The sequence below is a fragment of the Syngnathus acus genome, chromosome 9 (assembly GCF_901709675.1).
Source record: "Syngnathus acus chromosome 9, fSynAcu1.2, whole genome shotgun sequence".
NCBI lineage: Eukaryota > Metazoa > Chordata > Actinopteri > Syngnathiformes > Syngnathidae > Syngnathus > Syngnathus acus.
In genome coordinates, this window is record NC_051094.1 from 6,192,562 (window position 1) to 6,253,181 (window position 60,620).

At 42.3% G+C, this 60,620-nt stretch overlaps 5 protein-coding genes across 10 annotated transcripts; 4 read left to right on the plus strand and 1 right to left on the minus strand.

Annotated features, from left to right (window-relative positions):
* The first annotated feature begins 8,100 nt into the window (after nt 1-8,100).
* gpat2 (glycerol-3-phosphate acyltransferase 2, mitochondrial) lies at nt 8,101-25,317 on the plus strand. Of its 2 annotated transcripts, none has more exons than XM_037258861.1 (22): nt 8,101-8,230; nt 9,285-9,380; nt 9,484-9,563; nt 9,695-9,805; nt 10,140-10,262; nt 10,876-10,975; nt 12,066-12,199; nt 12,505-12,604; nt 13,828-14,007; nt 14,468-14,560; nt 15,172-15,254; nt 16,235-16,362; nt 16,480-16,550; nt 16,988-17,148; nt 17,222-17,325; nt 20,055-20,239; nt 20,679-20,756; nt 20,957-21,079; nt 22,413-22,533; nt 22,925-22,993; nt 23,204-23,259; nt 24,811-25,317. In XM_037258861.1, the coding sequence occupies exons 1-22, from the start codon at nt 8,168-8,170 to the stop codon at nt 24,925-24,927; spliced, it is 2,376 nt and encodes a 791-aa protein (XP_037114756.1). In that variant the 5' UTR covers nt 8,101-8,167; the 3' UTR covers nt 24,928-25,317. The 2 variants fall into 2 exon arrangements, with proteins under 2 accessions (XP_037114756.1, XP_037114758.1); XM_037258863.1 differs by having other exon boundaries at nt 8,103-8,206.
* Nucleotides 25,318-25,788: 471 nt separating this feature from the next.
* fahd2a (fumarylacetoacetate hydrolase domain containing 2A) lies at nt 25,789-28,551 on the minus strand. Of its 2 annotated transcripts, none has more exons than XM_037258866.1 (8): nt 28,377-28,551; nt 27,690-27,952; nt 27,397-27,613; nt 27,063-27,122; nt 26,838-27,000; nt 26,608-26,716; nt 26,143-26,230; nt 25,789-26,017 (listed from the first exon to the last, which is right to left on the minus strand). In XM_037258866.1, exons 2-8 carry the CDS (start codon nt 27,950-27,952, stop codon nt 25,955-25,957), a joined length of 963 nt encoding a protein of 320 aa, XP_037114761.1. In that variant the 5' UTR covers nt 28,377-28,551; the 3' UTR covers nt 25,789-25,954. The 2 variants fall into 2 exon arrangements, with proteins under 2 accessions (XP_037114761.1, XP_037114760.1); XM_037258865.1 differs by having other exon boundaries at nt 28,266-28,551.
* A 257-nt stretch (nt 28,552-28,808) lies between these two features.
* On the plus strand, nt 28,809-33,015 carry zgc:152830 (uncharacterized protein LOC767682 homolog). The gene is made up of 16 exons (XM_037258864.1): nt 28,809-28,960; nt 29,494-29,535; nt 29,641-29,731; nt 30,024-30,172; nt 30,243-30,351; nt 30,523-30,650; nt 30,723-30,822; nt 31,026-31,101; nt 31,175-31,260; nt 31,356-31,460; nt 31,735-31,810; nt 31,906-32,024; nt 32,126-32,209; nt 32,294-32,351; nt 32,472-32,653; nt 32,728-33,015. Exons 1-16 carry the CDS (start codon nt 28,950-28,952, stop codon nt 32,860-32,862), a joined length of 1,551 nt encoding a protein of 516 aa, XP_037114759.1. The 5' UTR covers nt 28,809-28,949; the 3' UTR covers nt 32,863-33,015.
* Nucleotides 33,016-33,384: 369 nt separating this feature from the next.
* pcna (proliferating cell nuclear antigen) lies at nt 33,385-35,960 on the plus strand. Its single transcript, XM_037259592.1, has 6 exons — nt 33,385-33,836; nt 34,791-34,888; nt 34,965-35,032; nt 35,108-35,302; nt 35,402-35,525; nt 35,631-35,960. The coding sequence occupies exons 1-6, from the start codon at nt 33,616-33,618 to the stop codon at nt 35,705-35,707; spliced, it is 783 nt and encodes a 260-aa protein (XP_037115487.1). The 5' UTR covers nt 33,385-33,615; the 3' UTR covers nt 35,708-35,960.
* Nucleotides 35,961-42,408: 6,448 nt separating this feature from the next.
* kcnip3a (Kv channel interacting protein 3a, calsenilin) lies at nt 42,409-60,171 on the plus strand. Of its 4 annotated transcripts, XM_037259595.1 has the most exons (9): nt 42,409-42,520; nt 47,405-47,579; nt 52,727-52,729; nt 58,294-58,418; nt 58,566-58,635; nt 58,704-58,882; nt 58,954-59,058; nt 59,153-59,215; nt 59,311-60,171. In XM_037259595.1, exons 1-9 carry the CDS (start codon nt 42,515-42,517, stop codon nt 59,356-59,358), a joined length of 774 nt encoding a protein of 257 aa, XP_037115490.1. In that variant the 5' UTR covers nt 42,409-42,514; the 3' UTR covers nt 59,359-60,171. The 4 variants fall into 4 exon arrangements, with proteins under 4 accessions (XP_037115490.1, XP_037115491.1, XP_037115492.1 ...); XM_037259596.1 differs by lacking the exon at nt 52,727-52,729 and having other exon boundaries at nt 42,410-42,520; XM_037259597.1 differs by lacking the exons at nt 42,409-42,520; nt 47,405-47,579; nt 52,727-52,729 and adding an exon at nt 52,861-53,951.
* Nucleotides 60,172-60,620: the final 449 nt, after the last annotated feature.

The following is a 60,620-nucleotide window of genomic DNA, read 5'->3' on the forward strand; positions in this document are numbered from 1 at the left end:
TAGGCAGCTGTTTGATGCTACTGTATATACCTCGCTATACTCTGCTCCCCTGGCTCCTGTGCAGGAAGCCAACACGTGTCCAAACTCGTAATACATGATTACTATAGAAACTGCAGTTGTGGTCACAATAGAAGACAGGGATTTATGACTGATCACTTGGTGTTATAGACAAATCTCGGATTCACCGTGGTGTTTACAAATCGGTTCCGTCCAGCGGCTGAATAGATCCTACCTTTGATTTTAGAATAGAGGAAAAGGAATTTTTAATATTTGGGAGCCAATCTGGATTTTTTTTTTTTTTTTTTTTTTTTTTTTACTGTATGCAGGCTTTCTTTTTAAGTCAAGTGTATTTATAAAATAAAATGAATATAAATAAATAAACTGGTTTTGACACTGGTGACGAATATTTTCAAGAATACCACCGCGGTCCAGTCGGTATTTTACTTATATTATTTTCTTGATCTGGTAGTGAATAGAGATACTCGTTATAAACGTTGCATTATTAAATATGTTGTGCTGAGACGTGCCTTGCATGATATTTAGTAAGTCCCTGCACATTTGGAGACAGGTTATTTCAGCCTTGTCAAGTCCACTTAGAACTTGTTCCCATTTTGCAAATTGTCAAGCACCTCTATTGTCTTTTGCGTTATGAAAAAAGGCAAACTCGACCATAGGTGTCAAATGACATGTTACATGTTCCCGTTCAAACTATTTTTTGATGAGTATTTCATTAGACAGTCTCAGTGGGGTAGTATAATGAATTAAAAGTCCAATCAAAAGACCAAGTCAGCCATCCGATCAACCTACAAAACACATTTGCATTCAATGTGGTGAAGGCAACTCATACTGCCCACGTGAAGTGCTTTTAATAGGACGCGTCAACTATAGGAGATGCTTTGCATTACAATTAACTTATCACTGCTGGTTTTTTTTTCCCAGCGTCCTTGTCAAGTACAAATACAGCGCATATTGTAAAATGCAGACTACGTGCAGACCGAACGCGTTCTCAGTGTTCCCAGTTGGCGCGGTTGAAGTGTTGGAAGTGGAGATTTTGCTCCTTCGTCCATCGTGTAGGTTGAAGTGAACTTTTGGCTGTGGTGTTTCGGTGACTGAAGGTTGATGTTGAGAATCCGCATATATAAAATACTACTACGACTACTCGGTGAACCATCACAGAAGAATAGAGTGTGCATTTATTTTTCGTAAAGCCTTGGGTGTTAATGTCAGTAGTTGTTCATCAATAAAGTTCAGGGCCTGATCGGGGTAATCCTCAGCAATCCATTTCCCTGATGAGGAAAATGTGCTGAGATCAAAAGATTGGAGTACATTTCTCCAACATGCTTTTCTTATTTGTCAGCTTTTTCATGAAGATCCTGGAAATCCTGCTGATGCCGGTGAGCCGCTCTTATTCGGCCTAATTTGATTTGGAGTCTATTGCGGCGGGCAACTTTGGGGATATTGCCAAAAGGCTTGCGTATTTGTGTGAGGGAGGAAGTGAGATGAGATTCATCTAAGATAAGTGTCTTCCTTTATTTATACCAATAGCACTGATAAGGCAGGCAGTGCCGTTCTTTATTGCTATCATTAGTTTTATTGGTGTTGTTAATGCTATGGTGTGTTCTTTTGGCACTTTGAAAGCAGAGGAGATTAGTGGATCAATCACAGTCAGATTTAACTTGTGGAGGGTAACCATTGAGTGAAATGAGGAAATGCAGGCGCAGGAAGCAGAAAAGGAAGCTAAACGAGGGGGAAAAATGATATGAACGGATTAAAAAAATAGATATATCACAAGTAGGCACGGAGGAGTTTGAAGTCAAGGGACAGAAGGCAATTGCGGAGAGGATGGATCGTCTCGGATAGTGTGATGCGATTATAAAAGTGATTTAAATGCAGGGCAAAACAAATGTGCACAATAAGGAGGAAATCCGTTTTTGTTTTGTTCTCAAAATGGAACGATAAGATGCTGGCAAAGAATAAGTGCGAGCGCGTAGCAAAAATATAGTCACCAGTTCCCCCGCAATAAGGAACTGTATTTAACGATGGGTTAACTTCTCCATTGAATGAATGTGGAAAAACCCAACTCACTGAATAAATTGTAACAAACATAACTTGTATAAGCTCCGTGAAATGAAGACAAGCAAAGTGAAGTTGGAAACAAGGACGGAAAAACACGGGCAGAAGAAATATGGCGAGATTGGCAAGAGACAGACGGCAAACATTTTTAAAGAGTGATCTAAGGGGAAGATGGCCTGTCACTGGGGGAACAATGACAGAGGATTAACCAAAGGCGATCAAAGATGACTAAAGACGAAATGTTGGACATTGTGTTGACATTGTAAAATTAAACAGAAGGGATTTCAGCTGTCATGGAAGAGTGTGTTGATGGTTATTACCGCCCATATATGGTCAGAGTCGAGACATGATTGTAAATTTACGGTGTTTAAGATATTTCTCTCTCTCTCTCTGGGTATGTCGCCCTGGGTGAGTGAGTGAGTGAGTTGACACAACACGATCACATGTGGAGACTTGTGTTGTCGTCGTGCTGCAGCGATTAGGGCTCAATATTGGCAGGATTTCTGACTTTCCCCAGCGGACGAAACTAAAGCTGTGTTTTGTTGTGTTGTATTAGAGGAGCTCTTACTTGCTGCCATGGGGATGTGTCTATTCGCTACTTGGCCTATTTGTGTTTCTTCCTGGCTACTTGAGAAGAACAAGGTTGTCGGAAGAAAATGAGAAGCAAATAAGTTTTGTCAATGTATTAGCCCACCATCTGAGATTGCTTGTTTCTTGGCATTGTGCTGTCTCAGCTCCATTTTGAAATGCTCAGACGACTCGGATGTTTACTTATTTGGGGTTTATTTGCAACACTTTTTTTTTTATGCATTAAATATATCATTTTCTATGACAGTATAATCAAAAGTCAGCAAGGTTTATCTTAAACGTAAAAGGTTGCACAGCAATTTATTGACAGTTTTCGGTTTATTTACTTGATGAGGTTATTCAAAGAATGTAGACCTTTCTGTTGAAGAGGTACACAATGACTTGATTTGAAATTCATGACATTTTATTGAACTTCTTCACAGCTACGGTAATCGCCGTTTACAATCACCCAGAAGAACGGGGGTGAATTAGTTTGTCCGCGACCAAGGTGGTTTTGGTTTTTAAACAAGTTTAACTAGTTTTTATTTGTGCACACATTCATTTTTTTTCCCGATTGCAGATCTCTCACTAGTGCATTTCTGAATGAATGACATATCATAATCATTATAAAGGAGGAAAATTGCAATAATGTAACTAAGCCAGTGATCGCAATCAATCCTCTTTGGTTTGCACATCAGGAATTCTAGCCATGCATCTGTTGTTGCTCCTTCCATTGTGTGTGCACTGCCTAGTCTGTCTGATTATTCCATCCAACTATTTTTTTTTTCCTAGACTGGGGTTTATTGTTGTGAAAAAGACCAAGGTAGCGTGGTGCTTCTCCCTTTTTGAGAGAACAAATCCAGCTTATAAAACATTCACACTCTTTGTTTCTCGTCCTTTCGGAGAGAGCAGATGGGTACGTGTTGTGTGGGTCTTCGTAGACCCGTCACCCTTGTCAAGCCACTGGTGCTTTAATGAGCTCACCTAATGACCCTCACTCAGTCTGCCTCTCTCAAACACAAAACCACCGGATCCCAGACTTCCTCTGTTTGGTCACGTGACCGCAATGTCGTACTTATTACGTACGTATATTTGTTGACGTTTCTTTGATGCAATTGAGAATGCATCAACAGCGCCTCTGCTGGTTACAGCCATGTAGCGCACTTTGACTCAATTGCTTTACGACGGGATGAATCCAAATTCCAAATTCGATATGAACTCCTGCAAGGCAAACTAATGATAAATAACGCAGCAGACGTGCATTTGCTCCCACAAATGACCATGCGACTCCATCATCTAGCATGCGGTGAGCAGTATTTACGACCTATCCCGCAAAGCAGCCATCAGGGCGACAGAGAGCTTTCGGTTTTTCTCTTGGGGACGTCTCCCGGCGCCGGCCGTTTTATTCATGTTACCGTACGAGATTAGGTTGTGCCCATGAAGACTAATACATTTAAGGAGGTCCCGTGTTTCTCCCCATTAGTCATCTGTAGGTCGGACACCAGCAAAGCACACTTTTAACGCAACTCTGCTCTCCATGTAACCAACAACTGTCTAATGTCCTTTGGGTTTTTTCATTATGGAGTGTAATCACTCCACCTTACATCACCCCAAGACTGTCACCTCTGTACTAAATGTGTGTGTGCACATTGTAGATTCCTTGGAGAGAGTACAGAGACCCACAAGGTTGTAAAGACTTGCAGACTTTTGATTCGACTTTTATCACCGCAGCGAAGCATTTTATTACCTGTTAAGTGTCTTTTCTTTAGTCATTTTACTGTAAACAATCGGAATGGAAATTCACTTGCCGTCCACTCGGCAAAGTGACTCCTGTGCGGCAGACCCGGGGGCCATCGTCGAGAGGACCTTCAACTGGTTTGTGGGTCAGGAAAGCTCTTGTTCTTTGCTTGAATGATTTTTATCTTCCACTCCTCCCCTTATTTTAGTCGCACTCATCCACTTATGTTTACGAGAGAGCCTACTAGAATACAAATGAGTCAAACCCTCCAGTGACTAATGCTTGATGTATTCTTTGTGTTATGCCCTGTCCAGGGCATGGAAAGGGGTCCTTATTTCCGGAGATGTAATAACAAAATGATTTCTCCTCAAGAAGTCGTTTGACCATCAATCAATAATCTGAACCCAAAAAAACCCACAAACTTGAGAGTGAATCAAGGCATGAATCAATTGAGTGATGACTGCTGACTTTTTTCCCCACTTATCAAATTTGTTGTGTTGCTCTTTAAAGCAAAGATATCAAACGGAAAGCCTCGGAGCTAACTAGCTTCGTTGCCCATGAAAGCAAATTAAATGTAACTACTGACTTCTAAATTCACTTATAACAGCATTCATCAAAGGCTTAAAGCATTGGATGCCAGAATTTTTCATTATTTCTGATTTTAAATGCAATACGTATAACTTTGATAACTGAAGTTACTTCAAATTTAGTATGGACTCAATTTGAGTGGCTTGATTTTGTTTTCGCAGTAATTTGCTTGAAACTTGAAGGTTACGGCTTGAGACCTACTTATGACTTGCACCTATGAGGCACCTCCGGGATGAACGATCGTCTTAATTAAACAACATTTCCAGGCAGGGTGTGTGTACGTCTGTTCTGGCATGAGAACGTCCTCTACAGGCATCGATCTCACCGACCCCCCCCCCCCCCCCCCCCCGTGGAGAGCCAGGTGCACCGATTTGGCTACCCCCTCTTCTGACATTAACAATATGTTCATTATGCAAATTTATGTTTGTGACCGGCTGGTGGCAAACTTGGGGGAGGCACAGTAGCCTTTTAGATTTCATTGTCCCTGTTGACGACCAGTAAGCGGTGACAGCTCTGACGGTGGCTGAAATGAAAACTATCAGCAAGATGAGAATTTTTTTCTCTCTTTACCGGGGAGGGGAGGAGAATCTCTTGAATGACCAAAAGAAATCCAAAACATTTCCTTTCAATCCTTTCAATTGGCCTCCATTTCATTCACACACTTGTACTCCGTCTACACTCACAAATTCCACATTTCTACATCCTTCAATGAGGAATAAAATACAACTTATTTTGCCTTTTTATTAACATGGAGCACCTGATTATTCGGTGTAATTAACCAGTGATAGGATGTTAACATTATGAGCGTTTTTTTATCCCATTGATTTTCTTAAGTAGGTCACGTTTCCAAACTATTTAGAATTTGTCCTAAGTGAGATGACAGCTCGTGCTGTGACGCTGGCTGCCGTTAAAAGGGACAACGAATAAAGGCCGCACTCAGCCGCAGAGGTGTTAGCAGTTAATCTGGGTAATTAGAACTGACGTTGATGTTTGGCAGAGCGATGATGGCTTTGGAGTCACAATGTAAAATTTGATATAGATTTTTTTTTTTTTTTTAAATGTGTGATGCTTTCACCCATTTCAAGCTCACGGTGTTCCTCTTCACCGAGTTGGCGATGAATATAAAATATGCTAATCAGGGAAAGCCATAATAATTAATTGATCATAGAAAATTGTGTTGATTGCGTGGGCGATTGAACCAAAATTTCAGCTCATTGGAAATCTCGCTTCCATATGAATAATGCATTGCCTTTACGTAAGACCTACAATGAACCATGGCCATTGAAGTGGAAAGTAAGCGGAAGGAAAAGAAGAAAGAATTCCTTTAGTGTGAAGAAATCGATGCAGCCGTGCTTCGGAACTTGCAGCTACTGATTCACTGATTGATTTCCTATATGGGATTGTAGCAGTGAGACTGACCGTTGACGTATGTACTGCGTAGTTGTGTGCGTAAACAGTATTAAGATTCCAGGTTTACTTGCAGAACGCCGATAAAAGCCCATCGCATTGACGTCCCAGTGGCGTTATCTCCATAGTCGGCACAATCCTCCGTCTCTGGTGGATTGAAGAAGCCCCTGGGTTGCTTTTAGGTATGCAGCGTATCACCTGATTGTTTTGTATTGCTAGAACAGTAAGATCATTACATGGCTTGTATTCTTAACTCATAGTTTATGGTAAAGTAGAGGCTACTTTTTCTTTTTTTCTTTAGTCTGATAGTATAGGCTGCATATCGGAGAGTCTGTTGTTTGTTGGCAATTTCACTCAGGCCTGGCGTCGGAATAGTACAGTCGATTGCCTCGGCTCCAGGTGGAAGTGGATTATGTAACCCCATTAGAGCCTTTGCTTATTCTGTGGCTGCGTAATTTGCAGTTTAACTCCCTTTCCTTGCTGTTTTGCTACCATCAACCCCTGCACCTGCAAAGCATCACCGATTCCTGCAAACCTCTTATCAGTGTCTTTGCTCCCAGTGGAGTTGATAATGAATGTGGGAACTTGAGCCAGGAGAAATGGAGCATCTCCCCACGGGGACGGGGAAAAGCTTAGACTTCAATTAGCCAAGTAATGGGACAGAGTGGGATCAGTCGAGTAAGCTACAAAGACATAAAGTCTTCCTTTGAATCTAATAAGTCTTCCAACTGATGGCTGATTACCAGCAAGAGCTTTGTGATGATGATCATAATTATCAGGATGACACTTTAAATTACACCGGATAATATCATCCATTGGATTGAAAAAAAAATATGTCCATGATCCGAGTGATCCAGATCTGTAAAATTTCAGAGGTAACTTGGTCCTTATATGATTGCATTAGCATTTCTTACTTTCAATTTTCAATATCATAAACCATTATGAATCCATTTAAAATATGTTAATTTAGAGAATAATTTTGATATTTAAATATAAATAAATATTAAATATATTTTTATATGAATAATATTTACTGTATATTTTGATTTATATTATTATTATATAATATATACAAAGTTTTTTTTTTTAGGTCTCAGTTTGGCTATGCAAAATTTCAATGACAAGTTAAATAAGCAATTATTCCAGTTGGTGGAATGTCTTTATTTCGAACTCGCGTTTCCTTGCCAGTGACAAATTGAACATCATAACGTAACCCAGAGAAGTCAACGGTCTGTATCTGTCACCTCTATGTTGCTTTAAATCCCAAACTAGTTGAGACCAAATCGATATTGCAGCCAAGTAGTGACCTCCCTTTTGCATCGGTGCACACTAAATCAACAATCGTTTCCTCCAAAGCAACAGTGTGCTTAACACAATGAATACTAAAGACAACTGAGCCACCAGTTCATTGACTTCTTTTATTGGAAGCACACAAATAAAAAAAATTGCCCTGAATCAATGCTTGATTGGAAATTGAACCAATGTCAAAGTAGCCACAGGGAAAGCGCAAATCTAGCCTCTCTTCGCCCGCGAGGATGAAAAGAAGACAATTTGAGATTGTGGAGGCGGAGAAGTGCTGCTTTAGTTGGTTGAAATTGCATCTATGAGCAAAGAATGATAGATAGGCCAGTACTCATATGAAATTCTTACCTCGAGAGAGAGAGCCAGAGGATAAGGTTGTTTTCTTACACAGACTTGTTTGTTGTGTGTTCATAAAATGTTTTCAAACACCCAACTCCACCTCCTATCTTTGCCTTGGCAGATAACCGTATTGAAGGCTGGATTGGACTCATCATGGTGCAGCAGTTGAATGGCGGGATAGCTCGAGACATGGTGATGCCACACAAAAGACATGCTGTAAGACCGCCGCATGCATGCGTGACCCTTTCCCATTGTTATTTGAACCCTGTGCATTCATTCCTTAATCTTTGTTCTTGCCAATCTCAAGGAAACAGCCCTGGCCCCATGTGCTTGGTATTTGATTTGTCTTGTAATTTCTGTCAAATAAAATGTATTCATCTAAGTAGAAAAGAGCTGCGAAGTTTTTGGCTAGCAATGGAAAATAATTCAGGGCAGCACGGTTACAGTAGTGTGTCAGTTTTGTGGTTTGAATTTGGGTTCTGGTCGTCCCGATTGTAGTTTGCAAATTGAAATTAATATCCAATAATCAGATGCAAGCATGCCACTACAGTTTTGTCACTGTAGTAATTTAGTCTGTATCATAAAACACGCAGGGAGTCCCACAAGATCATTTTCCATTCATTCTAAAAACAAATGTGACCCCAGAATGGCTCTTATCAAAGACCCAACAATATTTAACCTACAAATGTGCAAAATACGTAGTAATAAACAATTGTTTGATCATTGCACTATAAATTTACTATGGTCCTCCTCGCAGGATTTGGGGGGAGGGAACCTTTGCAGTTCCCCATTTTTGTATTATAGTGTCTTGGCAAGACACTTACTCAGTGCACTGTTCCGTTTTCTCAGATCATTATCATTGATCAAAGTCATTGATTTCACGGGATTCATTAGCTTGTTATATCTAAACTGGATCAGTGTGAATTCGAAGCAATGCATCTTGTCATTGCCTCAACTCCTTGTTTTAAAGCGGTATTAGTATTCATAGTCATTCTTCCATTTTTTTTCCTTGCCTCTTTGTATTTTATTGCGCCACAAGCTGCACTCAAATAAAAAAGAGCTTAGAAGTACAGTTAATAATTTAGGTAATAAGTAAATCTTACTACTGTTTTTCTCCATTATCACTTTTTCATGTTACTGTTACTGATAGCGCATTTATTTTACAGCAAAGTTTAAAGAGAATTTCGGAAGTTGTTTTCTGGGTGCTACTCACGTCCATGACTTATAACAGTGTTGTGTTTTGTATCATTCTTTTTTTCTTGTGCTTTAGGTGTCATGGTCATTTAAGATGACTTCCGTACCTGTGCTGGGCAAGTTCCGACCAATTGTGGGTCAGTGCTGCCAACAGTGCACTCCAGACAGTCTGGTAAGAATCAAAGCAGAAAAAGAGAAAATCTTAAATGCACTTGAAATATACTTTGTGTTGGTATTCCGGTACCGTGGGCAAATATCTCCTTTGTCCTTTTCAGTCACGCTATCGTAAGACGTTTGGACAAAGCCCCCGCCTTGACTTCCACAATATTCTCTGTGTCGATGAAACTCACACCAGGTAACGTAAGATACAAAAGATAGGGCTGCACTGAGGTAAAAAGTATCGCCTAAATAATGTCAAAACGATAAAGGGGAAGAATACAAGTAGCAGTTTTTTTTAATTGATCTTTGATTTCCATTTCGTTGTAGGTACAGAGGCTGGCTAGTGCGGAGGATATGCTGCGTGCTGTTTGTGAGTGGGCGCAAGGTTTATCCCAGTCCTGTTAACAGCCGGCAGGAGAGCATCTATGAGAGTAGCAGGTACCAGAGATGACAGAGCTTCTGGAGGAGGGCAGTAAATAAATGATAAGGGAAGATACAGAAAAGGTAATGGGATCCTCCCGTTCTGGGAAGAGAAAAGACCAAAGGAAAGCAGATAAAACACGCAAACAATGACCGAGAAGGAAGCGTATCACCTGGGGAGTGAAAGTGCGTAACAAGGGACAGCCATCATACTTTTCTGTCTTTTATTGTCTTTTTGTCAATATAATTGTGTTGCGAACCCCCTTCACTCAAGGTTGTTGTAGTCCTACTGGGAGGGTTTTAGGATGGAAGAACTCTATTTAGCACTTGTTTAACTGTGCTTATCTTTCAGTGTGAGGGAGGCTCTCGCAGCAAACCCAAAAGCGCCTGAGGGTGGTGAAAGCCAAGGGCAGCCTCGTCACATCTCAACATTCCGCCCCCTAATTAATACCTGCATCTCCCCAGGAGTTCTACGGTGCGTTTTTCATCGTGTCAATACTTTGAAGTTTTATGTTTGAAGCCGGTAGAACGCAAGTCGTTTTGCTTGTTCATCCTTTCCGGAACGTCCGACTAAAATTGAAAAAAATCCAAAGGAAGATTTTCCATAGACAACAATGTCATTTATTTGTTCCAGAATGCCCAAAATATTAACAAAAACGTTTCATGGAGAATAATTGAAGCTTAACATATATTAAAAAAAAAAAACTTTAATAATCAAGTGAATTAATGAATATTTTTCCCGTATTGAAGACATTTAATGTATGCAGTTAGAATAGGAGACATTTTCTTCTTGATCTCCAGCTTGTTTCTCACCTTCATAATCAAATAGCTCACATTATATCATAAAATGATATTAAGTATAACAAAAAAGCCTCAAAATGAAACGTTATCAAGATCTGCCTGATAGATAGCAACTGCGGTATGTGAGTGACTACTTTGAGGACTTCACTGCCTTCCTTGTTTGTCCATTATTGCTTTTCATGCGTCATTCTACTCTCGTCATCCTCAGCCATTAATTTTCATTTTTATCTCCTTTTTTTTTCCCTTTTTCTGTCCGACTACATTGCTGCCACTCTGCTCGTGACTAGATGCGTGGGCTGGGTGATGACGAAGATGTTTGCCGCTGTTTTTGCCAGTATTCAAGTGAACCTCAACCATTTTGAGGCTTTGCACAGAGTCTCAGAAGAGGTACACACTTCATCATCATACACACGTGCGCGCGCACACGCATATTCTTTCTGAAGCTGCTACCGTGCTCAAGCCATGAGTGTTTAGACTGACCGCCTTACTCTTGTGATTGAAATCAGGCTGTGGTATGTGTTTTCAAATTCTCTGATTTGTTCAGCACTTTGAGATTCTTTGCAATGTAAAGTGCAATATAAATATAATTGATTATTATTCAGTGACTTTTTTTTGTCATGGAATACTACATAGTTGTCGTTATTAGCTAAATCAGACTAGTTAATTAACTATTTTGCATGTCCCTGGTTTCAATTGTATAATCGAATTATCTTTAGAATATTTTGACTCAATCCCTTGTGGAAATGTCATGTCATCCCTCATCTCTGTTATTAACTTTTGACAATAGAACACAAATCAATAGAGGTCAGTGTCATACATTTTATTCTTTTCTCCCTGGGTGAAGTCAATGATTTTGTGTCCACAGACAAAGAAAAGAGACGTTCTGAACCAAGTTTGGTCACCACGTCAATAAGAGGAAAATTACAAATGAAGTGAAGAATCCAAATGAAATGAAATAATGAATCATTTGTAAAGACTTAGGAAGAACAACAGAGGAGCTGTCAGCCAGAAGTACGAGCGGCAAATTAATTGAACTGAGATTTGACTCGATGCTAATGTGCGCGCTGCGTAATCTGTAGTCGCTCCAGTTAGCGCTACCCCTTCACTCATAAAACATAGGTATAAAAGTGTGAGATACTTAAAAAGCAGAACAATAAGCAAAGTAATAAGTCATTATAAAACAAGGTGACTCTAAAGAGTCGAAAAAGACTTTGGAGTTCTCTGCCTGATAGTTTTCACAGCTTATACTTCACTTTTCATTCGTCTTTTATTTCTCTGTGGATATCAAATGGAGATTGCTTTAATTAAATCTTCATTTCCTCGATACTAGTCATAATAATAAAGTTTTTAAAGGAGAGACGCCAATCTCCTCCCCTAATCCCTGCACACCCGCAAGAGCCAGCATCGTTACAAGTACAATGGAACGGCAACGTGATGTATGTTGCTAATGCAAAGCCGCTTCCATGACACCATTCAGGGCTCGCTGCTGGTCTACGTGTATGTGCGTCAAAGCATGCTGGACAGCCTTCTCATTTCTCTGGTGCTCTTCTGTAACAACCTGAGAGTCCCGTATACAATCTGTCCGATCCGAATCAACAACTCCTTCCTCAGGTACAAAACAAGACCACACTTTGATACACATTTCGTTCAGCGGTGTAAAAACAGCACTGTGATGACAAATATATGAACAAAATGATTTTAAGGTTAGTTTGAGATGAAACTAGTTGCGGCAAGAAATAACTTGAAACTTCTTTTGCCAATTCTTCCCTCTTATGCTAACATGCTGCAACACACTTCTCAGTTAGTCAGCTATCAATTAAGAACAATTTATCAGTTAATCAAGAAGTTAGTTATGATGCTTGCTCTTGAGATGTCTCAGATTGGTGTGGAATGATGCGTGGCAAATTCCCCTTTAGGGCGATCCTTCGCAAAATCGGCATCATCTTCTTGCCGCCGTTTGCATCAACTGAGCAGGATGCGGAAGCGGACAATCTCTACGCGCCTGTCATGACCTCTGTAAGTTTGACGTGTTGTCTCATGGCTGAGTGTGACCGTTTTCCTTTCTCTCCTATCCAATTTAAATGTCATTGAATGGCAGTCATCCGCTTGAGTTTCATATGCAAATCCATCAGAGGTTAAATTAGGTTCCACGCTCCCTTTTCTCTGAGTCACCACTTTAATGGAATCAAATAAATAATCCGTCCTCGCCGTACAATCTATTCGAGCCCGACAATTGCGGCAGTTCCTCATTAGCCGCATGTCTTGAAACATACAAACGGCCTGTTCCCAAGTGAATGGAAATGAAGGCCTGGGTCATGAATCAGAAAAACATGATGCTAATGCATTTTGCTGGTGGATGGAAAAAAAACATCTTCAGGCTGGTGATGATATAAAATTGCTGGGTAAGCACAAGATAGCTACCTGGCCTTGTGATTTGTCTTTCAGTGTGCTGTTGTTCTTTTCATCCCTACCCAGTCAGCTCCTCAATCAAAATAAAAGCCGTGGTTTAAACTCTTCTTTCAACTCAGCACCATTCCTCCTTTTGCAAAGAATTGTCTTCCTTCGCTTTTACTCCTCAATTAATGCCACACCTTCATTTTTTTTTTTTTTCCTCTTCTCACATTTCTCAGTGCTCATCACCTTATTACCAGCTTCCTTTTTGTGTGCAGCAAGGGAGCCCTTAGTGCATTGCATCATTTTATCCGAAGATGTGTTTCATTTGGAGGCGTAACAGGTTTTTATTAAGATCAATATTTTGTGATACGTCTTAATAAAAGCGCTTGGCCGGTCATCAATTCGCAAAACTACAATCTTGGTTCTTTATAAGAGACTCGTGTGTGTCCCCCCCCCCCCTTTGATTGTTAATGTGAGAAAGCATATTGCCTGCGTGTTTGAAAGCTATTTTGTTTATTGCTTCTACTGTGTCAACGTTAATAGACCGCTCTTGTTTATTGAGCGTACGCTCTTGTTTGTTTTTCTGTATCGTAACTTCATTTCCTGAATGTCGTAAAGTTTCCCCCAAAGTCTGTTACGTCTGCTCCTCATCCAGTTTGCATTTTGACTGCCCCACACACATTCTTACACGTTTTCTTCCTTCTCTGAAGGCCTTGACCTGTCATTTGGCTAATGTGTAATTTAAAATGCATGGCAGACATTTTATGCTAATTACTCCAGACTGTCACGACCTCCCGGACCTTCCTCGATACCATCGCTTATCTCTCTCTTTCTCTCCTCCTCAGCTCGTACGTGAGCTGCTACATGAGGGCCAATCGTTAAGCCTCGGTGTGTCAGCGGAGTCTGGTCAAGGGGGGCAGTGGCTAGCTCGCATCAGGCAGCTCATCAAAGACGGCTCTGTCCCTGATATCTGTCTGGTTCCTGTGGGCATCTCCTATGATTGTGTGCCAGAGACACACATGCAGGTAAATGGCTGTAAACACACGAAGCAGCCTCGAGAGTTTTACGAGCGCTCTCTGCGTACGTAATGTCCTCCGGAGCAAGCGCAACAGCCTTTATTTTGGAGGATAACTGAAAAAAAACTAAATTAGGATGGAAGTGTTCGAGTGCCAGCTCATATTTGCATTCCTGCTGGCAATTGTTTGTTGTTTAGATGAGCTTTGCATGTCGTTGATGGTTGTTTGCCGTCTTTCATCTGCGCGCTGGAGAGTGGGTGTAACTTCCGGCTAATTGCCATAAAAAGCTTCTCTTTGGCGCACACTCGGCGTCACTGATCATCTGTTTATTTGTCGTCATCATACACACTGCTCATCTGCGGTACCGCTTAATGTGACTTCTAATGGCGAAGCCTAACTATGACATTATCTCCAAGTCACTGTGTGCCGCAGTTGTATTGAATGTTGTTTCCCCTCCATCGTCTTACAGGTTAGCGATCTATTTGGCTGGCTGTCGTCTCTTCTTTGGAGGAAACCAGAAGGAATTGTTAGGATTCATCTTGCTCAGCCCTTTACTCTTAAGGTGAACACCATTTAAGGAGACAATGAATCCTCACATCTCTAAAATCACTCCCATACTTTTCAGGAATTTGAGGGGGAAAAAAAGACATCTCGTTATCAAACACTCCTGTTATTCTAATGTGTTTAATGTTTCTACAAGAGCCACAATGATCCATTAACCCTGGAAAACAAATAGTCAGACTAAAGTGGTGAGGCTCCAGCAGTCCTCATTAGTTTGTTCACCCTAAGCCCTGAACCAGACAAAGACGCAAACGCTGTGCTTAAATCAGCTTCCCCAAACTTTTTTTTCTTTTTGAAGTTCTTAGAGGCATAGGAGATACAATAAACAAAAGGCGGAACGGATTTGCTTGCATGTACCATTGTGGCTGCCCAGTTCTTTCTGCACTGAAAAAAAGCCTTCCACCTCCATCCATTTATGAAACGGAGGCTTAAAATATGGCTTACTGTCATATAGAGTTAGTTGTAAATGTGCAACAAATCAATGCCGTTGGATGACTCACTGGGAATATAGACCCCCAAATACTATTGGACAACGAGTGCAATCGTGCAATGATAATTGATCATCTGTTCTTCAATCGTCACTGATTCAGATTTGTGTGTGCGTGTGCGCAGGAGATGTACGCATCAGGCAGGTGCAGAGTAGTTGAATGGCGCCCTCTACAGGACCTGTTGCTGCCTGTCATTATCAACGATAGGTAATCTAACTACACAACCCCAAACACACGCTGACAGTTTGTCTTGGAAAAATCGCCGCAAGATTTGACTTTTGCCCAGGATTTGACAAATGATAAGAAATTTTCAAATCAGGCACTGACACGAAAAGTTGGTTGAACATCCTCGGTGAGCAAATAAGCTTCACGTCTTACAATCTTTGGAGAGCGAATGCCCGAAACAACAACAACAGAATGATTAAATGAGATGAGAAATGATGGATAGTAGCGAGGGAATAGTTCAAATGGATTTTTATCAGCGTGTAGTCATTTCATAAACTTTTGCTCCATGGCATTAACAAGCTTTGGTGCTAGCCATCTCGCTAGGAAATAATGAGGTGATTACCAAACACGCTGTCAATATTTGTATCATATCGCGATACTCTCGAGAGCTTTATGGAGTACGCCGAGGTCCAGCGGTGTAATTTTACACGTGATGAGCTTCTCTCCTTCACACGCTAATTCCTCGTCAATCAGTTGACTTGAAACGACTAAAAATGCCTTTAATATGTTGTTCTTAAATGAGACCGTGTTACTTTCCATTTCTTGTTGCTCATTGCCCGACTGTACTCCATGGCCATCAGTTTCCTTCAGCCACCCACATCTTCTCCCCATGGTTCTCTCAAAGCCAATCCTCGTTTGTGTACTCATGACGCCATTCAATAGCAGCAGGGCCACTCAATCAAAGGGGGCCACCTGGTCCAGTACTCACTTGTTTAGCTCAGTGTTCCGGAGGGAAATATGGGATACGGCTTAATACTCCACTGTGCGCACTGGCGAGTCACCGTGTCCTCTTAATGTTTCGCTGTTGAGCAAGGAGTGTACACCGACGATGTATAAGCCACGAGTGGAGCATTAACACAAACAAACAAAAATATCCACCTACACATTGGGTTGTATGCATCCTAGCAAAGGATTGACACTTGATCCAAAATTGATACCGGCCGTTTGCTTTTCCTATCAAGCACTGTGAGTGAGTTTGGTGAAAGGAAGATGTGGTGGTTCCCGCCTTGTCGTTCTGTGTCAGAAAGCACAGAGCTAGCTCATCAGGAGAGTGAGCTCAACACTGCCATCGCTGTCCACCTCGTCTTCTGTAAGTCGGAGATAATGTTCCCCTGCTGGTCTGTAACGGAATCCCCGCGAGATGTTTTAATCCTGTTAGCATTGTGTCATGGTATTTAGGATTTGTGAGTTGTGTTTTCATTCCCAGCTGTAATCTCCTGCATGGCAGTGATGTCCACCAGTCTGCTGTCCAGTCTTTTGCTCTACAGACACCGCAAGGTGAATGCTGTCAAACTTGCACGACCGTATCAACGGTATCTATTGATAGCCCTTGTGAAAAACAAATTTGAACGTTAACCGTCCTACGTGTGCAGATACATTTAAAACAAACTATTGTAAACTATTACGTCTATAGCCGTCAATGGTAGTGAATGAGTTAATCGTGGAAATATTCGGCAAAGACTCCATGACTATAGTTAGCTCATCACCAACACACAAGCTTGTCCGCGTCGAGGTGTATCACTTCAACTAAGTTCCTGACCACCAAGTACTGTACGACATCTGAGAAAACGAAGAAATTCCGAGACTTTTGAGTCATAACGTTCCAAAACTTGGGTGCAATTGTTCCGCAACTTCATGGCATTGGTGAGAAGTTCAACTGTATTTCATGGAAAAATTCACGGCATGAATTTCAATTCCTGGTTTGTTTGGGGCAGGGTGTGAGCACGTCCATCTTGTGTCGTGATGTCAGCTGGCTCACGGAGGAGCTCTTGTTTAGGAACAAAGATGTCGGATTTGGAGGAAGTCTAACAGAAGTGGTCCACTACGCCGTCACGCTGCTCGCCCCTCACCTCATCATAGCTGCAGTACCTTCAAGGTCCGTTCTTCTGAAATCAAATCCAGATGAATCTGACTCAAGCCACTTTCCATGCCTTTCTTTTGACCTCTAGGCAAGACCCTTTGATTGTACCTCGTCCTACTCTTGCTAGCACACAGCACCTGGACCTTCAGGCGCAGATTGTAACCCATGCTTTTATTTTGGAAGCGGTTGGTGGTGAGTGATTTTGCATGCATGTATTTTGGTACCATGGCTGTACTTTTCACTTGAACACTTAAAGCCCAAAAGCCATTTGGAGACCTTATGTTCTCTTTGCATGCTGGCGTTGGTGGGAAGCTTTGGCTGCGACTTGTGTCAGTTGCCATGGCAGAACGGAAAATCCATTTGATATTTTAAAAGTTGCACCGCTTAAATACTCGAAAGCGCCAAGCGATGTAACAAGCAAAAGATTGCCAGTTAGCTTTTTTTTGTCGAAAGCCACAAACGAAGTCTTTAGCGGCCGTACATTTTTGCCCCCCGGCTTGAATTGCTGAGATTTATGCTGTCATTGCAAAGTCAGTCATGCATGAAAAATTGACTCGGAAGCAACCAGATCTGCTTATCTTTGAGAGCAATAAAATAATAATAAAAAAATAAAAAAACAGCAAGCGGTCAGCATTCTAAATTTCTCCCTTCTCAGCAGGAATATGGCATTGTTAGGAAGCTGTGCTGCCTTTGCTAAAGTTTACATTCCAATTACGCTGTTTAGGTGTCCTCGTGCTTGTGCTTCATTGGAAGTGCCACAAAGGCCACGCTTGTCCTGGATTTTAAATCATGCTTCTTTATGCAACGCACAACAATTTAATTACATTATGTTTATGGTTCACAGTTTGAGAATTGCATATAAGTTATTGTCAGATGGAAAAGAACCAAATTGTTAAATTTAACAAGGCATTTGCGCTTCATAAAATTAGTTAACATCACATGCATCAATAAAATCATGTCAGATACACGAGTTTATTGATATTGACGAGTGCTCATTTTCTCCCTAATAAACCCAACTCGCCAGGGGAGACAAATCCTTGATAAGCGCTTGTTTTGTGAGGAAATGGTCGTGACTGTGAAAAGAAAAAAAATTCGGGATGAGTGGTTGCAGAAGTGTTCCTGGCTGAGGTATTTCAGGGTGGCAAATACAGTGTCTGAGTTGCATTCATTTCAAAAAAACAAAACTGGCCTGTGTATTGTTTTGCCAGAGGACATTATCAATGTTGCAAGAGCTCCAAATTTCCTCCTTGTAACCTGATAAAAAAAAAAAAAAATAAAAAAAAAGTCTCTATTTCATTTAACCACCGTGGGACATGTCATTATGTACTTTTATAAATGTGTTTTCCTTTAATCGCGCAACCGCTCTTTCACTATCTTCTGCTAAGCCAACTAGTTTTCGGCTTCTATCAAAACATGATTCTACTTTCTCTCAATCTCAGTCCCCACACTCACGCTTGATCCACTGACTCTCCCCTCCCACATTTGTTCTGTAGATTGCTCTTATGTTTTCCTAATCTTTCCTTTTTCAATGTAGTGGTCAAAGCTGTACTTGAGAGTCTGGTTTCTATCTTCGCTCCAACCTCAGTGGGCCCTCGAAAGCTAATATGTTTCACGTCCTTTTCTCTCACTCACACATTGTGTCTCCAGAGCCTCCTTTTCAACAACACAGTAGATATTCTTCTGGTCCTACTCCTACGTCTCAAAAGTCGTGAAAACACACGATATCGCTTGTCTGGAGCGGCGCACTCAGCCGTTTCTCACTTGCTGAAAAGTCTAGTTTGAAAAATGTGTTAACAACTACGGTACTTCTAAAGCTCAGAAGATAAAGGAACAAATGTGTCGTGTCATAGAACGAGGAGGAAAGAAATTCGCTCGAAATTCCAAACTCAGTGCTGCTGCTTTACCGTCTTTGCTGCGCTAGCAACTATTAACTTGCGCTAGGTTGATGACACAGATTTGTAGCTATTTACAAAACGCTTCACTGAATGTTGACTCTGTCAATATCATTTGCATTTTGAAGCACATAGTGTTTGTTTTGTTTGTTTTGTTTTTTAAACCAGCATGTTCGGTAAGTACCTTTTGAGAATGGCTCTCTGTGCGTGATTCATTATGTAAGCACGGTTTATTTTGGTTGCGGAAGTGCAGGTTGTAGGCAGTGGGCGTTATGAGACATTTGGCTTTGCCCTCAACTACTTGAAATAATCCCTAACTATACTCAGTGAATACTTTAATAGATACCCCTGCGCATTTTCTATCCAATAAATTCAAATGAATCTACCTTCTCACATCAAATTGATTCACCGAGGTATTCGTTTAACAAAGTTTGGATTGCATGAATAGTTTACAGCGGTTTTGATTTGCGCAAAATTGTGTGACAGAGGTGATTGGAATATTTGATAGTAATTCAGCAGTGTGAAGCCCCTCCTGGAATCACACTTTATTTTCTCCTTCCAATAACTAAATTGTGTTTATGGAGTGATTCAAACTCACCTCTTTTTTTGGGTCAATATTTTCATGAATATGTCAATTGTAATTTAGAGGTGGCAACAAGATATCTGCCTCTGGCTCACCTGCAACCGTAGTGAGAATAAGTGGTACGAAAACTGGATTTTGAGAGACCCCTCTCAAATCAATTTCACTATCCTAAAGCAGATTGAGGATACAGAATTACAAGTTGTTGTTTTTCCCACGCTATCTAATGTGATGGCGATTTCAAGGATCATTTTGATTGTCCCTTCGAGGCACAATATTAGCAACACCCCTCCATTGGTTCCTCTGTTTCATTCCATTATGTTAACTTATACACCAGATTGCCACACTGCGTGAGGTGACCTCACCCTCTTTCAGGCTGTCCATTATGGCTACCATATTTATGTCTATATTTTCACTTGTTGGTGGAGTAATGCATATTTTTACCCCAGCATGTGCCGTGTCAGCTATGCTATCCGAGATTGCCAGCAGTGGCATCAGCAGCAAGGTGAGGGCTGACAGCGCAGATGGAGACCAGGTCAAAGGTGACTTGGAGTTTGATGTGGTCCTCTGCCAGTTGGAGCTGACTGAAAGGGCCCTGCAGCTCTGCCATCTCCTGCCTCCGGGCTTTAGACCAGTGAGTTCCCATTTGCATCACACACACATCCGGCGTGTCTCGTTCAAGGCGTGTTTAATGGGGCCGAACGGTGACTCACCCCGCGCCGCGCAAACGTGCGCTGGTGCTGAGTGTTTGTGCACACGTCCATGTGCACACAATCCATCACGTTGACTTCAAGGGCTCCGAATCGGAGGCAGATATACTGCGCCCTTCTCTGTTAGCCCACCTTTCATTTGAGCAGTCGCTATTTCTTTTCTACTCTGCTCCACGGGAAAAATAGCGCTCCCACTCCATGGCCGACGCCGCTTCTCCTCCTCTGATCTCATCTTCGTCTCCACCTCGACGTCTATGCTCTTTGTCACCTGTCTTCCTCCGATCGTCTTCCACGTGTGATGAGACTGAAGCTACTTGCGCCTCTCCTCTCACCTTCTCTCTCATTTATTCCCAATTTCTCCAGCCCTGCCAGTCTTCTCAAAACTTCGCACTGGATGCGATTGACAGTTTGGTGCGATGCGGCATCCTGATCATGGAAGAAGTAAGATGTATTTTTCATACTGAGACATAACGCAATTCCTTCCAGGGCACCAATCACCCACTGTTTTGTTTGAATGTAGAATATTCTTTTCGCATTGAAATCATTTATAGCAAATCGTTGCTATCTGCAAATCTGCTTTGGGTCTTATAAGAAAATATATTTGTTTGCCTACAGACATTGTAGATGTTCTTTATCTGCAGGTTCAGAAGAACGTTCCAATCTGTGATTTCTGGAAGAGAGAGGGCGCCCTGACCTGGACCACCACAGATGGGTCGTATCAAAGCGATTCTGATTGTGAGGAGCAGGACTTGTTGTCCTACAAGGTAGCCAAACTGTACTATAGTTTTTGTTTTGGCTCCATCACTGAGAAGCACCAGAGGTTCCACTGCATCGAGGGGGAAACCAGTGGGATATTGACCCAGTTAGCAGTGGATGGCAGCTCGCGGGGGTGAAAGCAGGCCACGAGAAAACTGGCAAAGTGGCAGCACGAAAGAGCCATTTGATGCGAGTACATCTGCATAACAAAAGCAGCCACGCAGGCGAGAAGCATCGCTTGAATACCAATTAGCAATATGTGTGTCAGCTTTAATAGAAAACGGTCCTGAATGTTCGGTGTGACTTTTCAAAGCATCACGGGGCAACTAATCAACTCGCAAAAAAAGAGCGCAAAGTGATTTGGCGGCGGACCGACGTCCACAAAGCACTCCATTACGTTTGCCTCTTTTCTTTGGACTTTTTACAACAGAACAATAGTCCATTATTCAAATCTTCTCTGGCGAGTTCTTTTTTAGCGATATATTTTTCATTCAAATATTGTTCTGACCTTAAGCTTGGAGAGGGATTGTGAGTGCAGCTCTTTCCTCAGAAAACATTTTCAAAACCACGATTGCATTGCGAGCGGCCCTCTTCGTAAGAGGTCTTTCCTCAGTGCTCGGTCTTGATTTAGAAAGACAAAAAGGAGCCTGTTGCATTCGGGTGATAGATATTTAATGTTTTACTGCTGTGTTCTCCAGCTCTGCTTTACTTGAAAGCCTACTTTTGTTAAATAAGACTAAATCTTCACTGGAAATATAATTCAGTGCGTGTAATGCACACGTCTAGTTAAAAAACAAAAAAGAATTAGCTTAGAATACGACTTTGGTTAGTTGAAATGGCCTTTTCCACCATTTTGTGCAGGAAAATATTACGATTCCCATAAAAGGGAAAAATATGTCAAGATATATGACAGCTTCCTTTGAATCTCTGACCTTTACACTGGAAAAGTCACTGTATCACTCAAGGCAATATCTGATGTAAATGTCACGGTACCCTGCTTCCACATTGTTGTTCGCTCGGACGTGAACCTCCGTATGAAAGTAACGGAGACGTCGTCTGGGGGCCATGAATGTTTTTAGGAACTTTCGTAATAACAACCCATAGCACAGTCGCTGAGCTATTTCAGTCTGAGGCCAAAAAAAGAAATGAGCCGACAGGCTGGCGGACAAAATGACAGAAACCAAAATTAAAAGACCTCATCTGCTGTATTTCTGCGTGGCTTGACATGCTAGCTGACAGTGACTTCTCACAAGGTTTTAAGCCTGGTGGAAAATGTTCTTTCATCCAGTCATCCTCCCATTGACATTCCCATCATGCACTTTCTTGCCTGGCCATTTGTAGATAAGCCAACCAAATCAGTGTCCCGAAATGCTGTTCTTCCTCTGCAACATGCTAGCCGGACGTCTGAGGGCTCTCTCCTGGACCACCACTTTCTTGGACCACCTAAAAACTCCTCTGCCAGGTTTAGTTTTTTTTAACTTTACCTTTCCTTGAGCAATGAAAGCTAAGCACAGTGGTTGCCTGAGACACAAGTTATCCATCTTATGAGTTTTTTTAAGATAAAAGCTTTTTTAACTTCATGCTAACAAACGATTCAAAATAACTTCGATGGATAGCCTTGGTGTTGCATTGGTATAACCCTTTAAGTTGCAGATATTTGAACTTAAAGGGTGAAGCAACACATGTAGACAAACAATATACCAAATGAGGACAAAATAGGTGCTCTTAGTATAATTCATTTTTGATAACGTAGCATTGTTTTCTATTGCTTGTATAATACAGAACAATAAATGACTTTCCAGACTGTTTTGAACATTCATGTGGAATAACCCCCCCCGCTTTCTTTCCGGTAGAAGGTGATTTTGTGACTCAGCTGTGCTCACATCTGTGTGATACAGCAAATAAGAAGAAACAGCACTACGGTGAGCACATCCCCCTCAAAAAAACAAAACACCTCCGCACATAGAAAGACAAAATCCTAATTGAAACCACTCAGAGTTACGCAATGTAAAAAAAATATTCAACCAATCCCGCTGGTAATGGCTTTGTTCCATTATTCCGACCTGTTATTTTCTTTATCGGCTATACGTCTGTTCTTTGAGTGATGCGTGCCTTTGTGCGCTATCTTGCAGAGAGCTGCTCACAGGAGGCTGCTCAAGCTGCAGTTGGAACACTAATAGACTTGGGGGTGAGTGACAGGCTTGATATATTCTATGCTGTGTGTGTTCAGAGAAAGTACTTTGTCATAAAATATATATTATACATATACTTAAACGGCGTTGCGTCAAGTAACTAAAATCAACTTTTTCTTGCCCTTCTGGACTTATTATTGCCCCAAAGTATCTCATTCAACTTTTGAGCATGTGTCAGGGTTGTGATGGTGACCCTCATCTGAATGAATAAAACAGAAACGTTGTCAGGGCCAGATAAATGCTTGATGATGGCAGTTTGAGATTCAGTGCGAGAAAAAGGGCCACGAGAGGTCATCTTTCACATAGTAATAGATACCTGTGATGTTCCAAGACAAAAGAGAAGGGGTTTCTATTGAACATCTCCACAATCTACAAAGAACTGGAGTGAAATGGATTCTCCTGATGCGAGGCTCGGCGAGGCCACTCGTAGCACCCCATGTAGTGCGCATCAAAGTCTCGGAACACTCTCCAATCTCCCGCTCTTACAATTGACGAGTCAGCCCTTGAGCCTATGCAGCCATCAGTCCGCTCCGTCTTTGCGAGATGGGAATCGCTGCCTTTAAAAATAGAGCTTCATTGACCTATATATCTGAAATGACTTCAAAAGGCACTTTTTTATTTGCTTCTCAGGGTCATCATCATCTGTCAAACAATTGCCGTCTTGGTATTTTTAAAAGTGGATTCGACTGAAAAGTGGGCATGTTAAGGAAAAATAACTTTTTTTAAGTGTAATTCAAGTTGATAAAAAAATACAACGCTCTCTTTTATGGGGGACGGTATATCTGGGCCATTCCAAAGAATCTGTGCCGATGGCATCCCCAGGAAATAAGAGGTACCGTTAGCTGTTAAATAACTTCATAAATACAACTTCAAAGATGAGTTTAAACTACTTCAAACACCAGAAAGTAGCATTTGTTACCTGCCCCCACTTCCTTAAATTAGGCTTTGCCCTAAAATGTGAAAATATAAATTCTTAAGAATTTTGTACGTGTGTGTTACTTCTCCTCCCAACTTTTATTTTTTTAATTAAATAATTCATTTAAAAAGATTCGTTTTTATTTCCTTTGTTTTTTACTGTTGCATTCCGAGAACTAGGGGATATGGATGTGCGACCCTGTGAGTGGCACAAGGCTTCTTCCTTGTCAGAGAGATCACAGTCTCAAGATTGAAAATGATCTTTTAATAAAATATTAGATATTAAAAATGAATTAGAGGCATCAGAAGAAGGGCTTCGGGGCATAGTATCGATTCAGCTCTGGTATTGGATCGAAATGGATTATGCCACTGTACCTAATGAAGCGGCCAGTCAACAGAGCTGTAAGGAAGCAAATCAATAAATAATATACGAGTGGAAACGGTTGCAGATTTTTGTGATTCAAATGTGATTGTTTTTTTTGTTTTTTTGGTTGAACAAATTAGACCAGACTAAATTTGAATGCAGAATTTAGGCAAACATGTTAGTCAATTTAGATCCTGCTGTGTGAAGAGCATGCATGTAAACAGTGTTACCTTTACAAGCGTGCTCACCATGTTTGCACTCCCATCAGGTCCTCATGGAGGAGCGGCGGGAGGGAGGAATCTTCCTTGGGGTCACACCTTTGTTCCAGTCGACACAAAACCGGCAGAAACTGCAGCGCTTCATCTCTCAGTACCTCTGCGATTAATATGTCAAACTGCCGCGTTCGGTGCTTAACTGTGTTTTCAGAGTCAAAAGTTTGGTTTTAGAGTCCATGTTGAGGTGCCAAGGCCTTTGGGGTTAATCGCATTGAGAGATTTTTAGTTATGAGACAGTGATTTCAAGTTTTGCTTCGGTAATAGCATTAGCATAAAGCTGCAGGAGATGAGGATTGCGGTTGCTGTAATCAGCAACGTAGTATGATGATGCAGCGTGCTCTCCCCTGTGTTCATACTGTAACCAGGGTGCTTTTATTTGTAAGCTGATCACATTTCAGCTGTTTTTTTTTTTCTACTCTTACCAAGTACATTATTTCACATCCCATGCTAATGAGACCCAATTCTCTTCATCTCATCGTTATTAAACTGCTCTAACTTGAGAGGGTTTTTTTTGTTATTTTGTTTATGAAGTCTTCTGGTATTTCATTAGTGTAATTATTTTCCGAGGCCATTATTAATTCAAAGTGGTGTCCTTGTCACGAATTATACCTCATGAGTGAGCAACAAAAAAACAACAACAATGGAATCTGCCTCTGGCAGCATCATCTCTAATTTGCAAAGATACGATTCAAAAGTTACAAATCCAATATGAAACTCTACTGCCCTCCAGTGTTGAGCTGCATGTACTGTTCAGTCTAGATATACAATATAGCTGTGACCCGGGTGCGGTGTATTCTCACATATATATGCATAAATAATTTGGCCACTTTGGAAAAGAAAGTGACTTTTATGCTCTGGAAATTCTACAACTATTCTACAATATAAATACAGCATTAATACTCCCACACTAAGAAATATCTATTATAATTTTCAACCACATCAATTTGACCACAGATCACATTTAACCTTAATACTGAATTCGCATTTTGGAATAAGTTTATTTTCTATGTGCTTACTGCCATTTTTTTCTAAATGCCACATGAAGCCATACCGTATATCAAACAATTTGCTTCCATCGAGAAATAAGCAATTCCAACAGTTAGTCATGATTTTTTACCACACAGTTTGTCTCTCAGTTCAAACCACTCTGTTGACGATGGATCCCAACAGGTCTATTTGGCACTCCACAACATCTCCTTTCTGAAAGACAGAAGCATTCAGTTCGAACACCACTCATGTCTCATTATGGTTTGAAAATGTTACTTGTGTGCAGCAACATGCAACCCCCAACCACTTTCTTTGAGCAGTTTGACAAAGTAAATAACCTTAAGGAAGACGGGCGGCTTTCTGAACACCCCTACGCCAGGAGGGGTGCCTGTCAGGAACACGTCTCCGGGAGTTAATGTCACAAACCTGAAAAGGAGGAAGAAAGCAGACAAGTTAAACTACTATCATGCCTCAAACTGTGAGTAGCTTGTAGGTCAATATTAATATGAATTTCCTTTGATCTAGCAGAATTATGAAACTTGATTTGTACATATGCAAAAACACAGACAGTGATACCGGAGTGGATTTTCACTCCTGTTCGGACCATAGTTTCAAAATATTAATTAAAAAAAAAAAGAAGTCCTGTCCTATCCCATAACGGTGAAAACATCTCCCACTCTTAGAGCGTTCCCATTTTGACAGACATTTTCGTCTGTTCTTAAAATGTTAGCCAGACCTTTTCATGATTTTTGTTTGTTGTATGCACAGTGTTTTTTTTTTAGAAGATGGAACAACAGTCTTACTTTGAAACCCAGGAGATCAGCGCCTCAGTCTTGAAGATCATCTGATTGGTGTTGCTGCTCTGAACGTTTTCCCCATTGACCAGGCAACGAATTCCCAAGTTGTGAGGATCTGGAGGTCATGTCATTTTGGAGTTAGTATTGATGTACTTTTTGCAGATACCCTCAAAACTGAGCAAGTTTGTCTTTGCCATGGCAACCGGTAGATATGGCTAAACAGAGGAAAGCTTCACCTCGCACAGCATCTGTGGTCACTAATGCGGGGCCGAGCGGACAAAAGCTTTCAAACGTCTTTCCGAGCAGCCACTGCTTTCCATTCCGCTTCATCTGCCAGTCACGCGCGCTGACGTCATTGGCCACCATGAAGCCCGCCACGTAGGAAAGGGCCTCTTCTTCCTGAACAGCGTGGCGGCACATGTCAGAAGTCTGTTGCGTGGCAACCATGCAGTGACGCTCACCTTGATGTGCTTCCCTCGCCGTCCAATCACAAAAGCCAGCTCCACTTCCCAGTCCACCTCCTTTACACCAGAAGATAAAGCAAGGTCAGGATGTTGTTTATCAGTTCTAGGCACTTATCCTAACAAGTATGATGGCCTACACTGGATAATATTGTACTCTTGGTCCAGATCCAGTCCAAAAACATGCTTAAGTCTTAGCTTGGTGGCTATAATATCCAAATAAGGCTAAAATGTCACTCAGTGGATCATGGCAGTGACAGAATTTGTGATTTTTCTAACCAACATGAATTTATTTCCCTTTTACTATCAGTTGTTCTGGCCTCTTGGAACTCACCTGGCTCTCGGAAGGAAGAAAAATGTCATCATATGGGCCCGTGATTGCATTGGGAAACTTGCTGAAGATGATGGGCTCTTTTGGGATGGGGGCATTCTGTTCCAGGCAATGGTCACGGTAGTTTAGACCCACACAAACCACCTTCTCCGGGGCTAAAATGGGAGACGACAGCCTGATGTCCGAGCGCTTTAGCACACACTGGCCAGAAGACAGTGCCCTGAGGTGAGGATGAAGAAATTGTCATGTTTAACGAACAGGAATATTATGTACAGAAGTCCATACACTAACGATACCTCCATGCACAATCCAGGCCTTTATCTCCCATCTCCAGAAGCTCTTTCAGAGTGGAAGGCATGGAGGGGTCAAACGCCCTGAGGTCCACCACATCGAGGCCTATGTCCTGCTCCACCCCAACTCTGACTCCTTCTCCATCACCGTGGTGATGAAACTGCACTAGACGCATGGGTGCGTTACACAGACCCCGTCGCTGCGGGGTCACTGAGTAACTCCGAGAGAGAAAACTGAGGTTGCGCAAGGAGCCAAGAAGAGCCCTCATCTGTTGGTAACAAAAGAAGTGCAACTGTTGTTGGTAAAATTGAATTTGCATAAGGTTAGAGTTGCAGTAAAGGTTCATTTGGTTGTTTAATCATTCCCTGTGGCTTGTGTACATTTGCACTCAGCAAATATAGCTTGGCATGTTCTCAAGCAACGGCGTTTAAGAAGAGGGAAGATGATGATTACATTAAGCCTGATAAGTGGAAAACTCAACCAGAATTGCATTTTTTTTAATGCAGCTCAAACTCAGTAACGCCCCCCATTCCACTCTTAAAAAATAAAATAAAAAGCAACCTCATAGCTATGTTGCTTACCTGAAGCCCGAGCGGTGTCTGATCTACTCTCACTTCATTTCATAAAGTTAATATGCAAAAGCGTCATTCAACCATGTAATGCCCTTTGCACAGTCTCTGGTTAATACTAACCTCTTGTCGTACGCACAAAGCTCTACCTTCACAACTTCCGCTTAGCTTCTCATATTTCTATTCATTCGTCTCTCGCCAACTATTGTTTCTGGAAAAAATGTCAAATTAATATACAGATTCATGGCAACAATCGTAATTGTCCAAAGAATCAAAGATTTGTTGATTTAAAAAAAAAAAAAGCTGTCGTCTAATGCTTTGTTTGATCAAAACTACAATTCCCATCAGGCAACAGAAAACTATTTTAAGCTAACCGAAATTTTCATAATCATCCAAATAAACCTTCTGAAAAATGTATTTATCGTCAAATAGCATTATTTTAAAATAACATTGATTATATCGCGTTTATATTTAACGTACAAGCTCGATAGTATGATGCTAAATTTTTAAATATAATCGCTACGTATAAACACAATGAGGACATTCCGATTTTTTTCAATACATGTGAAGGCAACGAGTGCTCAGATCATGTGACCAAATGGTAAACCCCGTTGTCACCGCCGATCAGCAGTCATTCAGTCATTTCGTTTTCTCTTTCAACTTCTCGGTCGTAGACGAAGCAGGACGACCAACACGATGTGCACCAGGTAAAACGGAATCTTACCACTGACCCCATAACGAGATTGCGACTGAGAGCTAACCAAACTACCAAGTTAAATTTAGAACTCGAAACCCGTTTAAATGTTTGTTTAGCTGGTACTTTTTATTTTGACAGTGGACTACTACATAGCATTTCATTGAAGAGAATCATAATCCATCTGTGATTTGAGCTTGTATTGATATTTATTTGATCAGGTAATTAAATCTCTACGTCTTAATTTGAATTTATTCAGCTATTATGTCGTGCATGACTCTTGAGTATTTTGGTCCTCAAGGTCTGCCTGACAAACATATTTTGTGAAGTTGGCTCTTTTAAAAAAAAAAAAAAAAAAAGTGCACATCAAGGCAGAATGGAGGTTTAGAGATAAGCACTGAATGATCAAAGGTCTCCCTTACTGTGATTATTCCTTATCATGAACTTGCACTGATGTCTGGCATCTTCAGATCTTATGTTCTCATACTAAAGTTGTCCAAGTTTAACAAAAAAAACCAACTTTTTAAAAAAAATTCTTTCTGCTAGTGTGCAGCCCATTGAGTGGACGACTGACCTCAAGGACCAGAAGTGAGTACCAGAAGAAAGGGAACACATCCTCTTTTTGTTGTTGTCGATGGCTTGCATATCCTGTGCAGACATTTTGTTGGTTATATATATTTTTTGCACTTTCAGATTTGATGGCGTCGTTTTGATAGCGCAGAGCCATGATTATTTGCCCTCCACACTTGAATGTCTGAAAGCCCCCCTGCAGGACTACAACACTGTAAGTCCACTAGGTGATGACCCATCCACAAAAGAAGAAATGCCCAAATGCACCACTGCGATATATTAAGTCTAAATGTCTAACAAAAATTTGGAAGGTTTTGTGAATTACTGCCCTTTTAAAGTAGAACTTTCAAGGCAAATTAATATATTCACTGACCAAGTCCTTGCCACTTATGTTAGACAAAATGCACTTTGACAATAAAGAAGTTGCAGATTCGACAGCCTCTTTATTAATAAACACAAAGTTGGTTTACGACTGAAGCTTCAACGGTGATGAAATCACATAACAGGTGGACAGAGGTCTGGGGGAAGAGGTGGTAGTCCTGAAGGTCCCCGGTCTCCCTGGCAACCGATTGGTGTTTTCCGCTACCGGTCCCGTCAACCGTGACTACGATGATGTCAGACGCTTCAGCGACGCGGCTGTCAATGCTATGAAGCGGTTGGTATACTACATGGCAGGAAGATCCCTAGTTTTATTTTCCCTTCATTTCTCACACTTGTCATTTCAGGGCATTGAAAGCAGGAATGCAACGCCCCCTGCTGGTGTGCCCTCAACACAAGGACTATAAGAACAGCACGCTGGTGGCTGCCCTTGGGGCTCTTCATGCGCTCTACATGGTAAAATGAACACATTACTTGGTTTGGATTGACTTGACCCTTTTTTTTGGTGCGTAAATTCTATGGGGTGTGTAAACTCTGGAGCATAACTTTATGTAATATTAACTTGGCATTTGTGGGAGTTACATGCGTACTCTAAATGATGCTCACTGTGTGTTTTTCCTATAATAGCCACTAGAAGTGAGGGAGGCGAAGATCAAATCGTCCAACCACAAGGCGTGCGTGCTGGGTCTCTGGGTGCCTCAGGCAAACCAGGGACAAAGCCTGGTGGATCTGGTTGGCGGTCTGGAAAGTGGACGGTACAGTCAAATGAGTTCCTTATTCTCATAATTGTGCCATTCAATCCTTGATACAAAATTCTCGTTTCTTAGGCTGGCATGCCGCGACATCGGCGGCTCGGATCCTGAGCGAATGGCTGCTCCTCGCGTGGCCGAGTACGTTGTGGAACTCTTCAAGAACAGCCCGGTGCAGGTAGTTAAGACAAGGACTAATCCTGTTTGCTCTGCGTTCCTTTGTTCATATCTATTGACTGTGACAGGCCGAAAAATGAATTGCTTTTCCACAACCACCGCTTCATTTTTCTGACAATACTTGCTATGATGTATTTCTAAAACAAAATAGGCACTGAAGGTTTGAAAACCCTGATGTGATGTGAACATGTGTGTTTCCTTTAGGTAGAAGTGATAAGTGATGTAAGATTTCTGGAGAGGGAGTACCCCTGCCTGGCTGCTGTCAACCGCTGTGCCAACAGTAAGAGCCGCACGTCTTGTTGCGAGCATGCTCCTTGCTAGCGCCCCCATTCACGTTCCCCTCTTTTGTACAGGTGTACCACGTCACCAGGCCAGAGTCATTAAGTTGCAGTACTGTGGCGAGGGTCCTATCCAGAAGACGCTCATGCTGGTGGGCAAGGTGAGAGGAGAAGATGCTATGCCCACGCAGTTTGAAAACATTTTTTTTTTTTTTTACATCTGCTAAAAGCAGGATTTGTGTTAATTGGCATACAGGGCATCACGTATGACACGGGCGGAGCAGACATCAAGGCTGGCGGCTTCATGGCAGGGATGCACAGAGACAAGTGTGGTGCTGCTGCTGTTGCCGGCTTCTTCCAGGTGAGTTGCACTGACAGTCTGTCACAAGTGACTGTGTGTAATCCTCACGGGATTGCACCAAGTTTCTATCCATAGGGTGAACTGAACACAGCCACGAATGTTGGTAATCAATAAGCGCCAGATATTGAGTGACTACCACTGACTTGAACTGAAAATGAAATCCTGAATTTCCACCACGTTTATTCTTGTTACCTTACCCTTTGAAATGTAAAACCGCAAATAGGCAGGGGGAGAACTGTACATGCTGAATGCCACTAATAGTTTCCCATTTTAGATTTTGGCAAAGCTGAAGCCCAAAAACTTGAAGGTTGTTGGTTCCATGGCTATGGTGCGCAACAGTGTGGGTTCAGGTCAGTGACATTTTATGATAGTGCTGAATCTAAGTAAAGGAGAAAAAAAAGCTTGGTAGTGGCACATTTGAATGTACTGTACCTTTGCGCTTCAGACTGCTACGTGGCGGACGAGCTGGTGGTCTCTCGTGCTGGACGCCGAGTCAGAGTCGGCAACACGGATGCCGAGGGACGCATGGTGATGGTTGACCTGCTTTGTGAGATGAAAGAGAAGGTCAGCTCAGGTTTTAGGGGACACGCATACCAATCATCAGGCTGCATTTGAGGATTTTTCTTGAACATGATTTTGATGCTATTTGCATTATTTTTACACAGGCTGTGCACGAGACTTCCCCGCAGCTGTTCACAATTGCGACTCTGACCGGCCATGCTATCAGAGCCATGGGACCCAACTATTCTGTGAGAGCTGACTCCATCACTGGATGACAATGGATGGTAGTGTGATATTCTCGTTGAGTTTTTCTGCTATGAATTTCTCTGCAGATAATCATGGACAACGGACCCGCCCATCGCACCGGAAATGCAGCTCAGTGGCAAAAAGGTGAAAAATTAATTCTATGGCTGCAACACTACAGGGATTATCCAATCAAAGATTTAAAACTAGATTTTTTTTAATCAACAAATAATTTAAATTTGTGTTCTTGCCTTTATCGTCATGCAGCTGGAGAGGTGCTGGGCGACCTCTTCGAAGTGTCCAGCATCAGGAGGGAGGACTACGAGTTTCATAAGGGTAAATCCGAGTACGAGGATATTCTCCAGTGCAACAACTTGCCATCTTCTGCGACCCCTCGAGGACATCAGACTCCAGCGGCTTTCCTCATCATGGCGTCGGGCCTGCACAAGGTGGGTCACAAGGAGAAATGACTCACTTGCTGCATTGTCTCCAAAGATTTAAAATGACCTTTACTTTGATGCAGCATGGTGTGGATTCTGAGGCGCCTCTGCCATACTCCCACATCGACATCGCTGGCTCCAGCGGTCCCTTCCCTGGTGTGCCAACGGGAGCGCCCATCCTCGCCATGGCAACCAACTACTTCCTGTCCGACCTCTAAGCGGTCCGACCCAGTTTGAAATACGATTGGCCTCAAGTGGCACAAAACTACACAGAGAGGAGAAAAAGCAGTATGAAAAAGGTCGTAATCGTAAAAGTGTGGCTTTATGCCAAGCTTTTTTCATTGGTCAATAAATATACATTGGGCATTTAATCTTTTGGAATCCATTTTCTTCTGGCTTCAAGAAACGGCTCGACTTAGTACTAGAACCATCCTCCTTACCAGTAGACGGCGGTAATGCACGTAAACGTCATTTGTCAACGTCCAACACCGAGGGAAATAAACGGCACCCACTGTGAAAATGACTACTTTTGTGAATTAACTGAGATGAGAACATCTCTCTTTCTGTGATGTTTTTGATTGTTGGTTTACCCTTAGAATTTTAGAACGTGAAATACGCGTATTAACTCTTAAGGTCGGGATTCGATGGGTTGACCTCTTCAAAATGGCCGCCTTTAAGACCCGATTTCCTGGTGGAAGAGGCGCAGTCTACACCGGTAGCGGAAATGACGTTGCGGCGCCATACCATTATAACATAGCTGTGGCGCGCGTAAACGCTTCAAATCCTCCGCCTAGTCGTGACATTGTACTTCTTTTGATTAACCAGGGACAAAGACTTAACCTAAGGCTCCTATTTCTTGGTCCTAATTCCAAATCTCGGCCTTTATTAATACCTACCCCCTACTTCGAGGAAGTAACTCCGACTGCTCCGTCTTTATCCATTCCAACTTTTCAGCAAACACAACAGCAAGTATGTTTGAGGCTCGCTTGGTCCAGGGATCCATCTTGAAGAAGGTGCTGGAGGCCTTGAAAGATCTGATCACTGAGGCGTGCTGGGATGTCAGCTCGTCCGGCATCTCGCTGCAGAGCATGGACTCCTCTCACGTCTCCCTGGTGCAGCTTACCCTCCGCAGTGACGGCTTCGACTCGTACCGCTGCGACAGAAACCTCGCCATGGGAGTCAACCTGGGCAGGTCAGCCAAATAACATTTTTGAATTTATTCAGAACGAGTGTTAGCCGCCATTAAATCCTAGAAGTGGTGGCCAATTTCTAACTTATTTGTTACGTGAGGCTAACTTCGGATCGCAGCTTTAAACAAGTGTCTGTCGGTTGGTTAACTTAAGTAACATTCCGCATGACTCAGAAGTGCTTCAATCTTCATGTCAACACTGTCCGTATTGCGACTTTGTTGTCTCATTGTGGTGCTCAAAGAAAGTTCGAATAGGGGCAAGAAGAAAGGTAGCCATCATGGCGGAGATGCCCGGGCATGTTCCTCCAAATAGAGTTGCCTGTAACAGCCTTCAATATGCGTAATAGAAACGACTTAGGCGTGTCGTAAGAATGTTATTAAGGTACAAAGCCTCTCGAGTCTTTCGCATTATCAATGTTCGTTCACCGAACTCGTCATTGGGTGCCGACCTGACTTGAGCGCCAATTTGAGACTTGGCGGGAATATTTCTTGAACCCGGGAATTTTCACTTCCGGGAGCGAGTCACCCTGACGTCAGGCCTCATTTGCATAGGATGGACAAGGCGCGGTGGTGGGTATTACTGTAATGATCGCGATTCATTCTTTAAAATGTTCGTGATTTTTTTTTATTAATAAAATATAGCTTTATTAGAAAAATAAGAATAATTAACAAAACCATCAACAAAATGATTGCTGTTATTTTGAATGACTAAAAATTTACACAGACATAAGTGGCAAAATTATTTCAAAGTGGGTTGTTTGTAGATATATTTAACAAAATCAAAATATTTACAAATGACCTCCAACGTAACCTGTCTAGTCAAAGTAATATAGGTTGATAACAACATTCATTAGCATAGTTTATTTTAAACCGTAAGTTGCATAAAATGTCCCTTAAAATGATTGTAGACATGATTTAGTTGACATACTCAATTTGTTCTTTTTTTTCAATTTCCAGTATGTCCAAGATCCTGAAGTGCGCCGGAAATGAAGACATCATCACCGTTCGAGCGGACGACAACGCAGACACACTCGCGCTTGTCTTCGAGACCATCAGTAAGTTGACGGACAATCCAGTCTACTCTGTGCTATTCTTGTTTGCGTTTTCTTTAACATTGCTTTTATTTTTCAGACCAGGAGAAGGTGTCAGATTATGAGATGAAGTTGATGGACCTCGATGTGGAGCAGCTGGGAATTCCAGTAAGGTCCAATTAAGGTTTTGGGTCTTGTCGCGGCTTGGCGATGCAACGATTTCCGACCTTCTCTCGTTCACAGGAGCAGGAGTACAGCTGTGTGATCAAGATGCCATCAGGGGAGTTCGCCCGCATCTGCCGGGATCTCTCGCAGATTGGAGACGCCGTCATGATCTCCTGCGCCAAGGATGGCGTCAAGTTCTCTGCTAGTGGAGAGCTGGGCACGGGAAACATCAAGATGTCCCAGACAAGCAATGTGGACAAGGAGGAGGAGGCGGTGAGTCTAAATAAATTTCAGTAAACAGTAATGATTTAAAAAAAAAAAAAAAAAAAAAAAGAGAAATGCTTTCATGTAACTATTCTGAATGTCATCTAGGTGACTATTGAGATGAATGAGCCAGTTCAGCTCATCTTTGCTCTCAACTACTTGAACTTCTTCACCAAAGCCACTCCCCTGTCCAAGACAGTCACCCTCAGCATGTCAGCGGACATTCCTCTCGGTAAGCGACACGGCGACATAACATCTCCTAAAAGCACCACTGAGTACCGTATTCCATCTTGTCTTAACATCCATTTTTTGTCGGGCCGGGATTTCATTTGTGCAGTGGTGGAATATAAGATTGCTGACATGGGCCACATCAAATACTACCTGGCGCCTAAGATCGACGAAGAGTCTTCTTGAGTAGCCGGAACGTCAACAAAGAAGGATGAAGAAGCACGTCGTGCTGCGCATGCGCTTAAGTGTCAACGTTTGGAAACTTATTGAGTGATGCATTCCCGATTGTGTGGCGATGTCAGCACTCAGAGAGTCTTGTTGTCTCTTTGTGCCTCTTTTTGCATCCACACTTGCAGTTTGTTGTTGTAGATACGTATTTGTAAATATTTTGTGGTTTCATGCCATCCACCCAAATCCCAAATAAAATTGATCAACTTTTTCCCAGCTTCTTGCTGGTTTTATCTTAGCTGCAAATAACTATCTTTATGCAGATTACACAGTCGCTTTTCAGTAGTTGCTAAAAGTTTCCAAACGAGTTTAAAATTTAGCTAACTGTTGGAATGTGATTAGTGGGGATATGTGTTGCCAACTTTGTCTGAAAAGTTGCTAAATTGGTAATATGGCCTCGATGACGGAGGCTGTAAAAAGTGGTGTCAGTGAGTGCATTCGGCCACCAGATGTCGCTCTTATCTTTTGCCGACATGCGCCACCAAGCGTCTTTTCTCAGTTTCAACAAATTGCTTTTGAAATCCGTTTCAGAGAAATTACATCACTCAGTTTTACGAGGCAAGCAGACACATTTACGCGATCGTCCTGGAAGTCGCTCATCAAACATCCAAGCGAGTAAATCTGCTAATAAGTCATCTTTTTTGGGGTCAGATAGTTTTAATCTTTTCGCAAAGCATTTTAATCTGTTCTGGCATTCGGATTGAATCTGCCCTTCCTGTGGCGTCAATTTGTGTGAACACATGCTAGTCTACGGACCTAGCAATGACTTTAATCATTTAGGCATCCAAGCTATCCTCGCATGCTAACACGGTTTGCATTTTAATCTTTTTAACACTCAAATTATAATATTAGGGCCTTTATTTTAAAATATAACGAAACAAGATTTACATTTTAAATATCGTATTACAGTTTAATTGAACCAAACCCGTAAGGTCACTGGTTGTGGTTGTTTTTAAATTATTAAATTACATTTTCTTAGCTAAATGCGTATTGGCTGCATAAATACTTCTTTTGTTTGTACGATGTGAAGGTTTTCATGTGCTAACTTCAGAAACATAAAGTGCAGGCCAATTATGATGGGCACAAATTTAGCCAAGCGTGCTAACAACATTCTGTATTTTAGCATTCATTTAAACCACACATCCTCTACAGTTCTGGCAACACTATTAATGGCACTTTAAATGTGTGATGTGGAGAAACACAAGCCTGGAGGTAAGTGATATCAATGACTTCAATATGTATTTATTTATTATTTTTGTCACACATTGACATGTATTTATTTATTTCGAAGGATTTGTGCCGTGCCGCCTACTAGATTCCGTCATTCACCTTCCAACATCCTGGTGACGTTTGCAGACCCAGCTGTGGTAGGTCTGATGTCTCTTCCAATGATGAGATAACCTTACACCCTGAGATCATCCATCTTCTTAATTGGTGCCAAGGGAACCACCTTGATTTGAACCCATCAAAACAAAAAGCTTCTCCAAGAAGCAGCAGAGGAACGAGCGCTCTTCCCGTGTGTGGTCCAATGACTCATTTTGAAAATGTAATTATTCTTTACATTTGGGAAGCTGCCTCTTGTTGGGGAAAAAAAAAGCTGCATTGAGTTCACTGCCACTACTGTTTACAGAAAAGCACTCCTACTCAAAGTTCTGCCGTTCAGGTTTCAAACGTCAGCTCAAGATCAGTTTGTATGTTCTCCTTTATGCTTGCATTGTTTAAAACTGCAACTGGCTGGCATTGCAGAATTTGTTTTTTCTCATAGCCAGACAGTTACAGCAGTTATTTTGAGTACAGCAGCCTGGTTAAAAGTAAAATAAAGCGTAGAACACAAAAAAAATTGCTGACGTGACCGAGCAGATTAAAAGTGTCTGCCAGCGTAATCCTTACTCAGAAATGTGAAAATTCATCTGATAAAATGGCTCAACTGAAATGAGCCTACAGGAAGAAGGGGGGGAATAGGCTTTATTTTTGGGAGGTGGATTTATTTATACCAAATGGACATTTCTATATCCTAATTCTTAATACCAGAGTGTTTAAATCCCTTCCAGTGTCCTGAGATATTCCCTTTTCTTTGTGTGGTTTCAACAACAGAACATCCCGAGTGATCGGAAGAAGAGTCTGAGGCAAAGTACAGTAAGTACTCCACTGATAATGATTTAAAAAAAACAAAAACGCTGCAGTCATTTTAAGAGGTTTAATTAACTACTGACATTAAGGTTCAATTTAATTACTGACTGAAAGCAAAATGAAAAAGAAGCCCAATCATAATTGAGTTTTGCTCTGTAATAGCTGATGTGCTTCATCCCAACATTACGGACTTAATAACGACACTACAGTAAAGCCTGCTTGCATTCGGAATGCAGCTGTTCAAGGCAGATGGTCTCTCCTCACTCTGATCGGGTTAGGCTTTGTTCTCGCAGCGATTCTCAAAGTGTGGTGCAGGCATAATCGGTTTTATGCAGACACCCTCTAGTGGCACACAAAAGAATAACTCCATAAGTACGGTTTAGTTGTATTTAACTTTGAAGTTCAAAACATTTGACTGTCATCCTTAAGAACTGTTTGTTTTCAAACCTGTTTAGGTACTTTTCGTAAAAAATAAATGAATGATCTTTTGTTTGTATCACATGACCGGGCAAGTAGCCACAAGGTGGCGCAAATCCCCGAGCAAACTCTACAAGTCAGCTGTGACACATGCTAGAACGTTGAAAGGATTGCACGATTTTGGGTGGTGGTGTCACGTGCTCCTGCTGCGTCATTTTAAGCAATGCGGGATCCAAATTGAACTCAGGTTATGAAATGTGCTTCGTTCCTTGACGAATGGGTTAACACTAATCTCTTCACCACTTCGCAAGGGTAATTGCTCATATAATTAATTTGTGCGTGCAAGCTGTTTCTTTAATGAAGAGGTCATAAAGTGCACTAAAGTAAATGTTTTATGAACATAAGGTCAAACAGTTGAATTCGTGTTATGTGGAACTCTCAGCTGACCTGTTCTATTCCTATCACCTGATCTCCAGCTTGTTATCGTGCCCTTGCCCTCCTCCATCTTTTTTTCTTCTCTATCTGTCCTGCCTTTAAATTGCTTTACAGTGGCAGGGGATTTTAGTCCGGGAGATAAGAAGGATGCAAACTGTCGGTATGTGTTGAAAGTCAACGTTCTCTTGTTTAAGGAGTAGCTTTTTCCACATGCCAAAAAAACCCCAAGAATACTACCATTTCAAAAATGCAAAATCTTTGAGACATTTTGCAAAACAATACAATCATTGTGTGTTGTTATTATAAACTGTTTGACACACAAGCGCCATTTAGACAAAAGTAGAGCCTTTGAAATGACATCATCGGTGCCGTGATGCATCGATGGCAACCGCGTGTGAGTGAACTTTGGAGGTTGTCTTTCAATGTTGGACGTGTGCGCTTGGTTAAATTACTAATTGGGAGTGAGCCCATTTCGAGACTCATCGGTTACATGATGAGAAGGAGGAGTGTCTTTTTTAACAGCGGTAGCGGTGGGTTAGGGTGGCTCCATCCCTGCTTTCCAGACCTGTGACACTCTTACATAAGCCGGCGGAGCTCTGCTGGCGGCTGCATGGATTATTGATGCTCAAAGGCACATGGCAGCGACATACACGCACGCGATCAAATATTCCTGGTGTCAGGTTATAAAGGGATTCCCTTCATTTAATCATCCCCCGGCCCCCCCCCCTCCAACAGCTCGCTTTGATTTGACTCTGCAAGCCTCACATCAGGCACACGTGTATCTGTGACCGTGCTCCTCATGTCAAAGTCATCCCCACCTGCATTAGCATGATAATGACATGGCCTCCTCATCCCCACTTTCGGTTTCACGCCGAAAAGTCAAGGAAGAGGAGGATGAGGATCACCTCAAGTTAATTTATACGTTCAGGACAAATGTTAGACGTGTGATTTAAACGATGCCTTAATGGCTCTTTTTCATTGCCAAGTCGATGATGCTGAAAATGGTCACACGTACTGTACAAGTTAATTTTAAGCATCTGATTCTAGCACCTTTATTTGAGCAAACAGCCCACAGAATGTAATTAGATAACATTTGTATTTTTATTAGGACTGTCAAAGTGCAACCATTCCATTATTTAAAGTGTTCCAAAAAGTTAACTGTTTTCAAGTGTACTCACTGAACGAATCAAAAAGGCACCACCAGTGCTTAATCTAATTATCGTTGATAAAACTTTATAAAGGCAGACATTTTTTTGACAACACTCTTGTCATCCAATCTGCAGAGGTGTGCCTAATATTGTGACCACCGTGTACAATTGTCCCTTTGTGTCTGGGAATGCCACAGTTGGCTCCTTAGCAACAGTTTCCACGGCTACAAAGTTGGTCCCTGCCTCCATAATAAGCCACCGTTGCCCCCTTTGGTTATTTTGCGTCCATTCTCCAAAACCCCGCTGATCACATGTAACGTCGTCCATTTTTCACAGGCTGGTAATTCTGATCACTCTGTGTGCTAATCAGTCACTCCTTGTACTTTCATCTAGCATTGATTTATCATCCAATGAATCATCAGCCACAAAGAGGGAAGAGAATCCGTAAAGCACGCTCGGGCACATCGAGACATGCGATGCAAGCCTCGGAGCGACACAAAGATCTATTTATATCTCTCCTAAAAATAGACAATCTTCTCCATAGAAACATGAAATCCATCTCAGGGGTGAATTATCCTCAAGATGCTTGCTGCAGTGTACGTGCGTTTTACATGCGTGTGTTATTTGACGTGCACCTCATTATGTGTGTTCTGCTTATTCTTCCAGAAGTGGGAGCAGATGAGCATCATTCCAGCTTCATTGGGGGAACTCCACCCTGACGCCCAGCAGGAAGCAGGCAGGCTTTGACCGTTCTTTCATCATCAACACACACGCACGCTCGCACATACACACACACTTCGATGTAACATGCTTTAAGCAGAGTCTGCTTGTTTGTTTACAGTAGCAAAAGGGAAGATTGTTTGACTAACTAATGTGAGCTACTTCTTGGCTACTGGCTATTGCGAAGGACTACCAGTTTGATACATACTTTGGAAAAAAAGAGTTGTGCTCTACTTATCTATAATCATATGATATATTATCATATTATCATGATTAATAATTATACCTGAGTGTTATAATGCTAAGGCAAAATATACAGCTTCATATGATTAATTGCCTCGTGAGTGTATGTCTTCATCTCCTTCCTTGCTTAAACGTATTTGCATTTTTTTTTAAATTTTTTTTAGTAAAACAGAAAATAGTGTGCTTCAGTCAGTATTTGTATTTGTGTGTTCCTTTTTGGGAAGAGGAAAAGCCACCGAGGCAAAGATAAAGCAAGAGGTCACAGAGGCAAAAAAGACAGCAAACTACAAATTTTGCAAAAGATGATTAAAGGATAATACTTGAGAGGAAACTTCTTGAAGCTTTTTCCTGAACACATCACGGTCTTATATCCTTATTTGCAACTACAAATGTGCGTCAGCTTCCTACTTGCAAACTCGGGACAATTTAATCGTTTGATATTGACGACAATATTATACAAATGATCTGTATTTACTCTATTTCAGTATTTATCAGCACTTTTTGAGCTATCTTGTTTTGCATTAACGATTAGGAAGGATGAATAATTTTATATTCGGGAAAATCTCATTAATGTCTGCATCCTCACTTTTTCAACAAAAATAACATTAGTCAAACTCTAGGCGCGCGCAAGCGCTCCTTCGGGAAATACATCGGGAGCTTTTCGCACCTAACAGGAAGCTGTTTTAGTTTGACAGGCGGTATTTCCTCATTGATCATGGCGGCTATTTACATATCTCGCCTGTTCATTATTCAATCAATGGAACGTGTGAGCGGGCTTGACCTGGCTTGATTACTACTTTACATCTCAGCCAAGGTCATCTAAATGGATCAAGTTCTTCATTGAGTACAAAAAAAAACCTTCAGGAGTGCATTAATTGCATTTCTGTACCCCTCGCTCTCATGGCAGTCGCATACTGTAATTTAATACAAAACACACACACGCGTGTAAAGTCACCCTCTCGCTGACATGCTGAAATTGTCTGCATTGATCACAGAGGAGAGAAGAGCATATGAGCGTACGTTGTTGCCTTCAAGCGCTGTCTGCTTTTTAAGCACTACCCAACACCCGCTTTCATCTATTGGAACACAAATCGGGACGTTGAACGCATCATTATATTCATCACCGCCGGTCTTTCAAGTGTGCCAAAGATGGAAATGAAGTGCATTATTTTTTTTGTTTTTTATAGAATTTATTGTTCCCGTCAGTTGCACATTGTTGCAACATACAGTAGCATCAGCATTTCTATTTCTCGAAGCTGTAATTGCTGCACCGTTTTAGCCAATGAATTCACTCAGATATATTTATAGTTCTGGTAGTTGTATTGTGTGTCCAACACACACACACACACACACACACACATTTTCCACAGTCTGCTTCTTTTCCAATCTGATCATGTGTAGTGGTGCGAAACCTCTCCAAGTGATGTTATAGAGCTTTGCACGTTGTAACCGCAGACCGCCTGTTGACTCCACATTTCTGCGTCATTAGGCTCCCGCTGATGAAAATCCACACATGCACCCTCTCTCTCTCTCTCTCTCTCTCTCTCTCGCTCTCTCTCTCTTGCACTCTCTCTCTGTGGTGTACTGGGTGGCATTCCTTCGCATCCACTCCGCTGGCACGTCATTCGGAGGTTGAGGTGCGCGCCGAGAAGGAGCGCCGCGAACAAGCATCATGCAAGTAAGTTGACTTTCAATAGATTTAATCCAGAAAAAAAATGGAAGTACAGCTTTAGTTTTGTTCAGGATACAAGTAAAATAAAACATAGTCAAGGTGCTTGTTGCACGGTTCTTCAGCACTTGTTATTTTTAAAGTGAGCCTTGTGATGACTTGCGAGCTGAAGTTATGTAATAGCTCGGCCGATGACGGTTGCCGCCGCTGCACTCGAACCCCGCAGACGCTTCTCCAGCAAGTGTCACTTGGCATCTTCCTCTCCCACTTCACACTCCTCCTCGTCCTCTTCTTCACTTTCCTCTCTCCTCGTTGGGTTTTACTCAAAAATCTATAAACGGCAGATTGTCTCGTCCACAAATCAGCGAAGTGAAAGTGACTTTCAACACCTTTGCAAGGGGAATTGCTCATTAAAGCGTCCGCGCTCCGGGCCATCAAAAAGTGACCCGGTAGCCAACATTGGAGACGAGCCACTGATAAGACATGCAAATGACATTTATCTGAGGTCAAATATTGAATGCACGCCTCATATCGGCATTGCTCAGTTGTGGGAATAAGAGCGGCGTGATGAGGAGGAGCTTTTCCAGTAATTGATGATCATCAAGTGGAGGGATGGATGCACTTTCTTCTTCGGCCCGCTTAGCAGACTGCAGAGCGTTTTTGTTCTCAGTTAATGCGTCTGTGTAAATGAAACTGAACGTAGACCCGCTACGAGCCCATTGTCATCAAATGTGCTTCTATTTTATAAGCCCTCAAAGAGCCGACCTCGAGTTCATCCTCTTACATCTGCTGTGTGCCCGCGTGTGTGTTAGCCTGATAAAAGTCCAATTTGCTGAGCCAAACAGGCAGATCGTAGTCCCGAAATAATTCAAATAAGTCAGCCATGTGCCCCGTTGCCAAATGTTTACAATGAACAATTTGCTGACAACGACATGTCACATTTTGTGACAGCGCCCACAAAGAGCACAAACAATAGCTGCAATCGTTTTAATCATTTCTATTTTCTGTTATTTTTAAGATCCAAGCATAAAGAAATATGGAATTTTACCCTGATGGAATATTAGCCATTCAGGTAGCATGCAAAGCCCAAAGGATCAGAATAGCATCTTTAGACGAGCACATAGAACATTAAATTAAGAAAATAATTGGAGTCTTCAAATGCTGCCCCATTGTCAGTTTTTTTTTTTGCAGCCCTCTTTATGCATTCTGTTAAGTGCTTTCAGACTTGTTTGTATGCTGGACTTTGTCTTGAAGGGAGTTAAGTGTACAGCAGAGCACTACACCAATTTGGAGCAGTCGCACACAATTCTGCCGACCAGTATTGATGCCAAACACACATACAAGCACACACACCCTAACCTCGGTGAAACATTTTACAGCTAATTTGAAAGACTCCACCGTAAATTGTGTCCTCACGACACAAGCGCACCTCCTATATTGTCTGGCGGAGCTACCTGTTCAATAGGTGGTGTGATTCGTAAGCTTAGACTCATTGAATTTTTTAACAGGCCGTAACCGTACCCAAGCTCGGCCATCAAACGCCTCTGTCACAAGTTCAACGCCATTTGACCGGACACTGAGCAGCTTTTTTTTTTTTTTTTTTTTTAAAAAGGAAGTTCAGTTGTCTTTATTGTGAGTGTTTAGTGCTTTGGCACGCACATACGGAAACAAATGAATCTCCCATAGCATTGAGAGGTGTTATCATCCCTCGAGTCCAAAAAAACAACAACAGCAGCTTTAAAAATATCAATCTCAAATCAATTCACGCGCTGACGGTCTTACACGTCACAGTTGTGAGCGGTCGATGCGGTTCAAACAAGACGAGTGACATCCCTCGATGACACGGTGCGATGTGCACACATTTTCTGCAGTGAGGGGGAGCGGATAATTGAAACATGGCTCCTCTATCGCCCTGAGGGCTCCCCGAGAGGATTAATTCTTCCTCCTCACTTGTCAATATACTGTAGTATCCTTTCTCTCACACACACACGCACGCACAGCTTGGCTTCCATATGGACAAAGTCTTTCTCCTCCCTTTCTGATCCGCACTGACAGCCACAGTGACAGAGAGCGCAAGCTGTCCGCACACAAATAGTATCGGCTCTCCAATATCAACATGTGCTTTCAATTTTCTCTTTTTTTTTTTTGCATCGTCAATTATTATATGACCATTACGTTGGGTTGCACTTGAACGAGACAATTAAAGGCAATACAAGACTGCAAATATAAGTTCTTGTATAATATTATATTTGTTGTACCAGCTAGTGAGATTTCGTCAGGTTGTTGTGCTGCTCACTAATTTATGCAGCATAATTTCAGTGTCCAGTTTGCCTTTAATGAGCATCAAGCATCTGTTAAACTATTATTTATTAAAGGGGCTGCTATCGCTTCACTGCTAGACTGCACAAAAAAAATATACCAACAACAATGCTGCTGTTTGAATTCAGACAATTAACCTTGGGGTTTATTCTCAGAAGATTGAGCAATACAATCAGAAGTTTTCTCTAGCGTATTCCCCATTAGAAAATGACTTCACAGTTGCTCGGGGCTCAAATAACAACAATCACGGCTCAGCTTACAAGCATCACATGACCAATCTCGGCAATCTCAGTAAACCGATGAGAGGGGATCGGTTTGAGTCTTGCGCAACTGTACATGATTCTATCTATATTTTGAAGTTGATAACGTGATCCAAAAGACACAAGTGGAGCATGAGTGATGTGGAATCCGCCTCGGACCCGCTGGATGTTAATAAGGCATCTTTTATTAATGGAAGCGCTGGTGCACGAATGTCCCTCACTCTTTACATCACTTCCCTCTTCATTAACGCTCTTTCCCAACCTCCTCTGTCACCGCCGCCACATTCAAGTTCAGTTCAGCTTCAACAAGACTCTTATCTGCCTTCCTTTCCGCTATCCGTCAATTCAAATTTGCATTTTATCTTACAAATCTTGCACTTGTCAATGCGTCTGAGGCCTTCTGCTTGGGATTAAATGCTCAAGACTTTGAGGAATATGGAAATTGCTTACTATCGTGTGTGTGTGTGTGTGTGTGTGTGTGGTGGGCTGGGCGTAAAATGGAATTTCCCCTTGAGGGACATTAAAAGATTTTTTTTTCTCATGTGATGTGCAAATTAGCATGAATACTAATCAATCTGAATAAGATTTCCATATGTGCCTTACGTAACATTTAAAAAAAGAGGCTCTGACGTCATGCCATGATGTAAAGAAAAAATACATTTCTCCAGCATCTTTATACATGTGAATTTATTTTATGCATCAATGTGATGTTGACTGCACAAAGGATTTTTGGATTCACTGGTTGGTACGGTAATGCATGTGACCAAGGCCATGCAAGAACACATTACGTGAGTGAAGGTCCTCGCTGAGCAGTGTGTTAACAATCGTGCTCAGCGGCGCGTGAATATGCCGCTAATGTGGTAAAGAATTTCCCTCCGTTTAAAACAATGTCTGCTTGCAGCTGTTAGTGTGGGGAATATTCCTCACTAAAGACGCGTCACAGCCGGATTCATTCTCGGCTTTTTTGCTCCTCTGGGCTGGAACTCTGTTGATGAGGGAATAAATGAATGAATGTTGGACTAATGTGTGCTCTGTGTACTTAACAGTGTTTTGACAAGATTATAGATTGTTCGAATCGCATAGTATAAATAGTACTGTATTTTTTTTATTCTATTTTATTTATTATTTAATTAATTTTATTTATTTTTATTTATCTTTTACAGCAAGCTTTGCTCTAGAACTGGATGAGAACAGGTGATTGTTGAAGAGAAACATGCGCAGGATTCCATTCCATAATTATAATTAGCATAATAATGAGTTGTATTTTAATTTGTTTCTATGCCTGTCAGTCATAATGTTTTTTCTGCGAAACTGCTCCGTGGCGCAAAAATAAAAGGGACACCCGCTGTAAAAATAGCAGTCAAGTCAGTGATAACTTCGGCTTAAGTTTCACCAAAATGTCAACAAAATCTTTAACTAATCAATCTTCAGTAATGAAGCAAAAGGTGTTTAAAAACTGTTTCAGCATTGCAGTACTGTCGAGGTTGTACTCTTTGCGATTAACTAATTAAAATGTCAACTTGTCCAAGCAAGCAAAACGGTAACACTGATTCTTGATCCCTTTGTTTGCTTGAGAATGTGAAACAAGCGTTTCCATATCTCCATCGTCCTCTGCTTGTCCTTTGCTCGCATCCTCAGATAAGGCCGGGATTCATTATGCTAATTGACTCGGGTTCTTGCCGGCAGACCTTCTCTCCCTCTCCTCGCTTTTTCTCTCCCTCTCTGTCTTCCACTCCCTCGCTCTTCCTCACAAAGACATGGCCGTACACCCGTGGGATCAATTGGCTGTTGGAATCCCCCATGTTCTCGCTCTAGCTCCTTCTGTTCCGTTTTGCTTTCTTCTCTGCTGTTTGTTCTGCGCTCACCACATTCACCCGCGCAGATGCTTCCGTAAAAACTCGTACATACATTTGATTTCTGCTGAAGTCAGCGGTGCAATAAAGCTTCTTGGCATTTTTTTTTTTTTATGTGCCCCCATGCGGGTTTGTTTACAATTAAAGATGGGAGGTGATATTTGACCCATGCTTGGTCACTGGACACGCATGTTACTGTCAGGTGTCAACACATGTATGACTGAACGGCTCAGGACATGTGATAATGCTGCTGAGCAGTGGCTTTGATTACACTTTGTAAAGTTCGCCTCCAGAAACATGAGGAGATGATGATTGTGGTTGTACGTCAAAGTCATGTCGAGCTGTATCGGATCGTACTGTTATTGAAATATTATTTTACATAGCCAAGTAAGATCCAAACATTGTTGAACTTTTTTATCAATGAAAGTTTCTCCCTCATCCCTCCCCCACATTCTCCACAGGCTGATGGTAAAGCAGTTGACGGCAGCTTACTGGGAGATGCCAACGGCGTGGAGCCCGCCCCGGGTCGAGGGAAAGATTCCGGAAAATGGCAGAAGCCGCGATTCTCTCGCAAAGCTCTGATGAAGTGCTGCCTGGTCAAATGGATCATCGCCAGCACACAGCCTCAGGACAAAGGTAAGCCAGAGGCCAGGTTGAATTTGCGTGTGTGGATGAGCTGTTTTCGGTAGAGCCGATTGCGCAACTGTGAGCAAAAGTATTCCAAGGGATTCGATATTTGATTTGCCGAACCTCTCCCGACCTCCCGCCTTCTCCCGGGAGGGCAGCGACTCATTACGTTGCTCAGCTCACCTCAGAGTCAAGTACCTCGGGATCACTCAGTTGCTATGCCCATTTATCAAAGTCACTCCCTTGCTACTTCCTGTTCCATCATTTATTTGCTCATAAACTCACAAGGTGGAATTTAGTGTCAGGGCTCTCAGTTGATTTCATCCGCCTTTGCAGGCTGCTTAAATTGCTCTCCAGTGCTCAGTTATCTCACTGCGTCCCCCTGGTGGTGCCAAGAACGCACTTTCTCATGCTTCCTATTCCCATTTCTCCATTTTAAAGGAGATATGTTATGATTGTTTTCCTCAACAGTTCCCTGGTGTCTTTATTACTAACCATCTGCTTAGCTGAAAACAACCTTATTAGCTAATCGACTCAACCAGAAAATCTGCATGTCTGCATGATTAGTGTTTCATATTGTGTTGTTTGGCCATTGCATGAAAATGGCTCTGGATATTCAGCCAGCCTAGCAAAACGTGCCGTCCATCCATCTTCTTATCCTCACTCGAGTCGCAGTACTTGAGCAGTAGGCAGTTAACGATTAATTTTTGGATCAAATGTGGTGTTGAGTAATGATCCCATTGTGGCGTAATTAAGACAAAATGGAGTGCACAACTTGGCAGAGGTGTTATTGATTCACTCAACCTTTTTGCTGTCTAAAGCAGAACAACATGAAGGGAAAGTTGACTCATTACAAAAATCCCAAAAGGAAATATTGCCTGAAGTAGCCCACCACCAGTCAGAACCTCTGTGAAAAGCCAAGACCTCAGGATCTATAATCATAGTGTGAACATTTCCTCTGACTAAAGGCTCCTTTGGGTCTTTTTGTTCCTCCTGTGAGCAAATCGTTGAGGAGAAAAGCGACACAGAGCCCCGCTGTGATTGCAAGTGCCGCTCACGCAAGTCACCCAGCGAGAGAAAGTGCAGCCGGCCGGGCTGCGATTCCTTCCCAGGGGTGCCGAGGGAATTCAGCATTGTTTTTCAGGCGAGTCCTCACCACCGTAATGGCTAGCGGCTAAAAATAGCAGCATTGAGATGGAGATGTGTATTGAATGGAGGGGGGGGGGGGGGGGGGTCGGGGCAGAAGTAGCTGTTTGCACTCAATATCGGTGCGGTTGAAATAGCTTGTCGGGTTGCAGTTGTACAGTATATTAATCATCATCATATTGTGCAGGTGTGCCGGATGTAACCTGTTACGTGGTTCGCTGATAACATCAACAGTTTCAGTATGTGCGTCTTTTGGTGGCTCTTGTAATCATTAGGGACAGGATTAATGGAACACACACACACACATGCAAAACTCCCATTTGAAGCTGTGGTTTGGAAATGAGCTCCACATCCTGATGGAGAAGCCAGATCAGTGGGCCAGGAGCAATGGGATGTAATACGAGTCGGGTTAGAGTTGGAGAAGAGAGATGGGAAGACCGCAAGGCTTCTCTGAAATCAACTTCTCATCTTCTGCAGCTCGTGTTGTTGAGACATGCTGGCACATTCTTACAACAGATGGGGGATGTGGTTGAGTCCAGTTCAGGCTGAAGCGACAGCAGCCGGATGTCCGCCCCGCTCCCGATGTCACGTGAGTGACTTGACACAAGTAGAGGAGACAAGTGAGAGAGGACGAGAGGAAGATGTCCAGGAGGAGGACAAAGTGTACATCACTTACAGGAAAACTGGGTGAACAGTTTGAGGGTGGGAAGCCAAATGTTACCTGCTGGCTTGAGGGTGACTTGCTAAATTCGATTCCGGGTCCTGGGGAAATCCCCAAACCCTCCCAAAGCTTAAAAGGATGAATTCCTGCAGGACATCCTGCAAGGAGACGATTGGCAAGATGCTGCGCTGCTTTCTGGGCTTCATCGCTGGGACACCTGGTGAAGGTAGTCTCAATTTTAAAAGATTTTTTTTTTTTTTTTTTGTAGAGGGCACCAAGCTTTTTAAAACTATTTATTTTCCATAGGAAAAACTCCCTGCAAAGTGAAAATATCTGATACACCACAGAGAAAAGTGCCAAATTTGAATGATTTAAAAAATTGTCATGCATATAAAATGCTTTTCTGTTCTGAAACGCTGCTGGCATGTCTGGAAATGCACTGGCAGAGCTAGAGGGGGGGGATCGCAGGGGCAGCCCCCCCCCCCCAAATGTTATTTGAATGCTATGACCTCGTAGGACCCGATGGGTTCTATTACCATTTTGTACCAGTCTTTCCTTTTCGGATTGTCTTGCATTGTCCTTCGATGATCATTGATTGAAAAGCTAAACCTATTTGCAACTGTCGGGTGGTTCCGCCTCCGTTTGAATTAGAACTGCACCTTAATGGTGCCTCTCCACATCTGCACTAATCTGTTAACTTGCTCTGCTTTCTATACCTGACCATCAAAATATCATTTTTTTTGTCTGGGGTGTCTTGGGAGTGATTTTGTTCTTCTAAAGTAGAATGTCAGGTCAGATTCTTTGAAAAAAAAAAAAAAAGCTCTGAACCCTGATCTGTTTTTATGTTGCTGTTTTCAGTCCTCTACCTCCCCCTTGTGTTCAGAGTAGGTATTACATGCGTTCAGAGCCATCACAACACTATATTTTTGCTCATAGCGAGACATGAATACTGTACTGTGTTCATGAAGACTGCAGGATATCGTATGGTTAAATTTGTGGGTAAGGTGTGTCACTGTCTACTATTTTTGGATTATTACTCACACCCCAAAGCCTCCAAAAATGACCTTGAGGCTGTGCAAACATGTAACGACACTGTCCACTGGAGTAATTTCCTTGTTTGGATGCAAAGAGAGATCAACTGTTGTTGATGATGCAATCCCAGCTTTGTTGTTGTTCGGTCGCGCTCGGCAGCTGGTTCAACTTTAATAAGCAACAAGCAATGGAGTGGGCGGTCAGGCGTATCGATTCACCGCCGGTAACTAATGATCGCCTTACAGTCATCCATATTGTGTGTCAATGATTGTACTATAAATACTTGCGATCCACTGCATCGTGACTGATTATGTTGTACTGGAAAAGTAATACATCTAAGTGGTAAGCAAGCACAAGCGATGACAAATATATTTAGTCACTGCAGAGATTACCTGACTTTTTTATGTAGACATGTTGCTGTTTGGTCAACGAATAATTGTTACCCCTCTGTGAATGGGACTAAACAGTTGAACTGTATTAGCAGCTTCCAATAGTTTTTTTTGTCCTCATTATTCTCATTGTCACTAAGTGTAAAGATACTTGGATGCTCATTAAGCAAGAGTTATGTTAGAAAGTAAGCAACACAGTTGGAGGCAGGTTTATAAAATATAAGCACAACATTGATTCAACGTGCACTGTAATTTACGTGGAATCAATCCATGGCGCAAAAAAAGATTGTTACAGTGTGCTGAAAATGATCAACGACGTCATAAGTCAATCGACGTCGGCTAGACTGTTATCATGTTGTAGTCACTGGTAAAGCTAGAGGAGTGGCATTGATAATTAATTGGTTTGCAATGCTTTTTTTTTTTAATCGATGACACACCCAGGGAATAATTAAGGCATGGTGGGACGAATAACTGCAAATTTCTGGAATTTCCTTCGACTGTATTTCATCAGAGTGTAATGAGGAGGCAGTGTGCAGGGGTTCAAACGAGGGGAAGTTCCAGAGACGGCCTCAAACGCATGGTGGAGGCACGCGGGCGGCCCTGTGATGTAAAAGGTCGCAAGCTGCGTATGGCCGTCCCATCCCTCGCTCAAACAGATTTTCAAATGTGGTCCCACCAACTGAGAGTGTGTGTGCAGCCTATTTGACGTTTTGTCCCGGGTGACTTTCTCACTTTGGGGCTTTGAGTCTTCCCTGGCCGCTCGTCCGTCGCGTTAAGATTACCATCTCTGCGCTTCAAACTTGTCTCCGAGTAACTCAGCTTAAAGTAAGTTGTGCTGTTTTTGGGCATTATGGGAGCTGTGATGGCTGCTCTCTCCGTGGAGGCCCGCAGGCGTCTTTCGCGGCCCAGCTGTCTTTCTCACTGTGGACACGGTGCAGCAAGGTACCATCGCTCAGGTAGGAATCGGCTCTCGTTGGCTCTGTCAAAACGGAGCAGTGAAGCATACACGTTTTTGAGTTAAAAAAAAAAAAGAAAAAAGACCTTGTATTATTTGTGCCGTGTATTAGAGACAGCAACATTGATCCTCATGGATCGAAGCCCAACTGGTAGCAATTACATACAACGTTTGACAAGATGTTTGTAGTGGATTTAAAGACCGAGGGCGGTTGGAGGTGAGAAGTTCGATGCTTTGGATTTTACTTTTGCGCTGAGACGTAATGCAATTTCTATGAGCCGTTCCTGACTCTTGTGTCAGCAGGCAGAGGACAGCCTTCCTTTTAAAAACCTGTTAGTGTCCTAATGGCTACACACACACACACACACACACACACACACACACACACACGGAACGTCACTTGTAAAGCAACAGTATGTACGTACATTAAGCTTCAGGGTGTGTGCAGGTGCCCACCCGTCACTTGATCCACTTTGCTTCTCTCAAGTGCGAATCAAGAATCTAAATTTGACCTTGAGGGAGGGGATGACGCACAAAGCCTTATGGCGCACACACTCGTTTACTGATTGACAATTATTGACAACGTGTGATGCACCATTGCTGGAAACGATGCATGATGGTCATGTTTGGTACTATTTTTACTGTCTAAGTGCAAAGTAGTAGAGATTTAAAAAAGAGTAAACGTGCCGGGGAGCTCCCCACCAATTTCTGACCACAAGGATATTGATCTTGCTGACTCTGGCCTCCATTTTTTTTGGTCTCATTTCGTCAACCAAATCAGTGCATTAACACACACACACGCACACAAGCAATCCAAGTGATGCATTAGCAAGTGCGGAGTGATCAGATTTTTTATTTTTTTTTAACACACTTATAATATTTTATCCCTTGTAGCTGGCTATTGAATATTTATTTTGCAAGAAAGATTGTTTTGTCGCTACAGGTCACAAAATTGTAAGTGGTGGGAGTAAAGATGGTGTGTGTGTGTGGGGGGGGGGGGGGGGGGGTTAAAAGTGTGCGGTTGACCAAAGTTATGGAATGACGGTGGAGATGCAGGGAGTGGGCGGTGTGTTCGGGGCTGTAACGCATATCAGATGGAGAGAAAGGAGGAAGAGGAGGAGGAGAAGGCGGAGGAGGGTGAGACCGCAGGGGATAGAATAGGGATAGCCGGAGGTATAAAATGCACGGGGCAGTTTGCTTTCATAGCTCGAGGTGCACATTCACAGGACATCCTTCTGAGGGACTTTACCCGCTTTCAAGTGCTTCCAGATCCGGAGTTTGGATTTTAATTCGGATGTGTCCAGAAGTGGACGAGCCTTAAATCGAAGTTGAATTATTGGATACATTTGGGGATTTGTCAATCAAGATCCGAAGCAGGGGCAGGACACTGAACTTGATTCTTGGCTCATTTTCTAATTTTCCATTGAACTTTTGATGTCCTATCAAGATTGCCTCAGAAGTGCAATGAGCAGCAGCTGTTGAAGCAGGCTGTGTTCCATTCTCTTTTGGCTTCATGCCTCTGCCGCATATGATTTGGTGATTTATTTTTAATTGTGTCATATGGATGACAAAGCCGCCGTCGTTGCACGGAGCTGGACTTTCTCCCACCTAATGGAAAAGAACTGGATCCCCAAGTTGTGAGGACCATGGGTGGAGGGGGGGTGGGCGCCCCGCAAATTGTTTGTACTTTTCCTCGAAAACATCCTTAGCCGAAACCATCATGTGATTTAGTGCAAAGCCATAACATGAGGACTGATAATAACTGCTTGAAGAGGGTGAGCAGGAATCTGGAGGAAAGTGATTTGAAACATTTCCTTTAATGCGGTAATAAATGAGCCCCGTCTCGCCTCCCGGATCCACAGAGGGAGGTTTTCCATATATGTTGTTTCCACTCCAGCATCACTGTTGACATTACAAGCAGCTTGTTGGCCCGCTTCTCGCCGCGTCTCGGACGCAATTCCATGCAGTCTCCCACCTGTCAGACTGATTCCCTGGCTAAGCTCCGGTGAGAACGCTCGTTTGCCAGGCGGCCCGGCCCGCGCCCACCCGGGTCGGCTCGGCCTTCCTTTTCTAAGACCCGACCCGCGCCATCATGGATATACAAGGCATGGAGCTGTTTGCCATCGGCGTGGTTATCATTCTCTTCATGACAGTTCTCAAGCAGTTTGGCATACTGGAACCCATGTCCTCTTTTGAAGGTAAGGGTCAATTTGGGGGGGGGGCCCTCTCCAGTATCAGAATCTCTGGGATATTACCTACTGCCAAAACAATATTTGACCTACAAAGTGCTGTAAAAAAAATAGAAGAGAACACTGGCACAAATCCTGGAATAGACTTGTGAACGTCAGGGGACATTTTGTTATTACAAAGCTTTTGCTGTTTATTGTTTGTTTCATTTAAAAAAATAAAATAAAATAAGATGGCTGAAATAAATTGACGGATTGTTTGTATTGTGCCAACCAATCAGACCATTTGTAAACATTGTTTTTCGTGTTTAAGGGCGTTGTTGCTCTTTTCTGGTCTGTGATGATGTCACAAAAAGTCCCCCCCCCCCCCCCCCCCCAAAAAGACACTTGTGGAGTTAATCCTTTAAATCATCCATTCATCCTCTGAACCACTTATCCTCTCGAGGCTTGCAGGGTTGTTGGAGCCTATCCCAACGGATTTTAGGTAGTAGGCTCGGGACACCCTGAACCAATCAGTAGCTCTTCCTCTCGTCCACTTTTTGATGAACATCATGGCCAAGCAAGCAACTGTATTTTAAAATTCAGACTCCAGTATTTTTTCAGGTGGTACTACATTGTATGAGAACTAGTTGCTCCCTGAGCTGAGTTCTAGGTTCATATTATGCACGTTAGTCTTCTTGATGTGGTCTTTGGGTCAGAGTGGCTCACAGTCAACATGCCAAGACAATAACAGCGGAAAGGCTGCATTAGTGTTTGTAATACTGCTCAGCATAAATTCCGCAAAAGGCCCAGTAATGTTCTTTTCTTTTATTATTCATCACTCCTTTCAATCGCATCAGCCCTCAGATAGCCCCGCTTCCCCAAAGCCTGTAGTGATACACCCCGGTTTAGCATTACCTCGCATCAATTATACATGCGCTATTGAGCAGGTTTTCTCTGAGGCCGCCTAAATATGGAACCCGTAGAACTCCTCCGGGTCTCTGAAGGGCATTGATCATCCATCAGTCGCACCCAAAAAGTTACATCACGTGTCTCACCGTGCTCCTCGTTCGTGCTGACGTCATCGTATCCCAACCGAGACTCCGGTTGTCGTCATTGCTTTGTTTTGAAAGTACATCAGCAAATTGTACGACTTTTATTTTGGCACCATGATGAAATGATAAAGCCAATAGAAGCTTCCTGAGCATTTATGACAGGCCAGTGAGCAAAGATGTAAGCTTTATTACTGTTTCAGTCTGGTCTTCTGAACTCCAATGTCAAGTTTGGGTTCGGTCCAGTTCTGCTCTATTTTTGGGCGACATCGATGCCAATATAGCTTTATGTTTCCAGCTGTACTGATAGCAGCAATTGATATTTTTACCGCATTACTGACCACTCATTTCCTTGTTTCCACGTTTGTCTGGGTGTTGCAAGATCTGATTACTTGGAGGATAGAGTTTTTCTGTCGTGCCTCGTTTTTCACGGGGTGCTTATCTCAGCTGACTTACAGCCTAGGCTGGTCGCCAGTCAATTGCAGGGCACATATGTTTTGAAGGAAACCCACGTAAGCATGGAGAACATGCTAACTCCGCACAGGAAGGCCAGAGCTGAGAGATTTAAATGCTAAACCTCAGAATTAACAGGCAGACATACTTATAATTAAGTTGTTTAATCACACACATTGGATGTCATGACAGTATACAAGGGGAATGTCAATATATTGTATTGGCCACTTTATTAGGTACATTAGAATATCTCCAAACAAGTTTAATTTTTCTTATTTTGGCAATGTAAACTCAAAATTACATGTAAGCAGAAAATACAATTATCCTTTGGATGTATTTAGTTTTTGTAGTGAATTGGTTCCAATCACGATGAAACTAAAATGAATTTCTTCTGCTCCATTAAAAGAAAAGAAATGGACGCATGTAATGTGCAACTTTTTGTAGCTGTTATTTGCGCGTTGTCCGCTAGAGGGAGTCAAAGAGCCATGTTCTCGGCCCCTGTGATGCTTTGAACAAGTGTAACAGAACCCGAGGGAATGCGCGTTCTCTGTTCCCTTTTCATTACCTCGTGAATGTGTCAGGACTCCACTGAGTAGACTACTTGTGCTGCCGAATCCTTGTGAGCATCCCAAAGGAGACAGTGGAACAATTGGAGAAGTGGGACAACTTGATTGAGGTCACATTGTTGACATCTGACTCAAAGGCTGCTTGGCTGTCACTTCGTAGCATCGTCTCAAATCCTTAAGACGGTTTTGGAAAAACAAAGAAATATTGATGGCTTGTAAAATAGTTCAAGTGTGAGCGGAATGAACACTTTTATAGCAGAAGAGTGTGAGATGTTGTGCAGCACTGTGACATAAGCAATTGACGGTCATGAGTGGATGCCAGAGTGCCTTTTTTTTTTTTTCCATCACCTTGTAAGTGCTTTAAACCTTTCCCTCTTATTATCAGTAATTGTAATAAAATGATTTGGATCCACTAATAATAAAGGAGATATTTTATGCTTTTATTTTTTTTGCATCAATAAGATGTATTTGATGTGTTGCTAAAATATCGCAAGTATAACTCATCTCAACTGTATATATTGAGCGCTTTAGAAGTAAAAGTATATCAAATCTATAGTGTGTTTTAAGCCCCCTATTTCTTGTTTTGCTGAAATAACCCAATTTCACATGGCTCCATATTTGCTGGGCCAGTCGCTTTTGTTGCCATGACGATCAGAGGAGAGCAGCTTCCACTTGTTGAGCAGAGCCCAGAGTGAGGAAAAGTACGAGGTGCTTCTGCATAGCCGTGTTTCAGACAGTGCCGTCCTGCAGTCACTTGAAAGTGGCATTGGACCTTTGCCCTGTCTAGCTCCCAAGTCATGGTAAGAAAATCTCGGTGGAACAGAAATTCAGAACGGCTAGCTCCGAAGCCCATTTTCGGATGACAAACATTTACTTGCTTGTTTAATTTCATACTTAATAAGAGGGCCGACGACACCAAAGAGCTGACAATTTGTATACAAGCAATTAAAAAGTGCCATTTATGTCATCTTGAACGAGGGCATTCGGACCACCGCGACTTTCTGTTACTCCGAACGGAAAAGAGAAGGCAGAAGAAAAGAAAGGAGGGAGCGGCAAGAAAAAAAAAAGGCCAGTCAATTAACATGGCAGAGGCAGCGAGCTAAAAAGAGACACCGCTGGGAAGAAGTGTGACAGGCAGAGAGTGACGAGCGCAGTGACAAGATGCGGACACGGATCCGAGCGCTACGTTCCTGAGCGCATAGCAACTGACGCACGCGACCGTGGACGGAAAGTTGGAAGACGAGGGCAGGATGAGCGTTCGGTGGGAGACGGAGGGCCTGCAGACGGTGGGCATCGTCTGCCTGGTCATCATGTTCCTCAAACTGATGCACTTGCTGGGCCTCATCGACATCACCGAAACCGGTGAGGGAATTCAACGCTTGTGCACAACTCGGCTTGAATTGTTGTGTGATTTTCTCATTTTCAACGAATTCTATAAAGTAGCTTGAGAAAAGAAATCACTTGAAGTGTCTGTAAAGTATCGTAAAACTCTTCCGAACTTTTGGTCTGAGGTGAGCCTCAAGATTGAAAGTCTGGATGTTTCTTAGGCAATAATGAGTAATATTAGATGAGATCACTGAGGAAGGTTGTTTTGTTAGAAATGGATCGCCAGAAGGAAGCAGGTCAGCCAAGAAGAAACTCTTAGCGCTTAGATGTTTGAAGTTTGGCAAGATGCTAACAAGATGTTGACTTACCCTAACGGTACGGTTTTCTGGGTTTGGTCACGAGACGTTGAAAGTGGTTCCGCTCTGCTTTCGTCATACAAAAATCTTGACTGTCCAATCTGACCTGATTTCTTTTGTTTTGTTCCTTCCTCACTCCCCCCACTGTCCACCATGTGCTTTCTTGCCCTCCATTTTGGCGTCTGCACTTCTTCCTCTCTTCTCTCTGTCTAAAGATGGTGAGTATGGAAACGATGGTGGGGAAAATTCCTTGCCTCTGCCCCTTTTCCTATCATTTCCTCATGATTTCTCCTGACCATGCGGTGCTTTCTCTTAGTGTGTGTGAACTGGCAACCGACTGATTGTGTTTGAAAACAAACCAAGCAGAAAATGTCTGGTGACATTTCCACCACCATTAAGAAAGTACAACAACCTTATTTTTCCTGCCGTTTTGCTCGTGAAGACTCGAGCTGCTTTCTAAATGTTTGACCCCCTCCCCGGCCCTCCCTGAATGCTGCCCTGTATCCACGCACTCAATGTCTGCCCCCCTAAATCCTCCTCCCCACCACCCAGCTTTTCCCTTCACCCCCCCCTCACCATGCATCACTCCATCTCCCATTCTCTTTCTCTCTCCGTCCCACAGACAGCAGCGACAGCGATCTGGAGCTATCCACGGTGCGTCACCAGCCGGAGGGTCTGGACCAGCTTCAGACTCAGACCAAGTTTACCCGGAAGGAGCTTCAGTCGCTCTACAGAGGCTTCAAGAATGTATGTATGATCACAGTTCCAAAGCTATCTTACTGGTCATCAATCATTTTTCAATATTGAGTTAACGTGATTTAGGAGGACATCCTCATTATGGTTCAGCTTTGACTGAGTCGATATTTTGTTTTCTTCCCATATTCCCTCGGGCAGGAGTGTCCCAGTGGGTTGGTTGATGAGGAGACATTCAAGACCATCTATTCTCAGTTCTTTCCTCAAGGAGGTGCGCTTTCCTTCCCTCACTTTGGATAACGTACATGAAAGAATGAAACGTCCTTTTTATCATTCCAGACGCGACCACGTACGCTCACTTCCTGTTCAACGCTTTTGATATCGACCGGAACGGTTCGATCCGCTTTGAGGACTTTGTCATCGGCCTGTCGGTTCTGCTTCGAGGATCGGTCACAGAAAAGCTCAACTGGGCTTTTAATCTATATGACATCAACAAAGATGGCTACATCACAAAAGAGGTAGTACAATTCTTCAGTATTACATGACATCATCCGGAAAGACCGGATTGGAATAATTGTGTGTTGCGCAGGAGATGCTGGCAATAATGAAGTCCATCTACGACATGATGGGCAGGTATACTTACCCATGTGTGCGAGATGAGGCTCCGTCCGAGCACGTGGACAAGTTCTTCCAGGTTGTCAACAGACGTAAATATGCAAATTCGCACGTATCCTCCAGATATTTCTTTTATGACTCCGTGCTCTTTCTTTCTTAATTCCATGTTACAGAAAATGGACAGAAACAGAGATGGTGTTGTGACCATTGAAGAATTCATCGAGACCTGTCAGAAGGTAGAAAAAAAATGGCTGGATGTATAATAATATTTGATTATATTGTGGTGAATTTCATCCATCTTATTCTTTTTTTTTGGCTTTTCTACATCCAGGATGAGAACATCATGAACTCCATGCAGCTGTTTGAGAACGTAATCTAAGGCTTCAGGTTGCTCAAAGAGCGTATTTTTTCATTCAGAACACAAACACAGCACACTCATCACTCATTCCTGAAATACCAAATAGAAGACACCTTTGGCACTTCATGTAAGTTCAGACACAGAGGATTTTTCTTCTTTTAGTTCTTCTCACTCGCAGCCACCGAAAAGGACCACAATGGACACGACATGAGCTTCCTGTAGAGACTGCACAACCTTTTTCTGTGTCTCAAATAAAGCCCCAAAAAGACTTTTGTCACCAAAGTGAAAGAAGAGATCATCACCAAATGAAAGACACAAGATTTAGGCTTCACAGTTTCCTTTCATTTGGACGTCCTCACCCGCTAAAGGATGGAAACTAAAAAAGGGGAAAAAAACATGTTTGTCACGTGGAATTAGCTCGTGCTATGACTTCATGTTTATGTGGGTTGGAAAACTAAGAAGTGTCAATGTGAGGGGAAATTTCTGTACATATATCGTGTATGTAAGGCTGCTGGAAACCAAATCAATCTGGATAAAGTGATATTACTCTTTGATGATGATTTTTAGCAAAAGCACCTCACAGAATTAAAGCAGATTGCGTTGTGTTCTTTTGTATTGAATGAAGGTTACATTTCAAATTGTAGGATGGGGCGAGTCTGTGCAGTACTGTGAAGAATGAGGTCTGTAAATGTGGGTTTTTATATGCTGAATGAAGGCTTTATGTTGGTTCTTCACTATCTACTCGCATGCTGACTAAGTGCCACAGTGTAATAGTACAGTCGGACCTTTGTGACGTGGGTTAATAAAGATGCAGTCGACTGCTGTGACCTCGCCTGTCATTGTCTTATTGTTCAGGACATTTTCCCTCCAGTTCTTGGCTATCATTTACATGTAATGAGCTTATTTAACGCAGGACAAGTGTGACATTCACCAGGAGGAAGAGGAGAAGAACTCTCACAACATCTAACAGCTTTTGTTCACATATTCAAGGTGATGAATGTGTGTGGGTTCATTAGTTTGGAATTTCTTGGAGCCCACCATGTTGCACTGCTATTAAAAAAAACAGCAAATGAGACAGTTTAATGTGAGTGAAATGTCAGCTTTTTGTTCGATTTCATGGAGGAGCCAATTGAAATTTGAAGATGAGGAAGATTCAAAGTGTTACACAGTTCTATTTTCTTTTAAGTACGTCTTCCGCAATAGCTTTACATGAGTATTTTACATTTGAAAATACTGCAAAAATTCAGTTTCATGCTTTTTATGATTATTCAATTTTTTTCTTT

Excerpts from the sequence above, each read along its gene's own strand:
- fahd2a (XM_037258866.1), bottom strand. The coding sequence starts at position 27,952 with ATGAGGGCTCTTCTTGGCTCCTTGCGCAACCTCAGTTTTCTCTCTCGG. Across the intron at positions 27,123-27,396 it reads TTCTTCCTTCCGAGAGCCAG|GAGGTGGACTGGGAAGTGGA; the intron begins GTGAGTTCCAAG and ends TCTGGTGTAAAG. Across the intron at positions 26,018-26,142 it reads AGCCGCCCGTCTTCCTTAAG|AAAGGAGATGTTGTGGAGTG; the intron begins GTTATTTACTTT and ends TCTGTCTTTCAG.
- pcna (XM_037259592.1), top strand. The coding sequence starts at position 33,616 with ATGTTTGAGGCTCGCTTGGTCCAGGGATCCATCTTGAAGAAGGTGCTG. Across the intron at positions 33,837-34,790 it reads ATGGGAGTCAACCTGGGCAG|TATGTCCAAGATCCTGAAGT; the intron begins GTCAGCCAAATA and ends TTCAATTTCCAG. Across the intron at positions 34,889-34,964 it reads GCTTGTCTTCGAGACCATCA|ACCAGGAGAAGGTGTCAGAT; the intron begins GTAAGTTGACGG and ends TTTATTTTTCAG.
- zgc:152830 (XM_037258864.1), top strand. Across the intron at positions 30,651-30,722 it reads GGCGGTCTGGAAAGTGGACG|GCTGGCATGCCGCGACATCG; the intron begins GTACAGTCAAAT and ends CTCGTTTCTTAG. Across the intron at positions 32,352-32,471 it reads TGCAGCTCAGTGGCAAAAAG|CTGGAGAGGTGCTGGGCGAC; the intron begins GTGAAAAATTAA and ends ATCGTCATGCAG.
- kcnip3a (XM_037259595.1), top strand. Across the intron at positions 58,636-58,703 it reads TCAGTTCTTTCCTCAAGGAG|ACGCGACCACGTACGCTCAC; the intron begins GTGCGCTTTCCT and ends TTATCATTCCAG. Across the intron at positions 58,883-58,953 it reads ATGGCTACATCACAAAAGAG|GAGATGCTGGCAATAATGAA; the intron begins GTAGTACAATTC and ends TGTGTTGCGCAG.
- gpat2 (XM_037258861.1), top strand. The coding sequence starts at position 8,168 with ATGGTGCAGCAGTTGAATGGCGGGATAGCTCGAGACATGGTGATGCCA. Across the intron at positions 8,231-9,284 it reads TGCCACACAAAAGACATGCT|GTGTCATGGTCATTTAAGAT; the intron begins GTAAGACCGCCG and ends CTTGTGCTTTAG. Across the intron at positions 17,149-17,221 it reads ATAGCTGCAGTACCTTCAAG|GCAAGACCCTTTGATTGTAC; the intron begins GTCCGTTCTTCT and ends TTTGACCTCTAG.